The sequence below is a fragment of the Lissotriton helveticus genome, chromosome 5_1 (assembly GCF_964261635.1).
Source record: "Lissotriton helveticus chromosome 5_1, aLisHel1.1, whole genome shotgun sequence".
Taxonomy (NCBI): Eukaryota; Metazoa; Chordata; class Amphibia; order Caudata; family Salamandridae; genus Lissotriton; species Lissotriton helveticus.
Genome location: NC_136065.1, coordinates 1,517,325,785 through 1,517,397,873, shown reverse-complemented (window position 1 = coordinate 1,517,397,873; position 72,089 = coordinate 1,517,325,785). Strand labels below are relative to the sequence as shown.

Genomic DNA, 72,089 nt, shown 5'->3' with positions numbered 1-72,089 from the left:
TTTGTTTTTCACTACTCTCTCATAGGCCAGCATTTGGAAATCCTTAATATACTTTCAAGCTGTAATTCCTGATCAGAGCAGAGTAGAGTTCACATTTTTGATATCTTTGAAATGGTAATGATAAATCCTCCTGCTGTACAAATGCCACTTTTAGAAAGTGGACATGTCTCTGTACTTTCTGCTCTTTGTGCCTGACAGCCTGTCTTCAATACACGTTGGGGTAGGGTGACAGCTAAACTTTGTGCATTCCCTCTAGATAGCCACAAACACAGGAAGTTGAAACTCATCCATATTCTGAGTTTTCATCTGCATTCTGATGGTTCATCCTGCGCAGTAAGGTGGGTTACACCTACATCTGATTTACCCCAGGGTTAACCGGTCAGACAGGATGGGACTGAAAGGGATTCTTGTGCACTCCAGAGAATTCTTTTGAAATCACACCACACATCAAAGCACTGGGTCTCTTACCCCCACTTTTCAGACACTTCTGGATCTTGAACTGAACCTCTGTCAGAAGGAATGCTGAGCTGCTAAAATGGCTCAACTGGATTGTTTTTCTGGAAGGACTGTTTTTCTGCTTGTTCCCTGACTCTGCTGGAAGAAGGGCTGTACTCTGCCTTCCTTCAAAGTTAACTCCAAATCCTTGATGGCCTACCTCCTGTTCTTCTGAAGTTTCAAAAGACTTCCTACAATTCTGCTGGTGATGCTGAACTCTGCTTTCTGTGATTCCTACTCATAGCTGAGGTCCCCCCTCTGTGGTCTGGGCCTCAGAAGTGGTTTCTGCAGCTTGCATATAGTTTTTTCATAGGGAGCAATTTTCTGACGCTAATGAACAAATAGGTACCTATATTTGCATCAATTTCCAATTGAATTTGTTGAAGGCATACTGCCTCATCGGTAGAAATTACAGCATCACTACTGCAACAATACATTGTTTTCATTACGTTTTTCAGCACCATAGCAATTTTCATTGAAAAGAAACTTTTCAAATAACAAGTGAATTATTCCTGACCATAGAGTATTTTCAGCCAACACGTGTTTCATGGCTTTTCTTGCCACACCTTCATGGCTGAAATTGCAACAATAAAATAATAATCAGTCACTCTATTATTTTATTAGAACACACAGAGCCTTTAAAGACAGTTGAATTTATACCATATACCTCTAAAATGTATGCCCATAATTGGTCTGCTCTCGAGTTACAAAATCAGTTCTCCTGTATTTTGACAGCATATTCATTCATCATTGCCTCAAACCATAATTTACTTAAACATGGGCTCCAACCTTTACATATTCCATAAGTGGCTCTTCTCATAAGCAGCTCAAGGTTATACAACTCATAGAAACTTCTAGGGTAAAGAACAGTTTATGAATCCTATTTGATTTGCTGTAAAACAAGGCCCCCCTGATTCCGTATATAGTTCCTAGGACAGGGTAAATAACAAATATTCAAAATTTCCTAGGCAACATGGGACCTAACTCAGGTTAGGTAGAAAATATGGCTAAAGGATGATCTAGAGCCCCAATGTATCTACCAAGGACAAATATCTAGCTTCATTAAAAATTATTTTTATTCACAAAGTTATCTCTGTTACACATAAAAAATATATTTCACAATGAATAAAAACAGAAAAACATTAAATCTCAAAACACATGCAGGAGCATGCAGTCAATCTAATAAAAATACACAATTAAAATATAAACATCACAATGTCAATTGATTTACAAATGAGGGCACTTTTGCAGTTAGAAAGGCAAATGTTCATAACTATACAGTCCAAAGGGTTTCGTCGTCAGTAACTACGCGCGTTTCGGCGGAGGGCCGCCTTCTTCAGGAGATTAACTTGAAACTCTATAAAATAGAAAACAATGGATGTTGCATGTGTAATGTAACAGTGATACATTGAGGCTCTTAGAACTGATGCTGAACATATAAAGGTACTCTCAAAAGCTTTGCTCAGTTGAAATTGACCAAGCTACTCAATTATCAAAAGAAGAATTACGTGCTCCAAAAAGAAAAGGAAACAGAATGTATATAGTGTCACCCAGTAGTGTGCTCCTTATAACCAAACAGGAAAGATATAGTGCCGAAATGTCAGATATAGTGAAACAAGAAATGTGAATCCATATCCTAGTCAAAGAAAAATAAGACAACGGTCTAACCTGTTAATGAGTTTTATTTATACTTATTAATCATCTCAGCATTAGACCCAACTGGGTACAGGGTCCCAACTAGAAAGAATTTATGTAAGACACTCTTACCTATTGAGGATATATTCATATTTTTCAAATAGAGGGAGTAGTGTACGGCACCGAATGGAGTAACTACAGTTGATAAAAAAGAGTGAGAGAGCACACAGAGCCCATAAGATAATATGAAGGATATTTAATGTAAAGGCTCTATTTTGGCAAACTAAAAAGTGGTTACCTATAATTAAAAGATACACTGATATATAATATCCTTTTTTCGTCGAGCCTACATCAAGTCTTTAATGCTATGATGTTCGATAATGATTCTGTGGATTTCAATGTTTCTCCAAAATGCAGGAATCAAGTGTGTGACACTATCCCCAATCTATGTACAAAAAAGATAAGCCATATGAGGACTAATATAAAAATTCACACCTCTCTCTCATGGATAAAACCGTCAGAAAAAAGGTTACCTGCAATGTTAATATCTCTAGCCTAGTCATGCAGTCAGGCGTTCTGCAGCATGAGGTTTCTTTAATGTCGATAAGCTATAAAATAAACGCGTACAGGAGACAAACCAGAGATGGGTTTGTTACATACTATTCAATATATTGTGCATAACGTGCTTCAATCACAGTGGCCCGCTAAATAAGTACCTTTTCTGGCTATTGGAATTTGGTGAAAGTTGTATCCACATTCCTCACAGTGTCTGATAAGCAGTCGTGTCTGGTATCTACAGGGATAGAATGGGAACAACAGGAATACGGCTTTATATACAACTATGTATGACTCGCTCCAAGTGTTCTCATGCAACCCAGCGAAGTGTTACCTTTAATAGCGAGGTTAGACAACGATATATGCCGCCTCTATGATTACTGAATGACTCTCGCGGTATTTCCTGATAGACGCGACCGGATGGATAAACTGCAAACCAAACATAATATGCAGCCGTATATAAACACTGTTCCAATGCGTTGAATTTAAATTAATATATCCCAAGCCGCCCGGTTTCATGCATCTGAGGTCTGTTACATACTTACAGATAGACTGTATGTCGAACCGCGTTGTATTTTTGCTTCCGATGATAACCGCGGAACTGGTATTCGGGGCATTTAAATAGCCCTGCCTGAAGCGTCTCCTACCGTAATGACGTAGTTAGGTCATGTGATCGGCCCAACGATGCTTTCTGGTAGCTAGAACGTCGTTTAGGTTTAGTATGCTATCTGAAGTTAAAATAATGAATATAGAAAAAAGACTCTAGTGGCAAAACAAAATATCGTAGCCAATTCGGATTCTAAACTGATTGTCTGCCCATAGTATTCTAGATAACATCAATAATGTCTACATGCTATGTCATTAAAACATAACTAAGTGAAAGTATGAACTACTGTTATAGGAGGAATAGAGTTGATCATGTAATACCAAATGGGAATTGCTCAGGCCGACCCTATATTGAATGGAAGAGTGGGTTCGCTGGTTATTTGATGTTGTATTTAATCGCGTTTTCCCACGGTATCTCGCTGTTAAGTCCTTGGATATGGGTTGATAGAGTGAAAATCAGAAAGACTTCGCGTTTCTTTCTGTATTCATCTGTATTTGTGTACAATTGACTCTCTAAATTTTCTATAATGTACCATCTCAGATCATTTGGTTTATGTTTCTGTTCCATACAGTGTCTAACTACAGGTGCATTAATTTTAGACGTATGTATAGCTGACCGGTGTTCAGTGAACCGAGTGCAGAATGTTCTTGCAGTCTCACCCACATACCCAAGGTTGCAGGGACATACTAGCAGATAAATTACATTTTTTGATTTACAGTTAGAAAATTTGCGAGGGCAAATGTTAAATCCTTGGTACATGAAACTTTTTCCTGTGATAGCCATATCACAAGCTTTACAGGCATTACATTTGTATGTACCTGTAATGGGTCTGTTCCCATCAATTGTTTTTTGCACAGAAAGCGGACTGTATAGTTATGAACATTTGCATTTCTAACTGCAAAAGTGCCCTCATTTGTAAATCTATTGACATTGTGATGTTTATATTTTAATTGTGTATTTTTATTAGATTGACCGCATGCTCCTGCATGTGTTTTAAGATTTAATGTTTTTCTGTTTTTATTCATTGTGAAATATATTTTTTATGTGTAACACAGATAACTTTGTGAATAAAAATAACTTTTAATGAAGCTAGATATTTGTCCTTGGTAGATACATTGGGGCTCTAGATCATCCTTTAGCCATATTTTCTACCTAACCTGAGTTAGGTCCCATGTTGCCTAGGAAATTTTTAATATTTCCTATTTAGTTATGCCCACAGATAACGCTAAGTACCATATAACACTCACCTAATGATGTCAAACTGACACAGATCCTGTGAAAATCGTTCTCATAATTTCATGGCGTAGTCCCATCTCCTGTATTAGCTTAGTTTTTTTAGGTCCTACTGCAAACAAACAAACTGTTCCATCAAGTTTACAATTTTTCTGATAATAAATACTTTAGTACAATACTGTTCTTACCCATATTTAATCTTTTTTAGTGGCTTTATTCGTGAAAATATAATGTAGGTTTCATCTTTCTATTAGGCCTTGGCGGAGTTCCGCCACACGGAACTCCGTGAAGTGACAAAAAAACCTCCACCCAAGCTACGCGGAGTTCCGCCAGCGGCGGAGGGGATTACCTCGCGCCCTTCGCACTGATTTTTGGTGCAAAGTATTTGTCCTGCGCTGTATTTTATAGCACAAATGGCATCTTACATAATACAAGAGGGCGCTGCTTCTTTCTGTATCTTGAGTAGAAGTTCTTCTCGAATGGCCGTCTCCTCAAGGTGAATGGACGCTTTCTCAAAGCGAGAGGTAGCGACCATCCTCGGCCACCTGCATTGAGAAATATTGTTGGGAAGTGGTCTAGCGTTGGATTTTCCTTGCTTGCGCCCACCATCTTACCCTTGGTGAGCGTGAGCGAGGAAAAAACTCTACTACGCGAAGCAGAGTTTTTCGGAACTCTGCTGAGTGCAAAAACTCAGTACACACCCCAAATGGAGCAGAGTTCACCGCCCAGACTTACTTTCGATGAACAGAGGTAAGTAAGGTTCTACCTGAAGAGAGAAAGTAAAGAGAAATCAAAAAGGTAAAAGATAAGATTGCCAATCCAACTACCATCATAGTTTACACTGACACTCTCACACTCATTAACAGAGTCACTTGGTGTTTTCCAGCTCAGCGGCCTCACAACGCAAATAATGTTTATATTTAAGTATTTTGGCCTAACGGCTAGGGCGCTGGACCTCGGACCTGAGAAACTGGGTTCAAATCTCGGTAATGACGCTAAACATCCTGTGATTCTGGGCAAATCACTTAATCTCCCCGTACCTAACAAAAATTAATGTGTCCTCAAGTAACGTAACTGGTGCTATGTGTAGCTATCTGATACCCAATTTGGGTCAAGTTCGCGCTACATAAAACTCTGCCAAAAAAAAAAAACGTATCTCAGACCCCCAAGGATTTAAGCCACTAATGATGGACCTTAAATTAACACTTACATTCCCGTTATTGAGCCACGCCCTGTCTTTCTACATAGTACTGCACTTCTTTGTAACATATTATGGCAATGATCGAATTGACCCCAACTTACCCTCTGGTAAAACTCTCAATTATAATGGTGGACGGTAATTTCTTGCTTAAAAAGATACAGATTCCTCATTGTTAATGTTTACAATAAAATTCAAACTCTAAAAGAAAGAAAAGACTATTTTGAGAGGTTCCCTCTCTTGTATAAGTTCTCTTTCACATAGCGGTCATTGCCCGGCACTACTTTGTGCTAACATCCATTTCAAAGACTATGACTCATTTAGTCATTTGTTATTTAGAATTCACGGCCCCCTGTCATGAGGCTATATTTTGTCAGTCAAAATTAGACAGCAAAATCCCTCTGCACACATAGTCATCTTGCCATCCATAAATGTTTACCTGGCTCGCACTCAAAAGGCAACAACCAATATATCACTTAGTACAAAGTAGCCAAAGTGGCTTCAAATCTACACTTTCATCTGACATTAACAATCTCAAGAATTAATACGTCTAAATTTTAAGTTCCATTTTAAATCAATAACAGAATACAGCATTGTGTCACCTACCCCTTAGCGTTTCTGCTTTTCAATACCTTCAGTAGATTTATGACTATATTGCTAAAAATGAACACAACGCTATAACGGTTTGGTACAATGTAACTTTACAGCTATTGTCAAAGGCCTACCCTCTCGTTTATTACTAAAAACATACCTCCGCCGACGCCTTCCCGCTTCTCAGGTATCTCCTGCACACCACATAACCCCCTGTTTCGCCACAATTTAAATACTGCATATGGTAGGTCTTATCCACCAATCAGCTGCTAATTAGCAAAATTCTAAATAAAGATACAACAGCGAAGTTAAAAGTTCCAAAATGGATTTCAGAAAAAAGGGCCTTGATTAAACTAACATCCATCCAGCATGATTTCAATTGGATGTGTTGACTAAAAATACTCTATGCTCAGGAATAATTCTCTTGTTATTTTACAAATGTCCTTTGTATGAAAGTTCTCATGGTGTTGATAAACTTGATGAAAACAATGTATTGTTATGGTAGTGATGTAGAATTTTGTCTACAGATGAGGGAATATGCCTTCAATAAATTCAATGGGAAATTGATTCTAATATATGTGCATGTACTTATTTGTTGATTAGAGTCAGAAAATTGCTTCCCACAAAAAAAGTTATATATTTTGTATCAATTAGGTTGGGCACCAGTCCAGTAGGTGAGCCTGTGTAGGGCAAGTGGAATACTTGCCTAAAATGTGTTACATTGGGGTCTGCAGCTGCTTGCATCAAAAACCTAAGCATTGCATTGACTGCATGACAAAGTCCGCCTCATCGCTCTTCGACACCGATGCAGCGGCTGCCAGACAACAGAGGTTCCACAGACTGTGTGGCTCAATGATTACGCTCTTTGCTTCTTCATGACGACACATTGCCTTCACTTCAGCGAAGCTTGATGACGACGCAGTAACCCGACTGTGTGGAAAAGATCGACGCATTGAGCCTTCAGCGTCGACACTTTGCTCCATCCAAAGTACTTTCACTGCATGCCCTGTGTGTGTCCTGTAGCATGCCTCTCCTCCATTGTGGTTGGCCTGAATTTTTGATTTGCACCTGTCCCTCATGACCTCAAGTAACCTTTTGACCGCTAGTGACTTCTAAGCACTATATTTGGTTTATTCTTTAAAAATTAATCGCGACCTCTACTTATTGGATTTTCATCATTTTGGTCCTAATTTGCTCAGATAAATATTCTCTATGTTTCTAAACCTGTTTGGAGTATTTTTGTGGTGTATTCACCGTGTAACTTTGTGTGTGTGTGTGTGTGTGTATGTGTTGCACATATACTTTACACATTGCCTTGTAGATGAGCCTGACTGCTCTGCCCCAAGCTACCAGAGATGAGAACAGGTTATATTATTGTGTATATAGCTTACCCTGACTAGAGTGGTGGTTCCTGTCTTGCCTGGCTGGATACTACAGCATACCAGAAATCAAATTTCTAACATTGGTGATTAGCGGAGTGGATAGGGCTTGTGTTTGTGCAATACCATATAGCAGCTCATTGTTCCCTACACCTCTATAATGAGACCAATTTGAGCATTTTTCAATTCTCCTTGTTCTGACATCTTTTGATTTTTCGGAAGTCCTTTTTGCCCAAGTCTCATTTTTCTCTGCAACTTCTGTGGATCTTCCTGGAAAGTGAAATTTGAGCTGGAAGCCTACACAGTAGCTCAGCTCAAGGGGTTTCTGCCAAGAGAAAGGGGTGTTCCACAAGGGAAGTGCCAAAAAGGCAGAGCTTCAGAAACTCTTGAGAACAAGGCCAGCTGCCCGGGTGGATAGGAGGGAGGAGAGGAAGCTAAGGATAGTGCTTGGCCAAGATGGAGAAGGATAACGAGCAGACCCTTGCTAAGCTTAAGAAGGAGCAAGCTCTGGAGGAGAAGAGGCCAGCCATGGAGGAAAGGAAGATGGTCCATTAACTAAGCCTCAGAGAGCTAGTATCAGGCTCGGCTTCCAACTTCCTCGGGGCTGTGATGAGAGTCCAATTCCCTACCCTACCGAACTACCTCAGAGTTCATATACAACGAAGCGAACAACCAAGATAGTACAGCGGGGCGCGGGAAAGGAAGGGAACAGCGGGGAGGGAGATCTGTAAAGGAAAATACACAATGATCAAATCCAATGGAGACAGTGGTCTGAGGAGGTATGAAGAACTGTGCCCAACATGAGCAATGCATTCTGTATTATAAATGGGCGATTCACAGTTCCCTTTCTCCAATACCCCTCCTGTCTCCTGTAGCAATGAGATAAAGAAATAATAATGAACACTGAAATCCACGGAATCCACTCCGTGAGACACAGAGTGGGGGAGACTCCTCACGTTTTGAACACAGTGTTAATTCACACTCTGAAATGCTTTCTCCAATGTAAGCTTGTGCACTGGAAGGTTCTTTGAGCTTACCCTTCGTGTGTAACAAAATAGCGAGGCTCAATAATATACTCCAGGTGAGTCCTATCGCCACTGTGCAAGTTTATAGTTATATACAAATATGTACAATACTAGAATACCAATGTTATGGCTTTGTTTGGCAAAGAATAATTAAGTCATTTTCCCCCAAAACCAAACGTAAAGCCTCCCACGTCTTAGACTGAACGCGAAGGTAAGAACATCCGAGTAACACTCAGCCGAGTGAAACTCCCAAAGGAATACTAAGTTTCGGGTGTGTTGTTGGGATCGAAACTACCAACGCCTCACACCTCCACGCTCCCGAGATACTCACGATTCCGTAGGACTTGGAACCATAAGTCGCATCTTACCGCAACCAAACCAGGAATCCTGAAACGCCACCGCAGGACGGAATTATCGGCGTCTCACCGCCGTCTGCATCATTCCTTTATTTCCTGGCATGCGCGCGCAGCTCGCGTTGGTACGCGACGTAAGCACGGCATGCCGGGTAATGTAGTTTATGTTCCTGCTGGCGGCCCGTGATCGTCTGGCGCCGTGGAACCTGACAGTACACCCCCCTTCACAAAGGGGCCCACACCCACCCGCGGCTTCTCCGGAAACAAACGGTAAAACTTGGCCACCAACCGGGGAGCCCGAACGGCCCTCGCCGGTTCCCAGGAATCCTCCTCCGGACCGAACCCCTTCCAAGAGAATAGGTATTGCAAGCGGCCCTTGACCCATCTAGAGTCCATGACGCTCCTCACCTCATACTCCCTATCCTGCTGTACCCAGATAGGCAAAGGGGACCTACGCACAGGACATCTGGAGGGTTTCAAGAGAGAAACATGGAACACGGGATGTATGCGAAGCTGCGCAGGTAAACGCAGACGCTCAGCCACCGGATTCACATGTCCCACCACCCGGTACGGTCCTATGAACCGGGGGTTAAACACGCTGTGCTTTTTGAATTTGATGTTCTTGGTACATAACCATACTAGATCACCCTTCCGATACACCGGATTAGGTCTCCGGTGCTTGTCGGCCTGGTGCTTGTATCGAGCTTTGGCCTTCGCAAGGGTCTTGCGCGCGTCCAAAAGGATTTGTCGCACCCGCAACAACCGTTCCCTCACTACTGGCAGCTTCACATTATCGGAAGGCAATAGCATGGGGGTGAATCTGGGATGGTGCCCGTAGGAGCAAAAGAAAGGTGTGTGTTGAGTGGATGCATGTTGGGTGCTATTATAGGCTACTTCCGCCACCCACAACCAATCTACCCATGAATCGCTGCTTTCTTGCACATAGCATCGGAGATATTGTTTTAAGGATTGGTTCAGTCTCTCCGTTTGTCCATCCGTTTGCGGATGGAAACTGGTGGACACAGACGAAGTTATGTGCAATGCAGTACACCAAGTTTTCCAAAAGCGAGCCGTGAACTGTGCCTCCCGATCGGACACAATGTCACGGGGAAGGCCATGCAGTCTTACAATGTTCACCAGGAGTATGTGGGCCAATTGTCCCGCTGTGGGCACCCGGGCACAGGCGATGAAGTGGCCCATTTTCGTCAGAAAATCCACCACCACGATTATGGCTGTTTTGCCTTGGTCTTTCGGAAGCCCCACAATGAAGTCGACTGAGAACCTCTCCCACGGATTTTCCGGAGTGGGCAGAGGTTGTAACATTCCTTGAGGTTTTTGCCTGTCCGTTTTCATTTGATTACAAATGGCACACTCCGCCACCCATCTGCTCAAATGAGGTCTGATGGAAGGCCACCAGAATTGCCTCTGGGTTTTCTCCAACGTTTTGACGAAACCCATGTGACCGGCACACGGAACCTCATGGCACCAGGAGAACACTTTCTTGCGCAAAACGTTTGTGGGCACCAGGACCTGTTTTCCTCTCATTGGAACGCCATGTTTCGATTTCCATTCTGGATGATGTCTGAGCCATGTGCGCCACACACAGGTTTGTACTCCTCTCCTAATACGGGACAGAAAGTCATCGGTATGGGTTACTCCTATGACTTTTCCTGGCTCAATGATTGACCGAACGGGTTTCTCCGATGGAATCAAGAGATTCTCTCTCCTCGTTAGCGCATCCGCCTTCTTGTTGTTGGTACCAGGCCGGAATGTAACCACAAAACGGAACTCTTCGAAGAACATCATCCACCTTAGCTGCCTAGGAGACAAGTGTCTAGCGGCCCGTAGAAACTGCAGGTTTCGATGATCGGTATAAACCGTGATCAGGTGTCGAGCCCCCATTAGCCAGTGCCGCCATTCCATGAAAGCGTCTCGAATGGCTAGCAGCTCCTTCTCTGCGATGGTATAGTTGATTTCCGCAGTACTGAGCTTCCTAGACATGTAAGCTATCAGGTGAAGAATGCCTGTGGACTCATCCTTTTGAGACAACACGGCCCCCAGAGCTATTTCAGAGGCGTCCGCCTCGACTATGAACGGGATGTCCAGATTGGCATGTGTTAATACCGGCGCGGAGGAGAACGCTGTCTTTAAATCATCAAATGCGTGTTGTGCTTCCTCATCCCACACAAACGGGATATTCTTTTTTGTAAGCCGCGTGAGTGGTGACACCATCCCTGAAAAGCCAGATATGAATCGCCTGTAAAAGTTGGCAAACCCCAACAGGCTCTGGATGTCTTTGACGTTGTTAGGACGCGGCCAGTCCACAATAGCTTGTACTTTTCTCTCTGCCATCACCTGTCCTGACGGAGTAAGCATTACACCCAGGAACTCCACCGTTGTTACGTGAAATTCACATTTGGTGATTTTGCAGAAGAGGTGATGTTCCTGTAGCGCTCGCAAAACTGATTTCACGTGTGTTACATGTTCCTCAGTTGAGTTCGAATATATGAGAATATCGTCAATATAAACGTCCACATGATGATCCAGGTATTCGCGAAGCACTTCGTTTAAAAAAAATTGAAAAGCGGCCGGGGCATTACAGAGCCCAAAGGGCATCACCAAGTACTCATAGAGTCCGTACAGCGTCTTAAAGGCCGTTTTCCACTCGTCACCCCGTCTTATACGAACAAGGTGATATGCCCCACGCAAATCCCGTTTTGTATAGATGTGTGCCGCCCTGACCTGTTCCAGCAACACCGGGATCAACAGCAGCGGGTATTGATTCTTCACGGTGATGGCGTTTAATGATCTGTAGTCTATGCAGCACCTTTTCTCACCGTTTGCCTTTGGTATAAAAAACAAAGGAGAAGCTGCAGGGGATCTAGAAGGTCTAATATATCCTAAAGCCAGATATTTGTTTAGATAGTCTCTCAACGTATCCGTTTCAGGTAGTGTAAGAGCATAAATTCTCCCGTTAGGGATTTCAGAGCCTGGGATGAGATCGATGCGGCAGTCATATGTCCGGTGGGGTGGAAGCACCTCTGCCTCTTTATCACTGAAAACCATCCCAAACTCAGCGTAATACGAAGGCAGGGTCACGTCTTTTTCCGCAGCTGTGGTTATCGTATACATAGATGCCACTGTTGGTGCCGGATTCCTCTTCGTCGAGAAACAGTGTTCTAGGCAATACTGGGAAAGGAACTGGATTGTTTTGGTGGTCCACCGTATATCAGGATCGTGTTTTTGTAACCATGGGAGACCCAGGATGATCCCATATTGCGGGGCTTCGATAAGGTTGAAGACCAGATTTTCATGGTGGGAATTATCAAAAATGACTTCATACTCCTTCGTATGGTATTTTATTGGGCCTGCTTGTAATTCATTTCCATCGACAGCGTAAACTGTTTCGGGTCTTTCTTTGGGGACTAATCTCACTCCCAATCGGCGAGCCTCGGAAAAGTCCATAAAACAACCGGTAGCCCCAGAATCCACCATCACTTGCACTTCATGTATTGTGTTGTCGATTGTAATGGTCATGTTCACAAAGAGGTGATTCCGCTCGTCCACCAGATTCGGGGTGAGTGAAGGGATGATATGTATGCCTGAGGGTTTCCCTTCATCCACCATCAAGCCGTGGAGTTTTCCGACTCCTTTTCTGCTACTCCTGCGAGGCTCTGTCCTCCCCGAAACCGGTTGCTTTTTGGTTTAACCGGACAGTCACGCAGGAAATGGCCTTTCTTCCTGCAATAGAGACACAGTCCTTGTTTGCGTCTATGTTCTCTTTCGCTAGCAGTTAAAGAAGCTCGTACCGCTCCGATATCCATAGCTTCTGAAGAAGTTGCCGTTTTGTCACCGCTACTGGCTTGTTCATAAGGCATCACGGCTCGATCCTTCTTCTTATGCTCTCCTTTCCTTTCCTTCATGCGATGGTCTAAGCGTAAGGCGAGTTCTATTAAGGCAGAGCAAGTACGGGGCTGAGGGTCTATCTGGGCCAAAACGTCCTTCATGTCTTCACCAAGGCCTTGATAGAACAAGGCTGTTCTCTTTGCCTCAGGCCAATCTGTTTCTGCTACGAGTCTTCTGAAATTGTTGAGATAAGTAACAAGATAGGCCTCTCCCTGTTTCAGCTTCAACAACTCTCTGTCCGCTGTGAGGGTCTCTGCCCTCCTATCAAATGTTTTTTCGAATTCTTCCCTGAAATTGTCCCAGTGATATAGGAGGGGGTCATCCCTTCTAACTATTGGAACAGCCCACTGTGCCGCTTCTCCCCCTAAATATGAAATAAGGAAAGCTACCCTCGCTTGATGCGTGGAAAACATCTTGGGTTTGCACATAAAGTGCATCTGCACCTGTGTCATAAACACTTGAACCTTTTTAATGTCCCCGTAGTATCGTTCTGGTGGGGGTAGAGGGATTTGTGCTGGCATTTCCACCACCACGGAAGTGGTAGGGGAAGAGCCACTTGATGCACCTGTTGTTGCAGTAGTGGTGGGAAATCTATCCATCCTGGCTCGTAATTGTGCATTCTCAGCCCTTGAAGCAGCTACCTCCCTATTGGAAGCTGCCAGCTCCACCTGAACTAAGGCCAAAGCAGCCATGACGTCCTCTAAGGTGGTCATGGCGAATTCCCAACACAGCCAAGAGGAGGCAAAATTCTTGGGCCGATAATTCTATCAGGCTCGGCTTCCAACTTCCTCGGGGCTGTGATGAGAGTCCAATTCCCTACCCTACCGAACTACCTCAGAGTTCATATACAACGAAGCGAACAACCAAGATAGTACAGCGGGGCGCGAGAAAGGAAGGGAACAGCGGGGAGGGAGATCTGTAAAGGAAAATACACAATGATCAAATCCAATGGAGACAGTGGTCTGAGGAGGTATGAAGAACTGTGCCCAACATGAGCAATGCATTCTGTATTATAAATGGGCGATTCACAGTTCCCTTTCTCCAATACCCCTCCTGTCTCCTGTAGCAATGAGATAAAGAAATAATAATGAACACTGAAATCCACGGAATCCACTCCGTGAGACACAGAGTGGGGGAGACTCCTCACGTTTTGAACACAGTGTTAATTCACACTCTGAAATGCTTTCTCCAATGTAAGCTTGTGCACTGGAAGGTTCTTTGAGCTTACCCTTCGTGTGTAACAAAATAGCGAGGCTCAATAATATACTCCAGGTGAGTCCTATCACCACTGTGCAAGTTTATAGTTATATACAAATATGTACAATACTAGAATACCAATGTTATGGCTTTGTTTGGCAAAGAATAATTAAGTCATTTTCCCCCAAAACCAAACGTAAAGCCTCCCACGTCTTAGACTGAACGCGAAGGTAAGAACATCCGAGTAACACTCAGCCGAGTGAAACTCCCAAAGGAATACTAAGTTTCGGGTTTGTTGTTGGGATCGAAACTACCAACGCCTCACACCTCCACACTCCCGAGATACTCACGATTCCGTAGGACTTGGAACCATAAGTCGCATCTTACCGCAACCAAACCAGGAATCCTGAAACGCCACCGCAGGACGGAATTATCGGCGTCTCACCGCCGTCTGCATCATTCCTTTATTTCCTGGCATGCGCGCGCAGCTCGCGTTGGTACGCGACGTAAGCACGGCATGCCGGGTAATGTAGTTTATGTTCCTGCTGGCGGCCCGTGATCGTCTGGCGCCGTGGAACCTGACAGCTAGATATTAGAGCCCTCCAAGTGGGGTCCAGCAACAGCAATATTGGTGACAGCATATCTGCAGTATCTGCACATGAGTCAAGATTCCATATCCCAAAAGATATTGTACACAGTTACAATGTGTGAGATGACATAGATAAATGGTTGGCAGCCTATGAAGTGGCTTTGAAAGAGAACCTGACCAACTACATGAAGACCATTTTATTCAGCAACTTTAGGTTGACACCTCGGAGGTACTGACAATTTTATTTTATTTTATTTTATTATTTTATTTTAAGGTTTTATAGAGCGCGAACTTGACCCGTGAGGGTATCAGAGCGCTTTACATATTCAAAGGGTAGTATAGAGCACAGTAAAATCACAGGAACCTGTACATCATAGAGCTTACAGAATTGCGGGGTCATAGGGTGGGCAGGAGATTACAACAAATACTGCACATTTGGGGTAAGAGAAACTATACATCGGGGTATTTACAGGGACACTAGTCATACAATAGGCAGGAAATCATAAGAGTACTGTACAGGGTCACAGGATGAGGCAATAGTCTCTTAGGTAGCTGAGGAGCAGGTTTAGCCAAGGAATTTACCCATGAGGAAGGATTTAGCCTCTTTTTTGAAGCGTGCAAAGGGGGCGATTGTTCTGATGTCCGGAGGGAGGGAGTTCCAGATTCTTGGTGCATAACCGGCGAAGGCTCGAATGTAGGTTTTCGTTTTCCTAAAGCGTGCAGGCCGGAGGAGGAGGGTGTTAGCCGATCGTAAGTTTCTGCTTCCTCCAGATATCACAAGCTTCTGTGCAAGATACGCAGGGGAGTTAGAGTGTAAGGCCTTGCGCGTGATGCATGCCAGTTTGAGGTGGATCCTAGCCTCGACAGGAAGCCAGTTCAGGGCTTTCAAGTGAGGAGTGATGTGATCGAATTTTCTCGAGCCTGTAAGTAGTCTGGCGGCTGCATTGAGGCAGGCTTTTAAGGGAGCTAGCGAGATACTAGGTAAGCCAGAGAGGGTGGAGCAACCATATTCCAGTCGAGAAATTACTAATGATTGGACTGCAAGTTTTAGGTCAGGAGCGTCGAGAAAGGGTTTCAATTTCCATAAGTAGCTCAAGTGGAACCTGGCAGATTTTGCCATTGGGTTGACATGGTCTCGCATGTTCAAGTTGTGGTCTAAGGTAATTCCCAGAGATTTGGCCGAATCCACAATGGTTGGAGAACAGTTTAAGGCAGTGATGGCTTTAATCCATGTATGGATCTCAGGGTTGTTCTTGGGCGGGGAGATTAAAAGGAACTCGGTTTTCTTAGCATTGAGTTTAAGTTGGTTTGAGGATAGCCATCTGACGGTCAGCTTCAGGGCCTCGTTCTAGGTGAGGATCTCCGCAAGGGAAGAGTTCAGGGCTAGTCACAAACTCTCTACACAGATATGGTGGGTTTTCTGGGTTATGCTGGTAAAGCACTAAAGAGCTGGGTTAGGGGCAGCAAACTTAATGATTATGAATGTTTGCACAACTTGTTTTTGAAGGAGCACATTCTTGATACTTGTTTTTAAGAGTCCTTTTTGCCCAAGTTCCATTTTTCTCTGCAACTTCTGTGGTCCTTCCTGGAAGGTGAAATTTGAGCTGGAAGCCTACACAGTAGCTCAGCTCAAGGGGGTTTTGCCAGGAGAAAGGGGTGTTCCACAAGGGAAGTGCCAAGATGGCAGAGCTTCTTGAGACCAAGGGTGGCTGTCCTGGTGGATAGAAGGGAGGAGAGGAAGCTAAGGCTAGTGCTTGGCCAAGATGGAGAAGGATAAGGAGCAGACCCTTGGGGAGAGGATGTAGCCTTACGGCTAGAGCGGTCAACGTCAAAGCTGGGGAACCGGGTTCGAGTCTCTGCAACGACGCTCAACATTATGTGATTCTGGGCAAATCACTTAATATCCCCGTGCCTAACAAAAATGAATTTGTCCTCATGTAAAGAAACTGGTGCTATGTAAAGCGCTGTGATACCCGATATCTTTGGGTCTAGTTCGCGCTATATAAAACTCAAAAATAAAAAAGAGCTACACCAACACCTGGTTTATAGCAAGCTTACTGATGTCAGGAACCTTTTTTAGGAGGCGGACCTCTGGGTCAACACAAGAGTGTCCAAAAAGGTATCTGGGGGAACTCCCAAAACGGTGGTCAGGGTCCCAACCAGAAGAAGGAGGGGTAGATAAAAAAGACTCAGTTCTCTAAAGGCCTCCAAAACAACTCACAAGGAAAAGGGTATGGTTCACATTCCCAATCTGGCCCCCAGAAGAAAACTCACCATGACAATGGTCAGCAGCCCAAACCCATCAAGTGCTATGAGTGCTATAGATACTAGGAAGGGGATGCCAATTGTACAAAAAGAGCATCACCTCCCACTGGAGGAAAGGTTCCAGGGTTGGCAGCTGTAGTGCTTGGGGAGGAGTTTGTCCCAATTTATGGGGGGTTTACAGCGGTTACTCTAGTGTCCCTGGGTGACAGTGAGGAGGTTCCTAAGATACATGTGCCCTCTAATACTACAAAGTATAAGCAATGGGTCACCATCAATGGGAAAGGTGTGGAGGCTCTGGGGGATACAGGAGCCAGTATAACTATGGTAAGGAGTCTGTTGGTTTCTTCAGAGCAGGTAACTCCTAATGCATTCCACCAGGTTGGTGTGGCTGACAACAGAGAGGGTCACTATCCTGTGGCCCTGGTCCTATTTGAGTGGGGAATGGTGTCCGGTCTTCTGAAAGTTTTAGTGAACCCTGCCAATAATACAGGGCCTTCCTACTGGAGCTGGCTCATGAGATTCCCCTGGCAGGACACCTAGGCCAAGACAAGACCTTTGCAAGGCTTGTCCTCTACTTTTAGCGGCCTAGGATCAAGATATCCTCTGCTGCGCTCTGTAGGACTTTTGCAACCTGCCAGGCTAGTGGGAAGACAGGGCAGAGGCTGAACCCCCCCCTTAGCTCACTGCCTGTTGTTAGCTCACCCAATAAGAGGGTGGGTATTGACATTGTAGGGCCTAAAGATCCCCAAACTGCATCATGAAACAGGATCATCCTGGCTCTGGTTGGTCATGACACTAGGCACCCAGAGGCATTCCCTCAGAGCACTACTACTGCCCCTACAGTGGTAAAATGCCCTGATTGGGGTTATCACCCAAGTGGGTTTCCCCAAGGAAGTTGCGCCTGACAGGGGCACAAACTTCTTGTCTGCTTATATGCAGTCAACGTGGAAGGAGTGTGGTGTGACATACAGGTTCTCCACGCCTTACCATCAACAAATCAATAGGCTTATTGAGAAGTTCAACAGGACCCTGAAAGGCATGACCGGAGGCCTGCCTGAGGACCTGAGCAAAAAGTGTGTTATCCTCTTTGTTGTTTGCTTACTGTGAGGTGCCACAGAGAGGAGTGTGTTTCAGCCCATTTGAGATGTTGTATGGGCACCCATTAAGAGGACCTCTGAGTCTGGTGAAAGAAGGGTGGGAGCAAGCTCGCATGAAGGTACCCCAGGATGTAGTGAGCTACATTTTTGCCTTCAGAAGACAGATGGCTAAGTTATGGAAGCAAGCTTCCAGTAGCCTTGAAGCCAGCCAGGAAGTCATGAAGGAGTGGTATGACAAGCCTTCTACTATTGGGGAACTTTAACCTGGTCAGAAAGTGTGGGTGATAGAGGCTCTAGATCCCAGGGCCCTCCAGGATCAATAGAATGGGCCATAGGAGGTGATTGAAAGAAAGGGCGAAGCCACATACCTGGTGGTCTTCAAGACCCCTAGGCAACCCCAGAGAGTGCTGTATGTAAATTGCCTCAAACAACACTTTGAGAGGTCTGAGCGCACCATGTTGTTGGTGACTGATGGGGAAGAAGAAGAGGAAAGTGAACCTATCCCTGAACTCTTGGACTCCAAGGAGAAGGATGGGTCTGTGGAAGGAATAATCCTTCCCCCTACTCTAACACCTGAACAACTGAGAGCCTGCCACGAAGTGTTGGGGACAAAACTGTTCTCTGTTCTCCCTAATCTCTGGGACTACCCACCTGTGTGCCCATGATGTGGACACAGGGGACAACCTGCCTATTAATCTTGCAGGTTGTCAGATAAGGTGATGCCCCCCATTAAGGCTAAAGCATCCACTATTCTGCAATTGGGGGTGATAGAACTCTTCAGTATCCACTGGTAGAGTCCTGTGGTTCTAGTACCAAAAGCTGTCCCAGTGGGCAGAAAACCCAAACTGAGATTCTGTGTGGTTTACAGAGGGCTAAATTATGTAACCAAGACTGATGCTCATCCCATCCCCAGGGTGGATCGTAAATCCGTTTTATGTAAAGAGCAAACTTCTCACCCTTACGGGTCTCAAGGCACTGGGGGCCATCGTGGAAATTAAGTGAGATATTGCCCAGAGTACATGGTGCTGAGCTGATCTGCCAGCGGAGCCGGGGATCGAACCGTGAGCCCTGTGCTCCGAAGTCAGCTGCCCTGGCCGCTGCACCACACCTCTCCACCTCCATTTTTTAAAACAATTTCTTTATGATTTAGGGTGCTGCCCTTTGGATTAAAGAATGCCCCTGTCACCTTCTAAAGGCTGGTGAACCAGGTCCTTGCTGGTATGGAAGACTTCTCTGCTGCTTATCTGGATGACATAACTATCTTCAGTGGCAGCTGGAAGGACCACCTTTTTCACCAGGAAGTGCTTCAGGTTCTGCAACAGGCAGGCCAGACTATCAAGGCAAGAAATTTCCAGATAGGGCAGGGGACTGTGGTGTATGTGGGACACCTGGTGGGCAGGGGGAAGGTGCAACCCCTCCAGGCCAAAGACAGAACCCTTCATGGCCTGGCAGCCCCCCAAAATCCAGACTGAGGTCAGACCATTCTTGGGCTTCACTGAGTTCTGTAGGAGGTTTGTCAAGGGATATGGCAACATTGTTGCCTCCCTTGACTGACATGACTTTCAGAAAGCAGCCCAGAAATGTGATTTGGTCAGAGGCATGTCAAACTGCATTTGACTTCCTGAAGCAAGACATGTGCAAAAGCTCCGATGCTCAAGGCCCATGATTTCTCCCAGGTGTTTATCGTTCAGACTGATGCTGCAGAGCATAGCATAGGAGCAGCACTATCCATACTTAATGAGGAGGGCCTATACTAACCTGCAGCCTTCATACCGAGAAGGTTACTCCCCAGGGAAAAGAGGTGGAGTGCTATTGAAAGAGAAGCATTTGTTGTGGTCTGGACACTGAAGAAGTTGAGGCCATACCTCTTTGGCACTCACATCTTGATTCAGATTGACCACAGGACCCTCAGGTGGCTCATAAACATGAAGGGTGAAGGAGTTGGCCCAAATAGGGTCACTCGGGTCACTCACTGTTAGCCAGGCATCGGTCGATCAACGCTGCGCGGGAGAACTACAACTCCCAGCAGCCTCGGCAGACATCTGACGTCAGACACACCAACGTCCGTTACATCCAGGACTAGTGAAGAGTGACAAACCGGCAGGAGACACTGCCGATAATTCCTGGTGTCCGGTTCTTAGTGTTTGCGATCCGCAGCAGTCAGAGAGTTCCCTGGTTGGGTAAGGGTGCCGTTGGGCACTACTTATTTCTATTGCTACTTGGAGCCCAAGCAGGGCTTTATCTCGAACACACTTGGAGTGTGTGTTCGTGTTGGTGCTTATTAACATATGTTCCCTACATTGGAGAGTCCTATTTCTTTATTCTTTGGATTGTGTGGCTAATCCGAGGGAATAGCATTATAGTTTGGGTGCATTAACATTTGCTCATATTCTAATTTGCATACACCAGTTGAGGGGGCTATTGTCATTCCTTCCCTGTTGGCGAATCCGTGGCAGTGACTCATGCAGGGAAGGTGCTTGTAGCCTTAATTATGGATTGGGCTTTTACCAAGCAGAGAGTGATAACAAACTCTCAACACTGTTACTTTGTTATCTGTTGCAAAGTCATCCTGTGCCCAGGGCACCCTCAACTTTTTGCTGAGGGATACTGGTGGTAACTGACTCTGACTGATCCTGGGCTCTGCCTAACCAGGACCAGGGCCAGTGCTATGCTGAAAGAGACACATTAGAATACAGTTAAAACACCTACATACACTCGGGTACACAATGGTATGGCGGGGTACCCCTGTGATTGGCATGACCTCCCCTATAGGCCCCTAGTATATAATAGGGCATTGAAACTACCTAGAAGTCCCTAGTACCCTATGGCATGGCAGTTTAGAGGCCAGCAGATCTTTTGCACTTGCATGTGTGCACTGCTAAAGCCTGAGGTCAGTTTAAAAACAGCCCTCGTGCCAAGACTGCATTTAAAAAGTCAATTGTGCCCAAACCCGACTTTGGTGTTTGGGGCTCTTAAAAATTGATAACCTACAATGTTTTGGCATATTAGGGACACCAGGGTCTCCCCTAGGTATCCCAGAGGTGGGGGGTCAGACGTTTATAAGGTACACCCTTATAAAATGAGTTTGTAGATGCCTGGGTAAAGTGAAGGTTCGCATTTCACTCCCCATATTGTGGTAAAGTGCTGCTCAAATTTGACTTTGATGCTAGGAGCACTGTGGAGGCAGGATCTGCAATATTTCTACAGATTCAGAACCCCTAAAGTCTCCCCTAGTTGCACCTGGGGTAGATATAAGGCAGGTACTTACAAAATATGTTTTTGTAAGTCCTGGTGCTGGAAAACTGGCACAAGTCATTTTTCCCATTGCAAACTCCCTGTTACATAGGTTAACATGGTAGGAAGTTATTGATTAATAACACTTGATAGGAGAGGGCTAGAAATGCCATTCAAAGACTTCCCAGAATAGTATTAATAAAAATTTCTGTTAAAGTGTACATACAGGAAGTTATAAGACTTTCTTGTTTGTACGTCCAAATTCAGCCTTCCAGTGGTCTGCCCTGATTGGTCAGAGTTAAGTGGATTAGCCAGGCTGCCTTGTAGAGGTGATAACGAGCCCCTGGGGTTGACCAGCTCTGCTGGCAGGGCTGTGTACTGTTCCATAGGAATGCCAGGCCAGGGGGAGGAGTCGTAAACTATGTTCTTCAAAGAGGAGAGCAGAGAACAGTGTCATTTACAACTCTGAACTTCCCACCTTAGTCCGATGGTAGGATTAAGGAAGGCATGAGCAGATGCAGGGGGGAGGAGAGACTAAGTAAATTAGCCATTCTAGGGGTGTGTTTAGCCAGCTCTTACCTCCTTGCTGGAAAATCAGCCATAATGGATTTTGAACATTTGATGCACTCTGGGACAAAATAATGCCACACTCTACAGGACCTGGCCATATCTTGGGAGGAGTTACCCTGCTCCCATTGGTCAGAAGTGACCTTCCTGCTTGACCCAGAGAATATGGAATAAGTATCTGAGAGGGGCAGAACCCTCCAGATCTGCTGCTGGAAACTTACTGAAGTAGGACATTGCCAAGCTGAGAAGATTGTTGTGCGAATATTCCTAAGGCCTGACCTATGAAGACTGCACCATCTGAAACTACTGCCCTGTGGATTTTCTTGCTGAAAAAGAACTAAAGAGTGGACTCCCTAAAAGCTACAGGTTATAAGAAGCTTATCTGGAACATCACCAACTAAATCTGCACCTTGGAGTACCACCAGGACCCCTTACTCTGAGACTCCCCGCATGGTAATATACTCGCACGACCACCTGCTTGCCCTCCAATCGCAATCATCATGTGTGCTCTACAACTGGCAATGTGATCCCCTCACAAGCAATGCAGTGTCTGTGGTTCTGAAACAAAAACTAGCCCTAGTTCAATCTTTCTGGCCTCTGGTTTATCCTATATTAATATCTATAGTTTGAACTGCAGGTTACTGGTAAAGCATTGTGCTGAAATGTTTGACCTTCTCCAGGATGCCTCACCAGATATACTCTTTCTGACGGAAACCTGGCTAACCAGTGATTCTACGGTCATTCATGGGTTGGCCCTCCTGGCAGTGTATGTAATGCATACACACAATAGGGTGTCAGAGAGGGGGTAGGCCTAGCGATTATACTTCGATATCTTGTACTCTCTCCCCTCAATTCATCCCCGATTGTGAAAGTGCTCTGTTCAAAATCGCGCTGTCACATAACTTTACTCTAACGGGGCTTCTTATTTACCATCAACCGGATCCAGCCAAAGCCTTTCGAGAAGACTTGACTCAAATAGCATCCACCCTTGTCCTTGAAACACCTAACTTGAACATCATAGGGGACCTTGACCTTCACTTGGAGCGCCTTAACTCTCAGGAGATTTCCAAATTCTTGGGAGATATGGATGCATGCCAATTACCTCAGCTAGTGGAGGGTTCATCACATGTTGCAGGTCACTTACTTGAACCGATATTTTTGAACCTCCAGTCTCTGGAAGTAAATGCACCTCTTCCCCTGACTTGGAAGGACCATTCTCTTATCTCTATGCATCTGGGTATTGCTGCTTTCCCCTCACAGCCTCCTAGCCAGCCCTCCTTGAAACACCCATGGCATAAATTGGATGCATCCACCTTTGTATCTACTCTAATAGATCACGCCCTGCCTGGCCTACAAGTTTGGAGGCAGCTGATAAAGCTTTTATGGATTGGGTTAATATCACACTCTACCATTGTATTCCAAAGAAACTGATGGGTGCTAAATGCAAACAATCTTATGCTTGGTACAATGAGACCTTGATCCTGGAAATGAAAAAATGTAAAATTTAGAAATGAGCCTGGAGGTGTACATATGATGCCCAGGCAAAAATCACTTACAGGAAAGCCACTAAATGTTAATATAAACTAGTACAAAAGACCAAGGCAATGTACTATGCAACTTTGATCTCGTTGAGTCCCAATCCCTCTAAAACTATTTCTTCCCTGTTAAAAGAGATGACAAAACTCCAGACGGGTACTAACAATATGATTGGCACTAATTCACAATGTGAATCATTGGCAAAATACTTCATTAGCAAGGTTGACAGCATTTATACTGCTCTTGACAGGGGACAGGATGTCCCTGAACTTTTAGTGACCTCCATGACAACAAGTCTCCCCCATGTTTATATGACCTGCCACCCATGTTGCTTAAAGACATAGAAGTCTTGGCATCCAAGGTCAAATCAGGATCCCCTGACGTACCTGTAAAACCTGATATTTTCAGGAAATTCCATGAATGTCTTATGACAGCGAGCAGGGAACTGATCAACAGATCACTGCTGACGGCAGAGATCCCTAATTCATGGCAGCACGCCAAGGTCGTTCCAGTGTTAAAAAAGCCCACATTAGATGCATCTCTACCAGAGAATTTCTGGCCTATTTCTCTCCTCCCCTATTTGGCCAAGATTATGGAGTCCCACGTCAACGCCACCCTGACCGACTATCTGCAAGTAAATGAGATTTTGGATAGTTCCCAAAATGGCTTCCGGTAGAGACATAGTACCGAATTGGCCCTACTGGCGGTCACAGAGCAGCTGTGGGCCATGCTGGACGAGTGCTGGATGAGTGCAATACATAAGCGCAGATTTAACTTGACCTCAGTGTGGCCTTTGACACGGTCTCCCATAGGATCTTGCTCCAGCGGCTAAAAGAGATTGGGGTCGGAGGCAAGGCCTTGGCCTGGTTTACGTCGTTTCTATCTAATCGCTCCTTTCAGGTCTATGCCCCCCCCCTATGAGTCTAGCACATACCCTCTATGCTATGGGGTTCCCCAAGGGTCAGCTCTGAGCCCCACGTTATTTAACGTGTATATTTGCCCACTGGCCCTTTTAGCAAAAGCTCGCAACATCGGTATTATTTCCTATGCTGATGATACTCAGTTGTTATTCACCTTTTCCAACAACCCAGATCAGGATCAACTGATATTCCGTGACTACTTAATTCTTCTTAGACCGAGCTGGTGCTGGTGGGCCGTGACACCCACAAGTGGGACTACCACTGGTGGCCCGGGGCTCTCGGATCCCCCAACCAAAAGATGCAGTTAAGAACTTAGGGGTCCTTATGGACAATACCCTCTCCTTTGAGTCTCATGCAAAAAAGTAGCAGGGTCCTGTTTTGGCCTTCTTCTCGGCTTAAAACCCATTTTGGGGTTCTTTGATCCATCGACGTGCTAATTAATTGTGCAATCAGTGGTGTATTCCCGCCTAGACAATTGCAATAGACTTTTTCTGGGCGTAAATAAAACTGTTACTGAAAGACTCCAACGGGCACAGAATGCGGCGGCACGACTTCTCTTTGTCCTGCCAAAACACTGCCACACTTCCAATCTTCTTCATTGTCTCCATTGGCTGCCTATTGAACAGAGAGTCCAGTTTAAGACCCTCTGCACCACCCATAATATCCTATACGGGCAGGGCCCTCAAATCCTGTAGGGGCTCTGCACACCATATGTTCCATCCCACGCCTTGCACTCTGCCGACCAGCATTTGGTCTGCATTCCTGCTACGTGTAAACTTAGAGCAGGGGGGGTGCTCTTTCAATTCAAGGGCTGCTGCGCTTTGGAACTCCATTCCACTTATGGCCCGGAGCACACTGGATCATTGGGCCTTCAGGAAACTGATCAAAACCAGGCTCTTTTCTACCACCTAGCTTCCTTTATCTGGTCACGTGGTCTGCTAGCGCTGGGACAACCCGCTGCAGGGGTAGCCATGCGCTATATAAATGTGTCTAACAAAACATAACATAACCAGTGGATTTGTAAGGGTTTTGTATCAGTGGATTGTGGGAACTGAAGTCCTCAACTTTCAAGGACCATCTTGGAGCTTCCAGACCCTAGGAGTGACTTTGAGACATTTTGGGACCCCTTGAGGAACTTCAGGAAGAAATCTGAAGCCGGTGAACCCTCACCGGATCCAGCTACATTAGGAGAAGTTTCTAAGTAAGCTAGTTGAAAAGGTGACTGGGAGCAACCCCCGAAAGCCAAGCCGCCTGCCTTTCATCGCGTTTCGGCCTCGATTCCTGGATTGCCCTGCTGAAGCGCTAGAGAGAAATTTTCTAAGTCCGCTCCAGGGAAGTTGACCGGGAGCTCGTCGAAAGGCGAGCCGGCGAACCATCACTGAATCCGGACTGGCTTGGTGCGTCGAGGTGCCCCACGAAGAAAAGGTCCAGAAAAGTTTCTAAGTGTGAAGGTAGAAATTGAGACCGGGACCTGCCGCGAACTGTAGCTGCTCAGGGCTCCATCGTGTCAGGCCTGAAACTTTGACTTTGTCCTGGCCCATCGCGAGAAGGTATCACAATATGGTGCTATAATCTTCTAAGTGCTTCATTTTATTAAATCTTTGTAAATTCATATCTCCCGTTACCTACATTGGATTTTTGTTGTATTGGTGTCATTTAATAGATACAAATATTTCCTATTTTATAAATTTGTGTTGGATTTTTATTATGTGTTGTGTCTTAATTATTTACTGAAATTGTGTTTTTAAATGCTTTACATACATGTCTTTGAAGTTAAGCCTTTCTGTTTGCAGCCACGTTACCAAGGGTTGCGCATAGGAATCATTTTCTAAGACCTATGCTGATTCCTACCATGTGTTAGTGGCCTTATTGCCAGTGGCATACCTATTTTTGCCCCTACCAATAACCCACTTTCCAACATTATCTCGTTCAAGATTACAGCATAACCATTACTTGGAATATATGCTATTGCATGTTTAAGACTTCCTTGCTTGCCTATGAATTTTACTGCACATTTTGTTCATAACAGCATTTGTTCTAAGTTTTACACGTATTTTGTTTACATATCCACAGGGGTGTTCAGAAGCAGGTGATCAATGTTGCTTGTGTTTCCAGCTTCTTACACTGATATCAAGGGTATGAGTTTAGACCCAGGAATTAGTTTCCTCACATACTTCAGGGATCTTTAGATGAGATAGTTTTTCAAAAGTTTCATCCGTATTGTTTATTGCAGTATACGGTGTAAGGAAGTGAGATTACCTGCTCACCACTCATTTCTGCACAACAACATTTTCCTTCTTTACGGGTTAGTGGAAGGTTGGGTCCATCTAGATATAGAGGGGGAGGTGACAGTCATTTTATCTGAATGATCGAAACTGATGGTATTTCCTCTTGTGTTCACAGATCTCCGAACCCGCTGTTTCCATCCTACCCTTCTCCCGCTTGGCCATCCTAAAGTCTGCATGTAATTATATCCAGACATGGGGCTGTCGAGAGGTGGATCCCTAAGAGCATTGGTTCGATTCTGAGAATACGTTCAGGCCTGGGACACTCACAACCACCACTCAGCCTTCCATACCAAATGAAGTGTCGGTAAGACAGTAGAGAATACAAACCAATGTCTATTTATTCAGGTACACTCAGAGTCGAGCCCAGTCTGCCCAGTCGCTTAGGAGTGCTGCAGAGGGACTGACTTCAGTAAGCATAATGATACATTATGTACATTTTGAAACCAATAAAAGCACACCCACCATTGAATTTTCCAAGCAGATGCAGCTGGGCTGTAAATTACAAATGAGTAAGTTTTGATACTGAGGGCGGGCACACATTATCTACTATTCAAGGTCACTCTGCCTGTGCCCACCACTAGACAAGTGGGAGAAGGCCTATATCTAAAATCTATGCGCTAATAAGAAAAGTGTATTCATTAGCAAAGCACAACTTAGCCCTGAAGAAACAAATCCTAATAGAGGCCTTTTCTTGGAATGAGCAAAGAATTAGTTTTGATTATGATTTAAAACGGCACCCATATGCAAAATGGAGCCGTGAATGCTAACTTACATAAAACAATATGAAAGCATATTTTTCTATTCCAACAGACCCTCCTTTTAGCATGAGCTAACCATTCTGTATTGAAAAGAAAGAACAAATATATACAATCATATTTTATACACATTCCTTATTCTCGTCATCAGGAAGGGAGGCTGAAAGAAGGGCAGAATTCACAAAGATACCCTCATCTATTTGCATCAGATCGTCTAGTTCCTTCTGCAACATAATCACAGCATTTGTGTCATGAATCAATATACTTTTCTTAGGAGTAAGAAAGGTGGGTCAATAGGAGCAACAGAAGGGGAGACACTGGACTATGACACAGCAAGAGATCAAACTCACAATGAAATAAATCACCTTTTCAAGGATCCAACCCCCAACTACCAAAAAGTGGCCAACTTCAGTTCCCACTTTCCATTTCTTTAACATTTTCTAGAATATGTTGGGTAATGTTCTTTTCCATATTGGTGATCCTGACTACACACTGGTCTCCTATAACCATGCACACACCACCGCCCTTAGCCAAGATGAAATCAACTGCATATCTAGTCTGCTCAGAATATATTTGCATACTTTCCAGGTGGGTGGTGATATCACGCAAAGCCACTACCGTAGAGTTAGATAGTATCTGCCGTTTACATCCAAAATATTCTCTAGCTCTTTCACCCCTGGCCATAGCAGTACCACCAAAGGTAATAATGGAGGAGTGAATATACCCAAAAGTGATACCATTACTATAATTATTGACTTTGAGGTCTGTCACTTCTTCACAGAATTCCTTTGTCAACATCCTTTTAACCCATCTTACCTCAGGCTTCACGTGTTTACAAAGCACACCTAAAGGCAACACCATCCCAAGGGCCACATAATTTGTACCATTATGCATATTAGAATAAGTCCCATTGGATAAAAAGAAAAAACCTGGGTCTGCATAAATAGGCCTATCATAGTCTACAGCAGAAAACCTGTAATTACACCCAAAGGTACTGGGATCCTTTGGATCTACCATAGAGTACGTGCCCTTATGCAGAACTATCCCTGAGGAGTTGACATCCAAAATGAGGTCAGTAAAATTGACAATTGGACAACATGCCGGGTAATAACCAGCTTCTCGGGGAACTGTCAACTCTTTGTAATGCCAACCCACCAATGTTAAATTCTGTTTTTCCAAATAGAAATTGTCACAATATGTGTTGTTGTTGCACCCTGGATAACCTATGCCTCGTGGCTTTCTGTGATATGACACGGGCCTGGATAACCAAACCCAAATACTGCTTGCACTTCTACGAAACCAGAGGGTTGAGTATAAGTGTAATTGACAATTGACAATGGATATGCTGTCCATAAACTGGTAACAGACTCAGTAGGGTTACAAGCAGTACCTTCTCCAAAAAACCTTTTATGTGTGTCTAGAAATACATTACTCGGGCTGTCCTTTTTGTGCGGACTTGAGAAGCAATCTTATTCTTAGTACATGAAGGTGCATCCTGATCACGTTCCAAAACTCAGGACACCCCACCCAGAAACAATAGCAGCAATATCACAATAATAGCACATAATATCTTTTTCTTTGTAGACCAGAATATATGTGTTTAAACAGGGGAAATCACTGGCTGCTTTTCGTCGGCAACCATTCTGCCAAAGGGATGCATAGCAAAGGGAGCAAAATGCCAGCAAGAAGAATATACAAGTTCCCAGTGTCCATCAGAGCCTATCTGGTACAGGATCCTATTGTCCATCAAAAACATTGGCGCTCTTGAGTACCAGCAGTGGAGCTTGCTCTGTCCTAAGTTTGTGTTCCCACGTCAACCATGATAATATAGCCCAAGGGAATACTTGGATCTATCCTGTCCAATGTTCAAACAGTGCACAAATCTCACATCACCCTAAACTAACTCCATTGGTACTATAGCAAAGTACACCCTGACTTACACAGTCCATCCCTAACTAATCTTTCTTCTCCTTGAGTGCACCGTCCCTCAGCCGAGGGTGCAGATTGTACCTAGTGACTCCAGGCACAGAAGGAGCCACGAAAAGGGGTTCTTGGATAGCTCGTATTTCCGGAGAAACTGAGGCACCGTCTCACACTCTGAGTCCCCTAATCCATCCTTCACCCACTGATCATAGGGCAAAGGTAGAGATATCCTGTGACAATGAGTCGCATGTACCCAGTTCTTAAGGCCAGTGACCTTGACTGCTGTGCGTGTAGATAGGAGGACCTGCTCTGATCCCTTCCACCGCGGCTCCAAACTCTTCTTCCCCTGAAGATTTCTTACGAGAACATAATCCCCAGGCTGGATATCGGGTCTGGGCCCCTCTGGTGTAGCTCGCAGGGCTTCCCGGACCTGTTGGTGAATAGAATGCAAACTTTCAGTTAATTTAACAAGATAGCCAATCAAAAACGGGTACTCAATATCAGAAAACCACTGAGGGTGCAGGATGCCCCAGGCATTTGCCGAGCGCCCAAACATGACCTCGTACGGTGACAATCCTGTCCTAGAATGTGCTGTTGTTCTTGTCGACAAAAGAGCTAAAGGTAAAGCATCTGGCCATTTTAACCCTGTGGTCTCCTGGATTTTTGCCAATTTAAGTTCGAGAGTACCATTGTACTTCTCAATCAAACCTTCTGACTGTGGAGGATTGGCAGCATGGAACTTCTGCTTGATACTCAATCCATCACAAAACAATTGAATCACTTTGGCATTAAAATGACTTCCGTTATCACTCCAGATCAAACAGGGCAAGCCAAAACAAGGAAAGAACTCCTTCAAGAGTACCTTTGCAGTCGTAATAGCTGTATTGTCTTTGGTAGGATAATCCTTAACCTATTTACTGAATGCACAAACAACCACCAAGACACACTTTGAATTATTGCATCTGGCTAATTCTATATAATTCATTTGAAGGACTTCAAAAGGAAAAGTGGGTGGTGCAAAATTACTGGGTGGTGTAGGATTGTGCATCATGCACACCATGAAGTACTTCACTAAATGAACAGCTGCCTTAGAAATGTTGTCACTCTGCTATACAGGGTCTAACAACTTGCAAAAACTCTTAGCACTAATATGCGCTGGGCCATGGGCCATCATGACTACAGGAAGAACATATGCATTGGGCAACATCCATCTCTGCTTCTCTGACTTATCAATCCAACATCCCTCATCATTAAATTGTGCTGTACTTTCTTGCCATACCGCTAACTCCTCTATTGTGGCCTCACTTTGTATCTCTTTTGCATTCTCAAGTGTATCCTCAAACATGGTAACTTCAGACAGCCACCTAGCAGGACCTTCTACAAACATTCTTTTCATTTTAGTCCGGGACGTTTTCCTAGCTGTCCGATCTGCAAACGTATTACCCCTACCCACATCATCAGTAACTTTCCGGTGGGCACTACACTTTACTATGGCCAATTTCTTAGGGAGGGTCAAAGCAGGCAAAAGCCTCAATATAAGGTAACCATGCTGAATTTTAGTGCCATGTGAATTAAGAAAACCTCCCTCAGCCCAGAGTTGCCCAAAATTGTGAGCAACCCGAAGGCATACTGGCTGTCAGTGTAAATATTGACAACCAGCCCCTCACTCAATTCGCAAGCTCGTATTAAGGCAACAAGCTCAGCAGCTTGGGCCGACTGATAAGGGACTTGTGATGTCTCAACTACGGTATGCAGCATGGGAATAGCATATGCAGCAGTTGGGGTGCCATCTGGTAATTTAAAACAAGAGCCATCGACATATAGTTCCCCTTGTGGGTCAGATAAGGGAACATCAGTCAAGTCTACCCATCCTTTTGTCTCTTCTTCCATCCGGAAGATACAGTCATGTTTATTGATCTGATCACTCTCAGATGGGAGGGGCAGTAACGTGGCTGGATTCAGAGTGGCACATATGTTGATCATGATGTGTTTAGCAAACAGTGTTAATTCATAGCCAGTCAGACGTGCACTGGTGAGGTGCTGTGGCTTTGTCTTATTCAGAAGTGTATCAACAGCATGGGGTACTATGACTGTGAGATCAGTATCAAGTAAGAGACCAGGCAATTGTCTTATCGAGGCGTCCACCGCCGCCACCACCCTCAGACATCTTGGGAGGACTCTTGCGACAGGGTCAAGAACAGCAGAGAAATAAGCAGATGGCGGTTGCCTGTCTCCAAATTTTTGTGTTAGAATAGAAAGCGCACAACCAGCCATCTCATGAAGAAAAACGCAAACAGATTATTATAGTCAGGGGTGTCGAATACTGGAGCTGAACAAAGTGCAGTTTTTAATTGCTCAAAAGACTGCTGACATTCAGGCGCCCAAGGCAGGGGCTCATGTACTTCTTTAGTGGTAAGTGCAAGCAAAGGTTTGATTAGTAGGGAATAATTAAGTATCTACTGCTGACAGTAGGAAGTGATACCTATAAAAGCAGGCACATCCTTTTGAGTTTGTGGAATAGGCATTATAACAATGGCACTGGTGCGCTCGGCGGTCAACCTCCTACCCTCCTTCGACAGTAGGTGACCTAAATAGGTGACCTCCTGTCGACAATACTGGAATTTAGGAAGAGAAATGTAATGGCCATGTTGGGCCAAATGTGACAACAATTTATTGTTGCTATCTCTACAACCCTGCTCAGTATCAGAAGCGATAAGGAGATCGTCAACATACTCTACCAATACATTACCTGTAGGAAGTGAAAGGGAATCCAATTGAGACTTAAAAGCCTGACTATAAATACTTGGACTCGCAGTAAAGCGCTGAGGAGCGTCACAGAACCTAAAGCTTCTGGCAGCAAGCATAAGATCAAAAAAAGTACCTGCTATCTGGATGAATAGGAATAATGAAGAATGCATTTTTCAAGTCGATGACAGAGAAGAATTCACCAGTGGAAGGAATCTTTGTTAAAAGAGTAGTAATGTCAGGCACCACTAGAAACTGGGTAACCACTATTTTATTAACTTTGCGCAAATCAATCGCAAAACAATAAACATCGCCATGATCAACAAAGGAAACTTAGGGTGTCCGTTTAAGAATGGGAAGAATAGGGCTATTACAAATATTGCCGGAGAACAATAAATTGTAGCATGCAATTTCTTCAACAAATCCAAACCCATCAAATTCTCACCAAAATTAAATGTCAGCAAAAATGGCGAATCCACAGTGAAAGGACCAATAGTCAATGCAAGGGGTCTTGAAATGGGGCTTACAACCGGTACACCAGAAAAACATACCAAAACATTACTATGGATAGACAGAACCGCCCCAGGGACCAGATTTCGAGAAACAGAACTTTTGGTCGCACCTGTATCCACTAAAAATTCCTTAGTCGAACCTTGCAGTTTTAGCTGTTACATAAGGACCACACTGGTCTACAGGTTTCATAACTGGTCCCCCACTCTGTCCCTGGCTGTCCTAGCTGTAAGACATTCCTGTCACCTCCATATCATAATCATCATGGTAGTACTGTCCATCCCGAGGGTCATCAAAGTAGTTATTATCAGAACGACCCTGTAAGGCTGCAGCATTCTGAGTCGTATCAGCCCCACCAGCTCCACGACCTCATCCACAACAACCACATCCTCTAGGGACTTCTACCTTCTGCAAGAGCACAGGACACTCCCTACACCAGTGTCCCTCCTCCTTACAATACGCACACTTATTCTGCCCCAAGGGCGTAGTATTCGGCTGCATACTAGTGCATGAAGCTGTCGGGCAGGACCACCATGTCCTCTGCCATTCCCTCTAAAAGCCTGCTGCAACAACACCTTTGTCTTTAAATCCTTATGCTTTTTCTCTGTCCTCTCCTTTTCCTCATTATACCTTTGCTCATAATACTGTGCCATATTCAAAATAACAGAAGGGGAAGAGGTGGACCAAGTACTTTTAGAAGCCTGCAATCGAGTCGCAATTTCAGGATGAAAATTGAAAACAGATCTATTAACAAGCAACCGAACACATCCCTCAATAGACACGTCCTGCTCACTGTAATCCAAAAGCGTGTCTTCAAACCGGGTGAAAAAATAAAACACACTCTCATCTTTCGTTTGCCGACAAACAAACAATTTATCCCAATCTACTTTTCTCGGTGGAATAAGAGAATGCATATATGTAATAATGCGACCAGGCAAAGCAAGTATCTCAGCTTGGGGTTTATCAGCTGGCTTCGTTTCCTGATCCCATCCTTTAATCACATCCCATGTACCTCCCAACTCCGCAACATGATGTTGTGTGTGCACCTGCCTCCAAATATCAACCAGAACCAGCAGACCAAAAAACATTTTAATATCAGCAAGAGTCATTACAGTGGAAGAGACAGCTTCAGTCAATTCTATATAATATGCAGTAGTATTTTTCCTAATGTCAGGCAAATGAGTCTTAAGAGATAAAACTTCACTTCTTTTCCACGGAGTATAAACCCATTGTTCCTGAAAACAGGCCCTATAAGATAATATTGTCGTGACATTAGCAAGAACTTGTTTTGGCCCCAATTCACTAATATACACCCGATCTCTAATATCATATCAAATATGAGGCACTTCCGCTTCAAAGTACTGTTGCCAAAGACCAATCAAAGTAGCGGACATGTGTTTAATGGCATTCTACTGTATAAAGGGCTCAAAATCTCACATAGTCGCCCAGTCATCATCATCATCATCATATATCTTTATTCAGTCATTTGTAAAAACCATCAAATTGTACAAAATATAAAACATAAATATATCTACAATTAAAATAGTATTAAACCATTGCAATCGCAAATACAAATGACATATCAAATCAATTTAAGAACATAAATGCATGTACCATCAGTCTAATCATGCTTATGGAGAGGAGCAATGCAACCAACAGACATAAGAAAAATAAACCATATGAACGGCTAGGGGAAAAAAAGTACATGTATCTCATGAAAACATAAAACAAGTAAGATTAAGACGGTGTCATTACTACACAGGAGAATTTTAGAATAATATCATAGCTAACAAAGGAATTTTTTACGTGTGAACTAAAAGGATAACAGAAAACGACTAAGGGAAAAAACAATTGGTCCAAAAGTGTCTGCTTTAAAAATTCTAAACGCGATCTAGTACTTCCAGACACCCATATTAAGGCAAATATGTCTAATCCATCTCCTGCATAGCTGCCTGTTCTTGGGGCAGACAAACACTATATGTTCTTCGGTTTCGTCAGCTTCGCAGCATGCAGGGCAGGTGTCTATTACTAAACCCCTCTCCCCTTTCCCCGGAAATTTCAGTAACAGGTTGCCATACCTAAACCTGACATAGAGGCTTTTAGCAAGTGAAGGTGAGATCAAGTCAAGGAATGATTCAAATGAGGAGCAGGATTTTATAATTAAACAATTTGCTGTTAGCTGTCCACTAGCTGAATTATTAGCGTAGTGCTCCCCCACCACCTTCCAATAAGTAGCTTTAAGGGACAAAATGTCACATCCAGTAGACCGTTCTGGGTTCTCCAATAGACCCATTAGGTTCAGTGACTTGCACCATTTAGTGATATGCTTGAACCAGGGAAGTTGTTTTGCCTCGTTAAGTACCAGGACCTCCCGTAAAGCGTTGCGATACTCGGTTAATTGGGGAGTAGTCCATTGGCGCAGCCAATAAATTAGGGGTCTCAGGGCAGCCAAATCACCGATTCTATTTAGCCCAAGGTCACAGAAAAGTGGGGTAAATGGTGTTGTGACTGGTAGTGCAATCAGAGCCCTTGCAAAGTTGTTCTCGTAAGTTGTTAGCTGGGTTTCAGGAGTAAATCCCCAGATCTCCGCTCCATACAGAGCTCCATTCTGGGCTTTTGCACAATATATTTCAAGGGTCAGGGAGAGGGGTTGGGTGTAAGATTGTTTAAAAAATCCTGATTTACTGATTTAGATCTTTGGCATAAGGTCAAGTAGCTCTTCCTCAACTGATATTCCCAGTTAAGAGGCTCACTTAAGCCTATGCCCAAGTAATCAAAATCTTTTACATGTTCCAGAGGTTAATGTATGATCTTAACCACTCAAATACCACCCCTTGTTTTACCAAACACCATAAATTTAGTTTTCGTCGTGTTCAGTTCCAGTTTCCTATCCTTACAAAAACACAGGAATTTCTTCAATAAGACTTGCAAGCCCATGGGGGTAGTGGATATTAAAAGCGAATCATCCTCGAAGAGTAAGATAGGTACTTTTGTGCTGTTTAGCGAGGGGGCATAATTTTTGCAATTCATTAAGCAGCTCACCGCATCATTAATGTACAGAGAAAACAATGTGGGCATGAGGATTCACCCTTGGCGCACCCCGCGTTCTATCGGAATCCTCTCAGTCAGTTCCCCATTTACCCCCCACCTAACCTGAGCTTAAGTATCCTTATGCAACCTGGCAATCATAGTCACCAAATCAGCCGGGGCACCTTGTTCAAGCATAGTCTTCCACAGCAGGTTGCATGACACCAAGTCGAACGCAGCTCGCAGGTCCACAAAGGCCACATGAAGCCGTTGTTTCCTAAGTGGTACAAAAGGGGGTGGTGATGGACGGAGCATCTGAATCAATCAAACACTCACACCCAGTCAAAAGATCTGGGTTTAATCCATCACCGTTCTTTAGCCCACTCTGCCACCCCAGTTCAGACATGGCTATATGCAAATCAGTCTGACCCTGTGCCTCATGGGAACTGTCCAGCCCGAACTGCCAAGCCATGTCTTCCCTGGACCGGAAACAAGCTTCCGAGGACCTGTTTTTGGCACTCCAGCCGTCTTCAGCCCGGCTTGCTTGAATCCAGTGGCAAAGTAAGCAAGGGACTCACGTCTGAGCATACCCTGCCACACTTATGGCGGCCAAAAGCGGTACAAAAGGGGGTGGCGCTGAGCACACAAAGGACAACCCCACAAACCGCACCCAGACCTAGCTGAGCCGTCTCCACCGGGGCCAGGGCCTGGGCAATGCTCCACCGAGGATACTCAACCTCCTCCCTCAGACTATCAGAGTGGTTAAGTGACACAATGTTTCTCTCTAATTAGAGCTCTTCAGAGAGGTATAGCTAGTCGCCCAATCATCCTCTACATTATAAATAGGATTAGAGCATACTGTGCAGCCTGATTAGCTATTACCTGTTTCTCATGATCTCCCACATCAGATCACACTAACTGTACCATGCGGTCCCTAAATTTCACGAGTCCCTATCCTTAAATCTGCATTCTGGTGTCCCACTATTTACTAATGTCGGAGGATGAAAAACCATGGTGGGAGAAGCAACAGAAGTAACAGGCCCTATAGTCGCTGATGGTTGTGTCACAGGAGAAAGAGCTGGCGAGAGGGATGCTCAGACAATAGATGTGACAGGGGTACTAACAGTCACAGTTGCCACAGACGGTAAAGACACAGAAGGAGGAGAAGGAGCCGAAGCCACAGCTGTTGAAACGCCAGCAGTAGATACAGGTACAGAGACAGTGGAAGCAACGGTAACGGGCGGCTGCGAGGACACTGGGACAGTAGGATATATAATTTGCGGGGCATATGGAGGAGGGGGTTGGGTGTCAAAAAATTCTTCCACAAAGGTTTAATTTTGTTCCTGGACCAAGTACGATTTATCAATGTGTAAATTAACACCTTTCTTCACATTCAACTCCCATCTCCTGTTTTTCCCGGTCATATGCTATAGCTTTCTGAGTCAATGTCTGCATTTTCCCTTTCCGTGTCTCTTTCTCTGCCTTCAGTCGCTTCTGTCTAGCTGCTTTCTGCCATGTTCTGAGGGAATCAAACATAGACTGTCTAGTTCATCTTTTAAATAACTGTTCCTGTAAATATCTAATCTTTTGTTCATAGAAAGTGCCCGTTAGCGGCCACTACAACTCGGCATTGTCCCTCGTATATTTGTGCCATAATGTACTCAACATAATAGGGCCAAGAACATGCTTCACATACATATCAAAATTCGGAGTGCCTTCTGGAGGCGCCGGCTGAGCTTTTTCCAATCAAGGATCTGCAGAACAACAGCAACAGCATAAAGAAAACAATTTACTGACACCAGGCATTCTCAAAAGAAATCAAATTCACTATTTTATGCCTGGCAAAAGATGGTCCTTAGACCCTACCAAATAAAAATCAAAATGGTACCATATCCACAAAGAACCAAAACAAACTCACCTGATATATGCAAGTCAGATGAATTAATTGTCCACTGCCGATTCATCAGGCCAAACAGTCAGATCCAAGGATTTCGCCGTTCAGGACTCCAGTCGGGATGACCACTGGGCGACACACCGTCCAGCAGGACAGAAGGGGCAGCTGCGAGTACCAGGACCTCTTCATGCAGGGATCTCTGATCTGTGCATCCGATCAGATGATGGCCTCGACCTCACCCCTGTCCGAGAAAGGGGATGGGTCACTCACCCGAAGGAGTTCCTGTTCGGGCGCCAACTGAAGAAAATGGTCCAAATAGGGTCACTCAGGTCACTCACAACCACCTCTCAGCCTTCCATTCCAAATGAAGAGTCAGTCAGACAGTAGAGAATACAAACCAATGTCTATTTATTCAGGTACACTCAGAGTGGAGCCCAGTCTGCCCAGTCTCTTAGGAGTGCTTCAGAGGGGCTGACTTCAGCAAGCATAACAATACATAATGTACACTTTGAAACCAATAAAACCACTCCCATCATGGAATTTTCAAAGCAGATGCAGCTGGGCAGTAAATCACAAAGCAGTAAGTTTTGATTCGGAGGCCTGGCACACATTATCTAGTATTCAAGGTCACTCTGCCTGTGCCCACCACTAGACAAGTGGGTGAAGGCCTATATCTAAAAGGAAAGGTATGCGCTAATAGGACCAGTGTATTCATTAGCGAAGCAGAACTTAGCCCTGAAGAAACAAAACCTAAGAGAGGCCTTTTCTTGGAAATAGCAAAGGATTAGTTTCGATTATTATTATATTTTTCTATTCTAACAAGGGTAAGAATTCAAGATTGCTGATGTGATCCATTTCCCTGCAGTGTGTGGACTTCAGGGTGGAACTAAGACCAGGAGTAGACCACGCCAATGCTAATTTCTGTCCAGACTTTTTTGCCTTAGTGATGAGAACTCCTTAGAGGCTGGGTAGATCTCTCCAATTTCAACTGGTGAGACAAGCGTTATACCTGTCATCTTTAGGGTGGTCTTTCCCCGAACTTTTTGCCTTTTGTCTCTCATTTTGATGATTCTTTTTGTTGACCTTAGGAGTCTGATCACTGTACCATTACTGACCAGTGCTAAAGTGCATATGCTTCTCCCCTAAACATGGTGATTGGTGTATACCTGATAGTCATATTTGCTGTGCTGGTAAGTCCCTTGTAAAGTGGTCTACCATATACTCAGGGCCTGTACTTGAAATGCCCCAAGTGGGGTGCAGCGCTGACTGTGCCACCCACAGAAGTAACCTTTCAAACCTGTCTCAGGCCTGCCACTGCAGTGCCTGTGTGTGCAGTTCACTGCCACTTTGATGTGTCATTCAAAATAACTTGCCAAGCCTTGAACTCCTATTTTATTACATATAAGTCACCCCTACAGTAGGCCCTAATTACACTAAGGGCAGGGTGCCATGTAAGTAAGATAAGACATGTATCTTATTGTTTTACATGTCCTGGAAGTGACAAACAGCCAGTTTTGTTTTACACTACTATGAGGCCTACCCCTCTCATAGGCCAACTTTGGGAATTCCTTAATATACTTTTAAACTGTAATTCCTGATCAGAGAGGAGCAGCTTTTACATGTTTGATTTGTTTGGAATGGTAATGATAAATTCTCCTTACCGGTGAAGTTGGATTTAACAAATACTGTTTTAGAAATACCACTTTTAGAAAGTGGACATTTCTCTGTACTTACTGCCCTTAGTGCCTCACAGCCTGTCTCCATACACGTCTCGGTTGGGTGATAGCTACACTTTGTGCATTCACTCTAGACAGACATAAACACAGGCAGGTTAGGCTCATCTGGATTCTGAGCGCTCTGCATTCTGATGGGTCTTCCTGGGCAGTAATAAGGAGAGGTGTCCCATACTTACATCTTAATAGACTTAAAGCACTGATTTAATCCCCCGCCAGGGTTAGCCTGGCAGACAGGAATAGGATGCAAGGGATCCTTGTGCACTTCAGAGAGTTCTTTTGAAGTCATACCCTACATCAAAGGCATGTTTCAATATGAGAACGGGGTCTCTTCCCACCACAAATCAGACACGTCTGGATCTTGAACTGAACCTCTGTCAGAAGGACTGCTGAGCTGCTTCAAGGGCTCACCTGGATTGTTTTTCTGGAAGGACTGCTTTTCTGCTTGTTGCCCTGCTGCCTGTTGCTCCCTGACTTTGCTGGAAGGAAAGCTGGACACTTTCTTCCCTCCAAGTGATCTCCAAGGCCTTGCTGACTTGCCTCTGCTTCTTCTAAAGTCTGAAAGATACAAAAGACTTTCTTCAATTCTGCTGGTGCTTCTGGAATCTGCCTTCTATGAGTCCTACCCTTACATGAGGTGTCCCCCACAAAGTTCTGGGCCACAGAAGTGTGCTCTACAGCTGCTTTAATCAACAACCAACACATTACATTGGCTGCTTGAGAAATTCCACTGCATTGTCCTTCAAAGCCAACGCAGCGGCTGCCCAACCACAGTGGTTCCACAGCCTGCATGACTCTACGATGGTGCTCTGAACGACTCGATGCCGACGCATTGCCTTCACTTCAACGAAGCTCGAGAATGACGAAGTGACCCCACTGCGTGAAAAAGATTGAGGCACCGAGCCCTCAGCATCAACGCTTAGCTCCATCCAGGGTACTTTCTCAGTGGCCCTGCATTGGTCCTGTAACCAACCTGTCCTCTATCGTGGCAAGCCTGATCTTTGGATTTGAATCGGTCCCTTTTGACCTAAAATAACCTTTTGACCGCTAGTGACTTCTAAGCATAATTTTTGGTTTATTCTCTAAAAATTCATATCTCAACTTCTACTTATCTTTGTCATTTTTTCTCAACTAAATATTTTCTTCTATTTTACTAAATCTGTGTGGAGTCTTCCTGTGGTGTATTCACTGTGTCACTATGTGTGTGTGTTGCACAAATACTTTACCCATTGCCTTTGTAGATAAGCCTGACTGCTCTCTGCCAAGCGACCAGAGGGTGAGCACATGTTATCTTATTGTGTATCTTGTAGAGTGGGGGTTCCTGCCTGGCTGCATACCTCAGCCAACCAGGAATCCCATTTCTAACACGTGGTATATCTATATATATGAAACTTAGCAGCAATGTAGATTATGGTGTGCAGAGTAACACAAATCAGCTTATTGCGCTGCCTTGCCTTTCTCCAGATGTATCAATCAACGCAGGGCCACGCATGTCCTTGCATTCCTTTGTAAATCTGACTTTTTTTTTTTTAAATGAAGTTTTGTATAGCGCTGGCTGGACCCGAGGGTATCCGAGCACTTCACAGCATGTACTGTTATGAGCAAAACATTTTTGGGCAAAGAAAAGAAAAAGAAAACAAATAATCTGCAATTTACCAACTCCAGGGCCATATGGACAAAGTTACAGTACAAATGTTCAGTCTGAGGGGGTGTATGACATTACAACGCATGCTTTTACATCGCATGCTTTTACAACGCAGTTTTTACAGGGCATACCATTACAACGCATAGTGCTTTTAGGCGCTGGATAGTGAATTGTTTAATTTACTATTCCAACTCCAGTCCCCGTGGATAGTAGGGAAGGTTTTGGATAGTACATTAAACATATTCCCTATCCTAGAGCGCCCCCCAGCGCAATGTGTTGTAATGGTTTGCGTTGTAAAAGTTGCGTTGTAAAGGCACTGCGTGGTAAAAGTTGCATTGCAAAGGTTGTTTACCGTCTGAGGGGTTTCAAGAAGAGGAGTTAGTTGTCCTTCCCAAAGTTATTTTTTTGTGGGTTTCTCGTTACAGTCTAGTGCGCTCTAGGAAGAGGGCTTTGAGTAATATCTTGAATTTCGGGAAGGAAGAGGTCATTCTGATGTGGGGGGGATGGAGTTCCAAATCATAGGTGGATTTCCCGCAAAGGATTTGATTGCGGTTTTGTGTTTCCGTGATTTCATTGGGATGAGTAAGTATTGAGATGACTTAAGTATTTCATTGCCCATGCAACACCATGAGTGAAGCAAGGGCACCACAATTCAATAATACAGCTAGGCCTTAGTTTTTTTTGGGCAATGGTATATGTACTGTGATAACTTTGCAGTATACCATGGTACACGATGATGGCAAGCCAGTATATAATTGAGTAAAGACTGTTTTTATCGAATAAAAAGGCAGCCATATTGTTTTTACTGTACTCTGGCTGTGTTTAGTGTTAGGGCTTTAGATTTAGGTAAGTAGAATGCCATTACCCATTACCACTTCTTTAAGTGGTAATAGGTAGGGAACTTTATTTAAATATTTTTTAACATCTTTTAATAAGCTTACATCCAGTTTTTTATGGTTTTCCAAAAGTTTGTGAAATTCTGCAAAAGTACTGGGGTGACACGTATCACTATGTTTAAGTGCCATATATCTTTAAGACTACTTACCCTATTTGACTGGGGTACTCAAAAAATATCAATGCTGCACCATAATCTATAATCCTGCCAAATAGAAAATGCTATAGGTCTGGAACGTTTTGAGACGATTCATCAAATGTGTGGAAAGTTATTAGGAAGGTAATATCCGATAAATTTCTATATTTAGAAATACTAACTACAGAGTGGCAGTCAGATATAATGTGATTTTTTTTATCTATTGTATCTGCTATGTATTTATTTATTGGTTTACATAATCATGTAACTATAAATGTGTTTTTAGTTGTTCATGTACTAATTTTGAAACTTTACATATGCATTCTAGTTTATTTGTTGGTCCTCCTTGCTACTTTTAGTAGGATTGTGCTACATATGAAGCCCAAAGTGAATGAAAGCCAATCATTGCTATTATAAAAAGTACATTTTTTTTCCTAATGGTCAAATATCATGGCCTCCATATGGCAGTTTGTGTAGCTCAAAGCTAGGTCACTTTTCTGTTTTGTTGCACCAGAGTACCTAAGGAAAATGTTTTTTATTGACTTGTTGGGCACAGTTTTTTTGGGAGCCAGAGAGCATGCAAAGAATACTTCTGTAGAGTGAGATGTATTCTATTTGTTATGTATTTGTTTAAAGGATTGTACTACATATGAAGGACAAAGTCAATGAAATGCAATCATTATTATTGTTATAAAAATTGAGATTATTATATTTTTCCTAGAGCCCAATTATCATTCCCTGCAAACAGTAGTTAGTGTGGCACACTGCAAGGTTAGTTTTTGATTTTCTTGCACAGGGGTGTGTAAGAAAAATGTTTTTTGTTTGGATTGTTGGGCTAATTTTATTTTGTGACCTAGAAAGCATACAAAGAAAACGTATGTAGATGAAGATGTATGCCATTCATTATGGATATGTTTATAGGTTTCTATCAGAATGTGTCCACAAATGGGTCTTTCAGACATTCATGTAGTAAATCTGAAACTTTTCACATGCAGTCTAGTTTATTTTTTGAGCTTCTTTGCTGATTTTAGTTAAGCCTGGAGCTGAGTTTGCAGAGTTTTACTACGCGGAACTCCGCAAAGTTACAAAAAACTCAGCGAAGTTCCGTAAGTGGTGGAGTGTAGTGCGAACTGCTGTTCGCGCTGGTCTTCCTGCCGCTCGGGTAGAAATTCTACCCGAGTGGCAGCTCGCGTTCACGAACTTACCATTTGCGAATGCGAGCAGGGAGAAAACCCCGCTGCACTACGTGAAGGAGAGTTTTCTGCAATCCGCAAGCTCCGCGGAGCGCAGAGGGCAGAAAACTCCGCGAACGGAGCGGAGTTCACCACCCAGGCCTAATTTTAGTAGTATTATGCTACAAGATATCACTTAAAAAAATTATAACTTAACATTTACTAAATTTACTTACCTGCAGTACCCTACAGAATCATCTGTGCCCTCAATATGTAATCTTGTCAAATTTAATAAAAATCCAAATTACGATTTTTGCAAAATATAAAAGTTAGGGAAAATGCATTGGATTTAAAGCCTGTTTTATGACTCTCCTTTAGCAAACACCGCAAAACCTACAGTCCTGCCAAACTGAAATGAGGGCAGGAGATCTACAAAGTTTCACGCACATTCGTCAAACGGGTACAAAGCTATAAATGGACAAAAAAAAACTATCTCTGGTCATCTCTGGTCATCCTCACTATAACTACTGAGCGACTACTGCTACTCTTTAATATACTTTACTTACTTATAGCTTTCAACCAAACCTCTCGACCTTGTAGAGGAAATGGCGTGAGGCTGAGCATGGTGCGAGGTGGGAGTGGGGGACTGGAGGCAAGGGAGAAAAAAAGCAGGAGTTGGCTCTCTGGAGCTCAAAAGCATTCTGGACGATTCTGGGAGACGAACACTGGTAACCAAATGGGGCCGTAGCCCCATGATTATCTATCATCAGAAGAGGCAACCAACAACAGGAACACCAGGCATAATTCTCATACAGAGTAACGTCTGTGTGATCATACCAGCGCACATGTTCCTATTCACTGTTCACATTCATAGCTGCCTTGCCACTAACTGTAAAGACAATGGATTCCCTTTCACGGTCTCCTAGTACTGGCATGAGCCCTGTTGGAGATGGCCCTTTTTGCAGGGTTATCCCCAAACTTTTTACTTCTGCATCCTATTTTTTCCTGACCTGTTTGTGTTGGTTTTAAGACGCTGGGCACGTTACCACTGCTGATCAGTGCTAAAGTGCCTATGTTCTCTCTGTAAATTGTGTTATGGATTGGGGTTTCCATGATTGGATACTTCATTACTTGTTAGTCCCTAGTAAAGTGCACTGAGTGTGCCACGGCCTGTAAATCAAATGCTTCTAGTGGGCCTGCAGCACTGGTTTATTTTATTTTTTTTATTTTAAAGGGTTTTATATAGCGCTGGCTGGACCCAAGAGTATCAGAGCGCTTTACAGTGCAGGTTCAACAAAAGACAGGTCAAAACTAAGTACACTTGTTAAAATAAGGGAAGGCAGTTGAACATTAGGAGCGAATAACAGATGGGAAGTTCAAAAGCAAGTAGTCACTAGAGGATGTGAGATCAGAGGGGAGAGAAGAGTTGTATAGTAGGTCAATAGTTGGAGAAGGGCAAGAGATTAAGGTACAAAGTAGTCGAAGGGAGGGAAGAGGTGGGTTATATGTAAGGGGGAGCCTGTAGAAGTAATGAATTGCTTGGGAATTCAAGGCCAGAGACAGGGAGTATAATTAAGGACCCCAGTATTTGTTGAGAAGGAGCAGCTTGAGGTTTTTTTTGAAGCAAGGGTAGGAAGGGTTACAGCTTAATTATTTGGGGAGAGTATTCCAGATGGACGGGGCGTTACCGGAGAATGAGCGAGTTTGCGTTGCTTTCTTTTTTTGCTGAGGCGGGATTAGAATAAGGGCGTTAGTGCTCCTCAAAGTTCTGGCACAAGCAGCTTTTTGGAGTTTGTCTGATAGGTAAGAGGGGGTATTTTGGTGTAGGGCTTTGTGAGTGACGCAGGCAATCTTGTAGGTGAATCTGCCTTCGATTGGAAGCCATTTGAGGTTTTTGAGAACAGGGGAGATGTGATCGTATCGCTTACAGTCAGAGATGAGCCTGGCAGCAAGGTTGAGAACGGATTTGATAGGGGCTAGGTGGACTTTTGGGGTGCCAGCGAGCGTGGCATTGCCATAGTCTATTCGAGATAGGACCAAAGATTGTACAACTGATTTGAAGTCCTCAGCTGGGATGAACGGTTTAATTTTTTTAAGGTGACGAAATGTGAAGAGAGCACCTTTTGCCGAGTTTTTTATGTGGGAAGTCAAATTAAGTTTCTGATCAACGCTAATGCCAAGCGATTTAGCCAATTTGGAAATTGTGAGAGAGCAGTTTAAAGCTTTAATGTCCGTGATCCAGTGTTGAATAGGGAGTGAATTGTTCTTGGGAGAGAATAGGATGATTTCTGTTTTTTTGGGGTTAAATTTGAGGTGGTTATGGTGGAACCATAATTGAATCTTGGTCAAGGCATCATTAAGGTGTAAGATGTCATCGTGGGATTTGATCTTGTAGTATAGTTGGGTGTCATCAGCGTAGAGGTGATAGCTTATTATGCTTGTTTAAGAATAAGGGTGAGGGGTTCCATGAAGAGGTTGAAAAGAGTTGGACAAAGGATAGAGCCCTGTGGAACGCCCAGGGAGACAAGTTGAGGTTTGGAAAGGCAGCCACTGACTTTAATTTGTTGGGTTCTATTTTGGAAATAGGAGGTGAACCACTTAAGAACATTACCGAAGCCGTCTTTGAGAATGTTAAGTAAGGTGGCATGGTTAACAGTATCAAAGGCAGCTGAGAGGTCAAGAAGAATGAGGAGGGAGGATTCGCCTTTGTCCAGGGACCGATGTAAGTCATCAATAATGTTGAGCATAGCTGTTTCCGTACTGCATCCTTTTCTAAAACCAGATTGGAAAGCGTCTAAGAAGTTGAATGTGTCGATGTGTTTGCCCAACTGTTTCAAGATGCATTTTTCAAGGGCTTTGGATAGGAAAGGAAGGTTGGAGATAGGGCGCAGATTATTTAAGTCGTTGGGATCGACCGTTGTGTTTTTGATGATGGGGGTAATTTGGCCTAGTTGGAGGGAGGCTGGAACAATACCAGTGGTAAAGGAAGAGTTGATAATATTGGTCCATAGTAGGGCGATGATGTGTTTAAGTGATTGTACCAAATGTGCAGGAAGAGGATCTCTGGTGTGCTAGGATGGTTTAAGCTTGGTGATGATGTTGAGAACATCCTTTTCTGAAACTGGACAAAAATCAGTCCAAGATGCATTGTTTTTTTGCTGGGAGACAGTAGGGTAAAATTCTTGGTGGGTGGTGGGGACGGTGGGTTGATAGGGATTCGGAGGGGGGAGGGAGGTGGAGGGAGGTGCAGGGGGACTGTTAATGAGGGGGTGTTGGCTAAAAGGTGGTGGGGTTAGTGCGAAGGATTGATCAATCTAAATGACTTTATCAGAGAAGAAGCTAGCAATTTCTTCGCATCTCTCAACTGTAGCTATTAACTTTGGGGGGGCTGCGGTAGTTTGGTTTTTGACAATGTTAAAAAGTTCTCTAGAACGGTTACTAGACTGATCAAGTTGGGAGCGGAGGATGGACGATTTTTTGTTAAAGATGTGTTTTTTGTAGTTAGCCCTAGCAGTTCTGAGGAGGACAAGATTAGAGATGGAAGGTTGATTTCTCCAAATGCGTTCAGTCTGCCTGAGAGCTCGTCTCTCTTTGTTTAGGTCAGAACTGAACCAGGTCTTAGATGGAATCGTTTTTTGGAGTTTTAATTTGGCTGGGGCAATTTGGTCAAGGACTTCAAGGACAGAGTTATTATAATGCTCAGTAAGACCAGTGGTACTTTGGGAGAGAGGGGAGAGCTGTAGTCGAGCTTTTAATGTAGATTCCGGCTCGCCTGGGGGAATCAGGTGAAAAATTTGGGTTAATTTCTATTGATTGTTGGAGCGAGAGGGAGGGAGTGGAATGGAGTTGTTAATGGTGAAGAGGATGAGGCGGTGATCTGACCAGTCAATAGGGATGATGTAGGAGAGAGAAGCCAGTTCCCTACTCGTGATTATAGCATCTAGGGTGGCCCCTTTGGAGTGAGTTGGAGAATTGCAGAGTTGTGTCAAGTCACTGATCTCAAGAAATTCATTGATGAGGTTAACTGCGGGTTCGTCATTCTTGTTCCAGTGGATATTAAATCCCCTAGGAAGAGGTTTCTGGATTTGGAGAGCGATGTCTGAGTAAGGAGATCAGAAAACTCCTCAGCAAAGGAAAGAGGGTTTCCAGGGGGATGGTAAATAATATGCAGGCAGATAGGGGGGACACCCTGAGTTGTAAGTTCAGCACCAAGGTATTCAAAAGTGGATGGATCCTGGAGATGGATAGGAGAAAGTTTGAGTTCGTCTTTGTAGATTACAGCGATGCCCCCTCCAATTTGATCAATTCTGTCTTTTCTAAGGAAGGAGTACCCTGGCGGCTAAAGCATGTCAAGGATTGATGAGGAGTGGGAGTTGAGCCAGGTTTCAGTCAAAAAGGCAATGTCAATGCTTTCGCTGAGGATGGTTTCAGCTATTTACGTAGTATGCACAGAGGCAGACTGGCAGTTAAGCAGCATGCAGCTAAGGGGTTTAGAGTCATTGGATTTTGAGGATGAGCAGGTGGGGATAGAAGTGAGTTGTTGAGGGAGTCTGGGTGATGCTGGGGAGGAAGGGTTCCTATTAAGTCCCACAATCACTGGGATAGCTGAGTGAGGAAGTGGGGAGATCACAGGAGAGGTGTAGAGAGGGTGCATGTAGTCTAGGGGTTTAGGGTCATTGGAATTTGGGGAGTAGCTGGTGTGGAGGAAAGTGAGTTGTTGAGGGAGGCTGGGTGAGGCTGGGGAAGAAGGCTTCCTGCTAATTCCCACGATCACTTGGATAGCTGAGTGAGGTAATGGGGAGATCACAGTGGGGGTGGGGAGTGGGGAGATTTGGTTAAGGTCGTTGAGGTCGTGGGTGGGAAGGTGACTGGTGATGGAGGAGGGCTGTGTGAGTTAATACTAATGACCGTCAGTGAGGAAGGAGAGGCAGGAGAGGACTTTGAAGTTAAGGTGGGGAGGGGGAGAGCTTTAATATGTTAAATGAGGTCAAAGTTGGGAAGATCTCTCAGGCGGAGAGGTGTGCTGAGTGAGCTATGACAGTCAGTATTGCTAGACGGAGAGGGGGAAAGGGATGCTTTGACATAAGGAGCATGGTATTTTTGTGAGGGGACTGAGGGGTAGGTGTGATTGGGGGGTTATTGGTAGTGAAGAAGGAGACATCATTTCGGAGGTAAGAAAGTTCCATTATGAGGGTCGAGAGGTGCAATTCAATATTGAGGAGTGTTTGGGTAAGAAGTGCGAAAGGGAGGTGTGCTAGGGGATCTGGAGGTAGATGTGGAGAGTCCATGTTGGTCGGGGCAGGAGGTCTAGAATGTGGGTGAGGAGGGAAGCCAGGAGGGGGAGGCGAGGAGAGTCAGCGTGATGAGGTAGAGTCGGAGTAGAGGGGTGGGGGTTGGGTTTACAGTGTACAAGTTGGGGGTCGGGGAAGAATGGATGGTCTGGGAGTTGGATTTGGGAGAATTGGTTAGATACTGGGGGTTGCATTTAGGTGAATTGGTTAGATACTGGGGAGGGGGGATTGTAGGAGAGGGAGTGGGGGAGATTGGAGGAGCCATATGGGGAGACCGTGGAGGTGTTAACTGAGGAGGGTGTAGGTTTTGTGTGGATGGGAGCATTTTAGTAAGGTTACAGGGGAGAGGGGGGAGGGTAGATCACAGATCCAAGGGAGGAGTAGGTGGAGGTGGGTGGTTTTGGGAGGTTGAGGGAGCTGTGGGAAAATCTATAGAGGTGGGGGAAGTTGGCAAGGAAGTCAGGGGGTGGGATTGGGGAGTGAGGCATTCATTAATGACTATAGAATTAAGATCAAGTGAGATCTGGTGAGAGAGTGTAAGGGAGTCAGGACTATCAGTTAAGGTAAATGAGTCAGGGAATGAATGCGGGGGGTCGAGGATTGTTGGGATGTGAAGGTATCTTGCAGTTGGGAGGCAGGGGGTTAGAGATCAGTGGAGGTATAAGGTTTTGGGAAAGAGATCTGAAGTGGTGTTCAAAAGTGTTGAGGTGTTTTTCAGGCGCTTGAATAAGTATATTTCCTGATTTGAATATGGATATGTCCATTTCACCAGGAAAGGAAGATAAGGGAGTGGTGGAGAGTTTCATACCATAAGGAAGTTTGCGGGAATTTGTGATTGGGAGGTTTCGTAGAAAGATGCTTTTCCATTTAGAAGGGCGTTTGGTGAAGAAGATGTAGTTGGTTTTTATGGTGGTGGTTAGGCTACTGTAGTTGTCTACAAATAGTGTTTCTTGGTGGAGTATAAGAAGTTTGTGTTAAAAAAAATTCTTACCATTTTTGGAAAGGTGGGAGGGGTAAATGATAGACCACGAGTTAGGGCCATGTCTAGAGATGGGTGATTCTAGCCTCAAGGGAGAATGAATGAGGGGAGGCATGATGAGTCAGCTGCGTTAGAAAAGAGGGGGTGAGGGAAAGGTGTGTGGAAGATTGGGGTGGTGCGAAGTAGGGAAGAGAAGTAGGAGTACGTGAATGGAACAAGGAGGAAGTCAGATAGAGGTAGAATTTTCAATAAGGCATAAGAATCGCGCAGGATGGAGGATTGGAGTGGAGGGTGGTGAGGTGGTGAAGTGGGAGAAGGGGGAGACTCCAGGGGAAGAAGTGGTAGGCAAAGACACAGTTAGGAGAGAGAGGTGGGAGAGGAGCAGAGAACAACAAGGAGAGAAACTAGTCAGGAGGAGTGGCGAAAGAACAGATAGAGAGAGAGATCAGTGAGGGAGTAGAAGCGGGAATAAACCAAAAGGATAAGCAAAAGTTACATTACAATAAACAAAATTTACATTATAAATAAATCAGGACAAATAAAGATATATTTCAACCAAAAGGATAAAGTGATTAATATGAATTACTAGTGTAGATTTGAAAATTACACAGATCAATGAAGTAATAGGAGTCGAGAATAAATCAGAAAATAAAAAATAAAAATAAAATACAAGTATCACAATATAAACAAAGAGATATAGTGAGGAATTAAGTAGATCATTATGCAGGCCTGATTAGCAATAGATAGTATTTAGCACTTTTCACAGAAAGGCACAAGCATCAGAGTTAATTTGGAAGAGGGGGTGGAATAGTGGTCAGGCAAGAGATTCTACTCCAGGGGTTCCATTTGTCCAATTCCCTTTTTTATTTTTGCACTTATTCTTCTAAGGAGCCCCTAGGGTATTCTCATTGCTTCATCAGGTGTCTCCAGGTTTGCTTTGGTGTTGAGGGGGGGTCCTACCCTAGTGGTGCTGCATTGATTCGTTGCATAGGAGGCCAGATTGGTGATCTAGGCTTATTCACGAATGTGCTGCGGAACAATTGTATAAGGGCAAGGACCTGGGGGTGCATTTGATGATGGAATGCACTAATTTAATTGATCCACAATGTAGTATTAGATGCAGATTAGCTTCCTCTTAAAGTGCCGCCATCCTGGAGGTTTAGTTGAGAGAGAGTGTATGAAATAAATTCGCATAAATCAAAGTTGAAAAATTTGAACAAAGAGGTTTACCTGGTTTCAGTCAGCAGTTAAACTGAAATGACTGCTCCTAAAGTGCCCATTCTAAGATGGCCACTGCTAAGGCTCAACTGGTCCTCTTTCTATTTCACTGAGAAAAGACTGGTGAGGACTTCTTCTGTCTCTGGCACCGGGCAGCAGAAGCTCCAAAATGGCCGCTCACATTCAGGGAAAGACAAAATAAAAGAAAATGGCACTCATCTTGATGGTCCAATGTCGAACCACCACAAAAAAAAAAAAACACACCAACCCGTACTAGCTGCCAAAGTGCACCAGGCAACTCCATCCACTTCTTGACTACGGGGGTTGGCTCTCTGGGGAGCGCCCAATACCGGCAGCCCTAAAAAGGTAACTCAGATCTGCCATTGCAGAATCTGCACACAGTTTGTAACCCACCATGTCGACTTGGCCATTGCACACAATTGCCAGTCCATAACCTTCCCATTTCATATATGTCTGGCACCCCTAAGGAAGGCCCAAGGTACCCCTGTGCGCAGGGTGCAGTATATGTGAAAGGTAGGACATTCCTTGGTGTGTGTGGCATGTCCTGATAGTGATTTACAGCCCATTTTGTTTTTCGCTATTGCAAGGCTACCTGTTCCCCGTAGGACATAATGGGAAGTTTGTTTATAACATTTTATAAACGTAACAGGCCCTGGGAACTAGGTAGGAAAATACATTTTAGTATGCCTGAAATCAGAATCTAAAGATGCATCTTTTAGTGAAGGTGAATTTTACATTCTTAATTTGAAAATACCACTTTTAGAAAGTAGGTATTTTCTTGCTCTCTCATCCTGTGTGCCTCTTTGGAAAGTGGATTACCTGTCTGGGTTTTGGATTACAGAAGGCTGGGGAGCTGGAGTGGCTCCAAATAGTCTAGGTAGGGTTAGGAAAGGGCTGAATAGACCTGGGCTGCAATGGGTGAAGGGGGAGGAGATTTCCTTGCACCTCAAAGGGCCTGGTCTGCCTCTGACAATGCTGTCTCCACCTCCTGCCAGGAATTCACAGCAGGGAAGGCAGAACTGGTTCTGGCTGGGCACAGAAACTCTCTGTCTAGGAGACCAAAGGATTTTGGGATATAAATATTGGGGCCCAGAACCCTGTACTTTAGAACTCTTGTGGATCAAGAAGAGCTGGAGAAACTGTGAGGAGGAATTACCACTTTGCTGTGGGCTTTGCTGTGTTGGCCTGCAGTGGCTGCTTCTGTCTTGGGCAGTGAAAGGACAGGACTGAACTTTCTGCAATCTGCTTCTTGAGTTTCTCCTAGGGCTTGAGGTAGAGCTTGCCCCCTGTTCACAAAGTCTCAGGAACAACAAAGACTTAAGGCACTTCTGCCCGCAGCACTGGGGACTGTGTGTTTTGTGCTGCAAAAGAGGAAAAGCAGCTCGACGACGTCTACGATGCTGCTGCCAACTCCGTGTCCTGATGAAACCACAGAGGGCACCACCACCACACCGCACCGTGACCTTGATCTCACCAACTACACCTGCTGATGCTGCCACTGAGTTGCTGCTCGCACCATGACCTGTGGGCACTGCACTCCGCATCGCCTCGCTTCACGACGACGCCTTGACACTGCAGAGGGCACCGTCACAACGCTGCACCTCGACCCTGGTCTCACCGACAATGCCATCTAATGCCGCCACCAAGCCGTTGCTCACACCATGACCTGTGGGCACCGCACTCCGTACCACCTTGCTTCACAACGACGCCTGGGTATCCCCGACGATGCTGCTCCATGTCGAAATCAAAGCAGCTGCTTGCACCGTGGTTCGAGGGCACCACTCGTAAAGTCACACGACGCACCGCCCACATCCTGCACCGCAGTCTTGGGCAACCGGCGCCTGTGGCGTGACTCCAGTTCATCAGCTGACGACAGCGCTTCAGAAACGACTATCCCACTGCTTGCACCGTGACTTGCAAGCACTGTGACGAGCCCTTCCTTCATCTCGCACCACGACCCTGGTCTCACCGACGACGCCATCTGATGCTACCACCGAGTCACTACTCGCACCGCGACCTGAGGGCACCGCAAGTCGCACCGCTGCACTTTGCACCGCAGCATACTATGCCTGCTGACGCCAGCGCTCCTGACTCCAACAGGGAGATCACCTGCAGCGTGTGCCTTCTTGGGCCCGACGACTCCTGCACCGACCACCAGAACCAACGCCTGCGGACGCCGTGTTTTTGGAAGCCCAATGAGAGGTCGCCGATGCCCTGCATTTCTAAAAGGTACTGTTTGCGGGTCTTCCCAAACACCGTAGCAGGCCTGCGATGCCGCAGTCTGCCAGAACTGTCTTGATTTGTTTGCTCACAACACCGTGATAACCCCAGGCTGAGCTATCGACATTAAGAAACTGTTTTTAAAGCGTATTTTGATAACTGTGGATTTTTAAGTACTGTATTGTGGATTTTTATCGTTTTTGGTCTTGTCTTAAATATAAAAATATTGGATATTTTTCTAAACTGGTGTGGTGTCCTTTTGTAGTGCTTAGACTGTATTACTGTTGGTTATGTGCAAATGCTTTACACACTGCCTGTAAGATAAGCCTGACTGCTCGTGCCAAGCTACTAAGGCGGTGAGCATGGGTTATTTTAGGAGTGTAACTCCCTTATCCTGACTAGAGTGGTGGATTCTGCCTGGCTTTGGCACATGCCCTAGCCTGCCAAAAATCCAATTTCTAACAAGCCCTGACATGGAGGCCAATGGAAGAACATTGGCACTTGCACCAGCGTAATGGCATCAGCCTCTGCATAAACGGCAGGGTAAATACATCAGCCCTCAGGCAGCAGGGTCTCGTCATCAGCTTTTACATAGACTGCAGTGTGAGGTTATCAACCCCACACATGCACTATTGTGTAGACCCCAAAAATCCAGGCACTACAACAGACACATCTGCCAGTGCTTAATTTTGTAAAAGAATGAGTGCTGGTGCCCAAAGCTCTGCTCAGAAGCCCGCAGTTGGTGCTATTAAATGCCTGCGCACTGAATGTATAGTCTTGATCCAACTCATGCCTCTTTAATCCACTGCCAGGAACACCCTACACCTTTAATCACTCTTGCAGGTTCCTTCTTTCTGCCTTGGTGATGGTTTTTCCATCTTTCTCTTCCTCCTTCTTTCCCCCTATGTGTTGTTCCCTCTCTTGCTCTTGGTCAATGTCTGACGAAGAAAAATAAGTGGCGGTTGCCAAAAATGAGGGTTAGTGAGCCCAACTGGCAACCACCAGCTCAAACTATGCATTGTCTGTTACCCACACCAAAATCCATAGGCATCTGTCCCTTCAGAAAATAATGCCCATACAAACACTGTATAGATTATTGGTGCTTGACCATCAACTTTGTGAATACAACAGCTCTTCACAACAGCCCTGTTATCGTGTCATACAACCAAACCACAAGCCCTGCAAGCACCTACGATATTCAGTTCTCCTCCATCTATCACTATTGACATTTGCTATCCATTTCTCTAGACACCCCCTACGACTTCCCACTTTATTTGAAGCATCAGTAGGATGTGAACCAAGGGCCAGATGTAGGTGGCCAAATACCGAGGGGTAACGCAGAAATTCACAGATTTTCTGCGTTACCGACCGGAATTTGGCTGAGTGCAATGTAGTTGAGTTTAAACCTACTTGAAAAATAAGGAATCGCAAAATTGTAATTCCTTATTTTTCTCTTGCATTTAAGGAATCAGAAATTGCGATTCCTTAAATGCAATGTAAGTAGCACTAAAAAAAGTGAACTTCAGCCTTAAGGAATCGCTAATTACCACCGACTTCAAGTTGGTGGTAATTAGCGATTTCCTTTAAAAAAGGCACTTTTTTCCTTTTTTTAAAGTGCCATGTCCCACACATCCATGCCCTTAGGGCATGTATGTGCGCCACATGTCAACACATGCACATTTCAGGGGTGCAACAGGGTGTCCTATGACACCCAGGCACCCTTGAAATAGCTCCCACTATTTGCGATTCTTTAATACTGAATCGCAAATAGTGAATATCTTCCCATTCATTCCTATGGGCCTCCTAGCCCGTTGGAATGAATGGGTAGGTATTCCTTATTAACGGATCTCAATTAGCGATTCGTTATTAAGGAATGTTAAGGAATCACTAATATTTTAGCGATTCCTACCTACATTCAATTTTGCGAGTCCTTAATAGCGAATCGGTAAAATTCACTATTAAGGACTCGCAAATTTGAATTTACCTACATCTGGCCCCTGGTGCCTTGGGATCAGGAAGGCAAGTCAGAGACATTCTGACAAGCCTCAAAGTTGTAAAGGGTACTTTGATTTTTCCTGGCAGGGCTCTCCGTACACTGTGCATCTCACTGCCCTTATGGCAAGGCTGGTGCCGTGTAGCTGCCTATATGTGTACAGTGTTAGTCCTTATTACAACTATAATTTGGGCATCTTTCTCTCACATACCTTCATCCATCTCACTGACCATCTCAATGACCTGCAAACCCTATAACACAATAACCGCACCTCGGCTGCCATCACACACAACATATCCCACATAGGCCCAAATTACAAGCACCCTTCTAGCCACTGTATAAAACAGTCTGGGTCGCATTGTTTATTTGCATTTCTTAGCAAAAGACAATGAGCCTGTGTTGGTGTTTCTTAAAGTTTTAACACAACGTTGACTTTTACATGCTGTGAAAACCAGGATTGTGTTAAAACTCTAAAAACCGCCAACTCGAACGTATTGCCTTTTGGCACATCTTAAACAATGTGTCTTTCTTGGAGTTTTTACACAATGTTGGTTTTTACAGGCTGTGAAAACCAGAATTCTGTGAAAGCTCTAAAAACAATAACACGGAGGGTGAGGCAATGTGGCGTTAGGTCCAGAAGACCTTAGTTCATGTTTCGACATTTACTGAGCATTTCGTTATTCTGGGCTATCACACTTATGCTTCATATATGTGACCTTGTGTAAACTGGTGCTCATGTACGGGCCTTATTTATGAAGGACTTGCGCCGCCGGTGCGTCACTTTTAACATGGGAAAAAGTGACGCACCGGTGGCGCAAGTCCTTCATAAATAAGGCCCTACGTAGGGCGCTACAATGCATTCGGGACGAGTTTGCGTTATAAGCACACATAAAAAAGAGTGCGCACAAGGGAATGAACGGAGCAGCACGTTTTAAATTAAAAACATTAGAAGATAGCACTTTCAAATGAGATTTAGAACTGCCATAATGATCTATCACTAATAAATAATGAAAACAAACGCTGAAAGATCACGTTACAAATGCATACAGACTCTATATGAAGTTATCTTGACTATAATGCCATTGCAGACTTCAAACATGGATAATGCTGGCTTTGCACTGGCTCAGCATATAATTAATTTAAAGAGGGGGATAACATATCGGCGCCTCCTGTGACCCCCCCCCCCACTCCCCTCCCCAGCACAATCACGTGTATTTGTCAACCCTCCCAATGGCACACCTGGAATAATGGGAGGAAGGAGATGGAGGTTGAAGGGCAAGGACTGCGCTCCCAACTTCGTCTTAGTTGCTCTCCAGTATATGTCATGTGTTGGCTGTGGGGGGACCCAGGGAGAGCCAGGCGCGAGCCGGTCTCTCCCTGGGTAGGTTCGCGCGAGAATCAGGAAATCAGGTGTGGACTGATTAGTGAACAGATATAAGGGAGTCAGGCTGGGCAGTGGGGAACTGCGTAGCGGGAGGCTAGTAGGGAGGTTTGTTTTGCGGCGCTCGTGGTTTACCTTGTGTCCTGGGTCATGGAGGAAGCGGCGGAGGTCCGGAGGGCTGTGAGGATCCTTTGTGAGGCGGGGCGTGAAGACCTGCTACGGCCGGGTGTTCCGGCGGAGGCGTGGGTCGGGTTGTCCCGCCCCCCTCGCAGGGCGTCTGAGGGCGTCTCCAGGGCGGTTGAGGCCTGTTTATCGCAGGGCCTGGAGGAGGAGGAAGACGGAGAAGCGGCTATGCCGGCAGACGGGCCTGGGCTGGTTTCGCCCGCCGTCGATGTGGAGCCCCCACTGGATGCCCCGGGTGCCCCTCAGCAGGTATGTGCTTTGCCATTTTTTATTGCTGGCACGCGTGGGGCGCCCGGGGGGAGGAGGGGTCGCTCGGTGGGCCGGCAGGTCCCGAGCCCCAGCGGGCTGGTGCGGGGGAAGTCGGGGAAGCCTCCGGCGGGCCCAAAACCCAAGCGTGGGCGGAGCCTGGATGTGCCTGGGCGTGTGCAACTCCCCCCCCCCTGCAGCGGTGCCCCCTGCCCCCTCCTCCGCGGTTCCTCAATTGCCGGACGGGGCCTCGCCTTACCTGTGGTTGAACGGGCAATGTTTCCTGCTCTCCCCCGCTGTGCCGGGGCCTGGTACGGCTCCTCACCTCTCTTTTGGTCCCCCACCCCAGGGTGGGGCTGATGTACGGCCCTTGCCGGACGCGTTGCCGGTCTGCCCCCTCCCTGAAGCCCCGCCCCCTGCTGCTGTTATTCCTCCTGCGGGTGCTGCACCCAGTGGGCTGCCACCCCCGCCTGCACAGTCTACGGACGCTGGTGTGCCTGGCCTGGGAACTGCCACCTCCCCTCCTTTGGCTCCGGGTGGGAGGGGTTTGTTGCATAGGGGGGCGCCCGCAGGCCCTGGTCCTTCCCTGTTCCCGGTCCCCAGGGGTCGGCCGGGTGGCCGTTTTGGGGGCCCTGAGCCTGGGGCGGTGGGTGGCCATGGTTTGGCGTCGGCGACTAGTTCCTCGGGGGGTGATGGCGTTTTCGTTTTCAGGGAGCCTGTTCTGGGGTCCTCTTCCTTGTCTGGCTCGAGCGGCCGCAGTTTTCGTCCGGCACCTTCGGCTGGGCGGCTGTCGGCTGTTTCTACGGGCCCGGGAACTGTCCACACGGCTGTTTCCAGTGGTGGGCTTAACGGGGGGCTATCTGGAGCGGATAGCTCTTCTACAGCTTTCAATGTACACAGTTTTCAGCCTATTGATTGGCAGTTTTATGATGGGGGTATAGGTGATGGGGCTATGCCCAGTGGCAGTGACCAAGTTTTCTTTTCTGATGAAGCTTTCTGTGGTAATTTTCGTGAGGAGGATTTGGAGGAAGGGGAATTGAGAGACACCAATGTTGGGCTTTTGGCAGCACGGGCCCAGGGGGGTGGGTTGGGGCAACCCCCTGTCTCTCGTGTTTCGCAGGAGTCTCGAGCGGACCATGCAGGTGTACGAGGGGCAGTGAGATCTGGACCTTCGCAGAAGGAGCGTGGGGCTGTCACACTGCAGTCGGAGCAGTTGCCCAGAGGTAAGGATGGGTGGTGGTCTGTGTGGCAACCTAGGGAGAGTCTCCCTGTGAAGAGTACAAGGTCTATTGGTACGGGAGATGGGGTTGTGGTTGAGCGAGTCGCTCTGGCACCAAGGCTTGAGCGGCCTGCACTTTCGAATGTTTCTACGGGGGATGGGGTTGTGGTTGAGCGAGTCGCTCTGGCACCGAGGCTTGAGCGGCCGGTATTTTCGAATGTTTCTACGGGGCATGTTGCCAAAGAGGTTTCTACTGCTGGGAATGGTGGAATGGTTGCCCCACAGGTGGCGGAGGATAGTATCCTACCGAAAAAGTTGCCTTATTCTGGGGTGGGGATGCCTTTGGGGTCTCATTTGTCCGAAAAAACGAAGAATCTGATATGGTCTGGGGCATTTGTGGATGTTTTTCGACTTCTCCATAGAGATGTTCAGGCAAAAGAGGGGTCGAAGGAGGAGGAACTAGAACTGGCTCGGAGGCCTCGTGTTCCGAAGTCTATAGAGAATTGGACTTCGGCCTTTCTGATTTATGCCAGTGTTTATTGTCAACGTCATCCTGAGAAGGCAATTGCTATGTTTAAATATGCAGATATCGTCCGCAAGGCTCACAGTTATTTTGGTGGCTTTGCATGGTTGTCCTATGATGACGAATTTAGGGCCCGCATGAGCGCTTTCCCCGAGCGTTCGTGGGGTGAGGTTGATTCCGAATTATGGTTACAGTGGATGGCATCGGCAAATCCGCCTGCTACGACCCACACGGCTAGCGGTCAGCCGGTGCATTATCGGCCCTTTTCAGCTCGCCCCGCTCAGTCTGGGGCGGGGGTTTGGGGCAGAGGTCAAGCAGCCGCCACTGGCACTTGCTGGCACTTTAACCGGGGTTCCTGTAACAGGCCAGCTTGTAGGTACAAGCATGAGTGTTCACAGTGTGGTGGAAAGCACCCCCTCACCCACTGTTTTCCTGGACAACGATTGGGCGATCAGGGACGAGGTTCCGGGGGTAGGGGACAGCAACAACAGTCTGTTTACAAGGGCTCCTACTCCTATTAGGCAGACGGTTCTCGATCTCTGGCTGGTTGATTATCCAGATTTTGAAGCCGCTAAGATTTTGTCTTGGGGTTTCAAACTTGGTTTTCGGATTGGGTATCAGGGACCCAGGGTGGGCAGGTGGTCGGACAATTTGAAGTCTGCGAGGGAGAGTCCCCATGTTGTGCGGAAAAAACTGGATGCCGAGCTGGCGGCTGGTAGGATTGCTGGTCCTTTTGTATCTTGTCCTCTGCCTGACTTGATTGTTTCACCCCTGGGCGTGGTGCCCAAGAAGGCGGCAGGGGAGTTTCGTCTTATACATCACCTGTCCTGGCCCGAGGGTGCATCCATTAATGACTTCATCGATCCGGCCGACTCGAGTGTTACTTATGCCTCGGTGGACGATGCCTTACGGCTCGTGCGCATGGCAGGTGTGGGGGCATTGCTGGCGAAGAGCGACATTCAGTCGGCTTTCCGGCTTTTGCCCATCCATCCTTGGGATTTCAGTCTGTTGGGAATGCAGTTTGATGGTTGTTTCTATGTGGATCGTGTGTTGCCCATGGGCTGTTCAGTGTCCTGCTCCCTTTTTGAAACTTTCAGTACCTTCCTGCAGTGGAGATTCACTTTTGTTACTGGCCACGTCCTGGTCTGTCATTACCTTGATGATTTTCTTTTCATTGGGGAAGGTCGCTCCGGGCAGTGTCAGTCGGCTTTGAACAGCTTTCAGGCCCTGGCGGAGGAATTGGGTGTTCCTTTAGCGCCGGACAAGACCGAGGGCCCATGTACGTCCCTGACTTTCTTGGGGATTGAAATTGACACGCTGTCTATGATGGCGAGATTGCCTGCAGCTAAGGTGACGGAAATGTCTGACTTCATACAACTGGTTTTGAGGGAGCGGAAAGTCGTTTTGAAAACTGTCCAGAAGCTGTTGGGGTACCTCAATTTTGCTTGTCGGGTTGTTCGGGCGGGCAGGACGTTCTGCAGACGTCTGGGTCTGTCCATGTCCGGTGCGAGCCTCCCCCATCATCGGGTACGCATTACCACTGCTGTCCGGGCTGACCTGACAGTCTGGCTTAGTTTTCTGCAGGATTTCAATGGCGTGTCCTTGTTTTTTGCGGATGAGGACATGGTGTGGCAAGTACAGTTGTTCACTGATGCTGCAGGGGCTCATGGCTTCGGAATTTTTTGGGACGGTCGGTGGTGTGCGGCCGGCTGGCCGGCGCTCTGGCAGGACCAAGGTCGTAGCATAGCATTTATGGAGCTCTTCCCACTGCTGGTTGCTTTGTATCTGTGGGGGGATGAGTTTCGGAATCGGTCAGTTTTGTTTCATGTGGACAATTTGGCAGTTGTACATCTTGTCAATCACCAGAAGGCTCGTGATTTGCGGGTGTTGCGGCTCTTGCGCGCATTCATGCTGCGGTGTCTGCAATTAAATATTGTCTTTAAAGCACGGCATGTTCCTGGTACTTCTAACTGCATCGCTGACTCTTTGTCTCGATTTCAGTGGGCCGAGTTCCGCAAGTTAGCTCCTGGGGCGGACCTGGAACCAACAGCGATCCCACAGTACGTATGGGACCTGGGGGATTGAGGGTTCACCAATTAGTCGAACATTCGGTGGCTGCCTCCACGAGGCGGGGGTATGTGAAGGCTTGGAGTGAGTTTCTGCAGTTCGGTAAGGATTTGGTGGGACCGGCTGGGGCTGGTTGGTCTGATGAACGTGGCATCTTACAGTTTGTGTTGCATTTGGCTGACAAAGGTCTATCGCCCACTACCATTTCGGGCAAGTTGGCTGGGATTTCTTTTTATGGGCTACTTTGGTGGGGGAGGGATCCGGTTGGGGGGGTGTTGGTTCGTAAAATGTTGAAAGGTTTGGCTAGGCTTCGGGCTGGTGGTCCGCAGCTCCGGCAGCCGGTGACTTTTGAGTTGCTTCAGTTGTTGTTACCAGAGTTGGAGTTGTGTTGTCATGATGCTTTTGAGTGTGCCAAATTTCGTTTGTGTTTCATTTGGTTGTTCTTTGGGGCATTTCGGGCATCGGAATTGTTGGGGTTACGGGGTAGGGTAGGCATGACTAGCAGTGAGGTAGTGTTGGAGAGTGACAGGGTGCGGCTGTGGCTGCGGGCATCCAAAACCGACCAGTTGGGGAGGGGTAAGTGGGTGTTCCTTGGCAGGAGTGGTGTTTCTGCATGTTGCCCGGTTGGGGAATGGGAAGTGTTTGTATCATCTCCACATTTTCTCCAGGGGTCTATATTTTGTCATGTGGATGGTAGTCCCATAGTGGCTTCCCAATTGTTGGCTGTCTTGCGCAAAGTTTTGTTGCGCTTGGGGAAGGATCCGGTTCAGTTTGGTACCCATTCCTTCAGAATTGGTGCGGCGACGGAGGCCGCTCGTTTGGGGTGGGACTGGTCCCAGATCCGACGCATTGGTCGTTGGCGTTCCAAGTGCTGTGAGAAATATGTGAGGAAATAGTGCATTTTTGGATTGTCTAACATTTCTTTCTCTTCTAGGTCCTTGGCCGTCGGCCCCCGGAGGCAAACGGAGGGTGTGGATACTGGGGCACTCTTTTATTAAACGTGCAGCGTTAGCCGCTGCCACTCAGCTCTGTGGGAGATCGCTTGGTCTCAACAGCACGGCACACGAAGTCTCCTGGCATGGAACAGGGGGCATGCGCTGGGGTGGGCTTTTTCCCGCCTTAGCTGCTTTGGTTTCCCAGTGTTTGGGGGGCCCTCCGGATCTCCTGGTGCTCCATCTGGGCGAGAATGACTTGGTTTCTCTCTCTGGGTTAACTTTGTTGAAACTCATGAAGCAAGATCTGGAAATTATAAAAACCACATGGGTGAGCACCATGCTGATATGGACTGAGTTTGTGCCTCGTCTGCAATGGCGTGGAGCAAGGAACCATTCCGCCCTTGAAAAGGCCAGGAGAAAAGTGAACAGGACAATGCGACCTTTTTGTCATAATTTGGGTATCTACTGTTTGAATCATTATCATTTACAGGTCTCTGAACATCATTTATTTTGTGAGGACGGTGTGCATCTCTCGGCTTTGGGTATTTCTTTTTACCTTTTAGAACTCAGGGATTTGATTAGTAAGGTTCTTCAGGTACAGTTATGGTGTGCTCCTTCCTGTCATTTTGGTGGGGCAGGAAAACACTAAAGGTTTTCCTGGGTGGCGGGTTTTTTGGTAGTGGGGGTGGGCAGCCTGGAGCGGGTTGGCCATCCTGAAGGGTAGCGTGGGTAGGTTAGGGGTAGTAGGTAGGAGTTTCGTTCTGGGTTTTGGGATTCAGGTTTTGTAAGATCATTGTAGAGTTGGATTTTGTAAATAAATAAATAATGAAATGTGTTTCGTGAAAAATTATGATGCACCTGTCCTAAAAATAAAGTGGCCTTTTTTGCTCCTAAAAGAGAGATGTGGACAATGATTTCTTGCGCGAGGGGGGACCCAGGGAGAGCCAGGCGCGAGCCGGTCTCTCCCTGGGTAGGTTCGCGCGAGAATCAGGAAATCAGGTGTGGACTGATTAGTGAACAGATATAAGGGAGTCAGGCTGGGCAGTGGGGAACTGCGTAGCGGGAGGCTAGTAGGGAGGTTTGTTTTGCCCCACCCACCCTCCCTCTTTTTCTTTTCCATTTGGGTGGGGGGTGTTTTTTCTTCTGTGGTACCCTAGGTGCTGCTCTTTTTCTTAGCCTGCCACGGTTAGGATGGGTGCCTTTGTTCTACTTATAGGCGGGTTTTTTGGTAGTGGGGGTGGGCAGCCTGGAGCGGGTTGGCCATCCTGAAGGGTAGCGTGGGTAGGTTAGGGGTAGTAGGTAGGAGTTTCGTTCTGGGTTTTGGGATTCAGGTTTTGTAAGATCATTGTAGAGTTGGATTTTGTAAATAAATAAATAATGAAATGTGTTTCGTGAAAAATTATGATGCACCTGTCCTAAAAATAAAGTGGCCTTTTTTGCTCCTAAAAGAGAGATGTGGACAATGATTTCTTGCGCGATGCTGATGAAGATTTTTTGTGCGTGCTCGGCTCGTACTTTGCTCTTAGAGTCAAGTAGGATCCATAGGACGGCTAGGCTCCGCACGACTTTTCCCGTGAATTGTCTGGCTCACTCACCTCTAAAAAGGCGGTACAAACATTTGAAACTCATCACGATAGATAGGTTAGTTGCACCATTTACTGGCCTTCGGAAACTAACATGTCACTGTTTCTAGTTTCAGATATTCGACATAGAAACCCAAGGTTCAAGCAGCAGAAGGGGCCATGTCGCCATGTTAATGTACTCCGTGTCACAGGAATTTCTCTGAGGCGAGGTTCTGATGTTGATATAAACTTGGATTGAAAGGGGAAGTAGTACTAAACGGCACTCTGCCAGGTTGGTTTTCCTATCAGGCGCCCTTTGGTCGAAGATTAGCCACTACGACCTGTGCTCCCCTCTCAGCCGCGCCAGGGAGAACTCTGATGTACTATTCAAATGTCCTCATCCAATTAATCATCCATTTACGTTGTGGGCCATAAAGGTTGTGGTGTAAGGGCGAGAGTTGCCGACTTTGGAGCTGCGGAACCGATTCCAGTGTCGGCGTCGCCTCATAATCCTGCGATTCTGGGTAAATCACTTGACCCCTAAACTGCGGAGGCTTATCATTATTGGCTCCCTCCACCCACCCACCAGTCAGGGTAAAAGTCATAAAAAAAGAAGTGGGGGGACTAACCTAGATAGGCAGTGTGCAAGTGACATCGCGGTGCGCAACAGAACATCACGACATCAGGGCGCATTACATCACACATGGCATCACAGGAATTGACATCATAGAAAGTGGTATCACAAGCCATGATTTTACAGGAAGTGGTATCGCACGCAAGAAGTGACATCAGATCTGAAGCCCTCACATATATGCTTAGAAGGTCTATCACGTGTATGTTTGAGCACTTTGAGAGACTAATAGCACAGTGAGCTATGGGAGATGGTATGTGACTTCTACACCTTGCAATCCCCCAGTTTTATGTAACACATCCTGTACATTCATTTACAAACGTATATAATTTATAGTACATGTGATATGCACGTGTTGATGTAAAGCGCTCTGACACCCTGCATTGGAATGAGTAGGGATATACAAGAAAAAATAGTGGTACTTAAACTATTTCAACGTCTCCTCAGGTGAAGTAAGCTCTATATAAATAAAATTTGCTTTGTGTAAATACTGGGAAAGACCAACACATCTGATATTCTTACAGGGCATGCATATCTCCTAAACAGGAACTGAACAAAGTGAAAAGCTGCCTCTCTTTTAGTATGTGTAAAGTGCTAACAAGGTGTGTGCCTTTGTTTCCCAAGCCCTTCATTTGCATCAGGTGTGAGGCTCCTGACTGCTCCCAGCCAAGAGACTTGAACTAAAGCAGGAGGCTAAAATAAGAAACCCCTTCCAAGTCTGCACGTTATTGCTTGTTGCAGATGGAAAGCATACAACTTGCAGGCACTGTTGAAAGTGTTCAGGTGTTTGGAAATTAAACCGGGATGATTTCAGCACAATATTCAGTGGGTTCCAAATTCTTGGTAGGGTGTACGGCGTTCACCCTGTGAAAAAAGTGGGTGGACGACGTCGATCCAGCTTGTTCCCCCATCTCCCTCACCCCCCATCCCTCCCTGCCCTGCCCCTGGGCTCTCCCCAAGCCTAACAATGATTGTGTTCTGGTGTGAAGTAACTGGTACTCAATATAAAGTGTAATACCTTCGGGTCGATTTCGCGCTGTATTTCACAGTAAAAAAAAAATGTCGGTGAGTTGCATACCAGTCACACGCACTCACCAACTTTTGAGGCTCCACCATTGGCGAGTTGAAGCTACTAATAGTGTAAAATTACAACGCTTTCAGAACTGCTGGAGGTCAGGCTGACACTTTTGTCAGCAAGGAGGCTGCTTACAGGGAGTATCTAAAAAAAGCCGTATCTGGATCACAACATACGCTAAATGAGTGAACAACCAAATTATTTCAGTTAAGGCAAAAGCAGAGGAACTCCGACTGGTGATAGATTTTTTTTGTCTGTAGTTCTTGCCTAATGTTGATGCAACAAAAACATAACGCTGGTATGCATGCTGACATTAAACTTAAACTCAGTTAGAACAGTGGACAGGTGCCACTCAAGAAGTTAGATTATATTAAAGCGCCCTCCAGTGTACAAAGTGTAAATTGCAGTTCGTTTTTAATGCCCAATATTAGTATGTTTCGGGGCATTGCTTCTCGAGCTTAGTAGAGGGGAGATTTACTATGTAGATCTGGCCGGAGAGACAGCTTTATTTTTTTTGCAGAAACAATTTTTTATTTTTTTTTACCCTTTTTAGGGCGTCGTTTCTGGTTTCGATACATCAATCGTCACCTTCCACAACACCCTATTTATTCGTACGTTGTTGGTAACAAACTTGGCAACAAGTGCGCAAGCTATCCCATTGACCTTTTACCTGTGAAGGGAAAAGTTCACGTTAATAAAATACATACAGTAAGTTATTATATTTTCTCCACCTGTCTTCATCCGCTCTCTCCTCTCTCCTATCGCCAAATTGGTTCCTGGATTGAAGGGGTGAATAGGCAAAAAACAGGTTAGTGGTCCCTCCATGGCCCCTTGCGTTACAAGAGGACCCCCTTTGCGGTTGCTTTCATTGCCTGGGCCTTCCTGGGCCCCCTGCGTGACAGGGGGCCCCTTTGGGTCCTCAGGTTTCGTCCTCGATATCTCCATCTGATCCGTCCAGTGCTGGGTAGTCGCGCAGGAGGCTGTGGATCATCTTACAGCACACCAGGGTTGATGTCTCCTTTTTCCCTATAACCAGGTGGTTTCTGGAAAACAAAAGAACATCTTAACAGCACAGGAGCCTCCAGCAGCCCTAGAGGTCACCCTGCGCATGTGTCCCTGGGAACAGTCCATACATCACAGAGTCAGCGGTGATGCAGGTCGTAGGTACCCAGGCCCTGAGCTCTGTACCAATGGCCCTCAGCAAAACCTGTGAATACGTGCACTCCCAGAAGAGATGGTATGTTGTCTCGTCCACGGTGCACCCTCCTGGGCAGGACTTGTATCGGTTGAGTCCTCTTGTGTGCATGAAGGCTCTCACAGGGATTCCTCCTTGGATGGCCATCTAGGCGATGTCTTTGTGCTGGGTCGTCAGGCGTTTGGATGCAATGTTTCCCAACACGTGGTCCGCTGTGGCTGAGGGGAGGGCGCCGATCGGTTCGCTGGTGTCCCTGGCACGTATCTGTCGTTGGACAAGTCTGGGGGTCCACGTGGCGGGGCGACTTGCTTCCAGCCCGAACTCCTTTACAAACTTCGATTTTGAAACTGGAGTAAGTGGGGAGGGTAAGCCAGGCCTCCTCGACTTGCAGTGCCGCGAGGGAGTCTTTCAGAACACTGAACGTTGAATTACTTAGCCTGGATTGGGTTTCAATTTCCTTCCAGCAGTTGTGTGCTAAGGTGTTATCCTCTGTGTCCCTCATTCTCCAGTAGTATTTCGCTAATGCCCCTTGTCTGTCGGGGGTCTGGTTTCTCAGGCCGTACTCAAGACGAATTTGGGATGGTGAAATGTGTCGGGGGATTGAGAACAGGGCCTTAAAGAGAGTTGATTGTGCTGAGTTTAAGGTGATGACGTCTTTCATGTTTAAAATTTCTGAGCCGTATGAAATTGAGGGTAAAAATGTCGCTGAAATGGCTTTAAGCAAATGGCCTGTAGAGCACCCCATGAGTTTTTTCTTTAAGACACTGAAGGCGAACTGCAGTTGTTTAGCTCTGGTACGGCCTTGCCCCAGTTGTAAATTGAAGTTGAGGTTATGGTCTATAGTGAAACCTAGATATTTGTAGGAGTCTACTGGGGACAGGGGTTGCCCATCCAAGTGCCAGGTAAATTTGCGATGAGCCTTGGATTTAACTCTTCTGGCAAAACACATCACTTTTGTTTTTTGATGGTTGATGGTTAATTGGGCATTGGTGGTATAAGCTCCTAGTTTGGTGATGAGACGCTGCAGGCCTACTGGTGTTAGAGCGAGGAGCACAATGTCGTCTGCGTATTGAGACTGGGTGTAGGGACGTTACCCAGTTTTGGGGGATCTGACTGAATTGACCGTAGTTGGTTATCTAGGTCGGCAATATAGATGTTGAAGAGGCAGGGTGCCAGCACACACCCTTGTTTTAGCCCGTTAAGGGTTTAAATCTTTTTGGTTATGCTGTGCCCGTCGCCTTTCCTGACCTGAACCCACGTCTGGGAATACAAGTTGATTATGGCGTCCAGGAGTTTGGTTGGAACACCCCAGTTGTGCATTTTTACCCATAGCTTGGCTCTTGGGACTTTGTAGAAGGCTGCTTTCAGGTCTATGAAGCAAGCATACAGAGGCCTGGACTTTGCGAGAGCTTGGTTGGCTAGCAGGGTAACCGCAGAGATGTTCGTGAGTGTGTCCATCCCTGCCCTGAATCCTGTTTGGGTATAGGGGATGAGGTTACTGCTTCCGACCCAGTCCTCCAGGTCAGCCAGCAAGTTTGATCCATACATTTTGGCCTCCACATCAATTAAGGCTATCAAACGGTAGTTGGAGGGGTCAGAGCGGGGTCCCGACTTGTATATTGGATTTAAAATACTGCCCCTCCAAGAGTCTGGGATGGTGGAAGAAGCTAAAATTGAAGAAAAAAGTGGCATGAGGAGATCAGACCAGAATGGAGGGTTGTACAGAAACAAGGCATTTGGCAACCCGTTGGGTCCTGGGGCTCCCTCAGGTCTTAGTCTTTTAATGATTTTTAATACTTGCTCCTTCCGGATTTGTAAATGTAAATGTAAATGTAAATGTGTTGGATTTGTAAAGCGCACAGCTGCCCGTGAGCATCCCGGCGCTTGCTTAGGGAACCCGTCCTGGTATTCCCCTGTGAGAAACCCCGGCAGGGTGTCCACAAGGTGAAAGCCAGGCATCCCGCCGCGAGGGGCCGTAGTGGAGATTAAGCAAGCTATTGCCCAGAGTCGCAGAGTGTGACCCCGTGAGTTGAGTAGGCACCAGAGCGAGAAATGTCGAGTCCGTGGAATTTTTTTGAGCCCGAGACCCGCCGAGGCGGGGAATCGAACCCTGGTCCACAGTCGATCTCAGCCTCTGGGTCTGCCACCTCTAACCACTGAGCCACGCTTCTCCACACATTTGCAGAGAGTATTCGAATGCTTCGGGTTTGGGGATGGTTCTGCTATGATCTACAACAGTTAGCTTCTCGCCTGATTCCAGGCCGTGAGTTACGGGACAAACCATTGACATGTCGTTGTATAGATAATCAATGTGGGTACTCCAGGAGTCCTCCGTGATGTCAGAATTGTGGTGCCGGTTCCTGCCATTTTCTAACTGGTTAATTATTGACCAGAACTGCCTTGAGTCCCTTTGTTTGGTAGAATGGTGGAGTTTGGCCCGTAGTTGTTCTTGGAATGCTTTTTTAGCTGCCTTGATGTCTTTTTTTAGGTCTTTTCTGGCTTTGGCGATGCGTTGCAGGAGGTCCTGGGAGGGGGCAAAGCACTGAGTGTGTAATCTCCTGAGGAGTTTGTTCAATTGTTGTTTTTGCTTCCTGAGGTGTTTTGTGAACCATTCAGCCCCTTGATGACTTTTGGCTTTTTTCCCTATGGCCTACTTGATTTAATTCTAGGATAAAGCACTCCCATGCCTGAGTGTTAATGGGTACTGTTTGAAGTCTTTCTAAGAGGTTGGTACATGTCCCCATGATGTCGTTGATCGAATCTGGTTTCCAGACCAGACGTTCTAAGTTAAAGCATTGTGTTTGGTGTGATAATACTCTGGATGGCTCTGCGTAGCCTGTATTAATTAGTAACGTGAATGTTTGCGGTTGGTGTTCGCTTTCAGTCCTATCCAATATTTGGAAATTCGTGATAAAGGGGGAAAGCTCTTGATCCGTGAAAGTGTAGTCTATTGGTGAGGCAGATTTGTGAGTAATCCTGGTGTGTGCAGCTGGACAGTCTGTCGGGCTGCTTCCGTTTAGCATTTGCATTGAAAGGTCCGACATACTGGCCGCACATCTCTTGCCGAGCGACTCTCGTAGTTTCGGTGCGTGTGTGCGCTCGTCGATGGCTTTAAGTAAGTTCATATTAAAGTCCCCAGACAGGATGATATTTGCTTCCCGATAGGCAAGTTTTAAGGTTGTCATTGTTGCTAATAGATGGTCTACGCATATCTTTTTCCGACTGAACGATGGATGAATATAGATATTGAGTATCAGCAAACAAGTTAGAGGCGGGGTTTCAAGTTTGACACATTGCAGCCAAGAAAACTCGAGTTCTATTGTTGATACTGGCCATGGAATATCGGTTGAGACAAACGTTGAAAGCCCTCCTTTGGCTCTCCCTAGTTTTCCTGCCTTTTCGACGGGGCACTGAAATTCCTTGTATCCAGTTATGGGAGTAGGATTAATCATCCAAGTTTCCTGGAAAAGAAGAATTTTATACTTCAAAATGAATTCCATGAAGCCTGGATCTTCAAGTTTTGTGTTAAGCCCGAACACATTCCAGGAGCAGATGTTGCAGCCTTGGAACGATTGGAAGCTGCATGAGTATTGATTCATGCCATATCTTGAGATGGTCCAGCTGTGGTTCAGTCCAGAGGCATAATGGATTCTGGGATAGCAAAGGTGATGGTAATGTTCTTGGACATGCACTCGTTTCTTTTTTGGAAAGTTTGATGGTCCGAGCCTTTTGCCCCTTTTAGCAGGCCCACTGATGGGTAGAGTGGTTGGAGCAGGTTTGGGTAGCAGGGGGGGGTCGATCTTTTTTAACTCGATACCCCATGTTGCAAATTGATCCCTCTGCTGCCACATTTGTTCACTAAAGGAGGTGGCTGAGAACGAGGCTGTGGTGATTTCCTGTCCCTTGAAAAACGTATTCTGTTTAAATGCAATACTAACAATGTCATTGGTATTTATGTGACTCAGGGAGGGCAGTGATTTAAAGAGTTTAAGTAGAATGCTTCTATTTAAAATGTCATGATTTCCCCTTGATACGTAGTGGGGGATGAAGTCTAATTTGTTGGAATTTGAGGAGAAATCCTGGTGCGATGCTGGGTGTACTGCCCTTCCCAAGACATTATCGGGCAGTGATGGCGCTGTTGTTCTCAGAGAAGTGGTCAAGGTTACCTCAGCATTGTTTTCGGTTGGAGTTTTATGGACAATTGTCCGGGTTGCTTGATTGCTTCCCGCATTAGAATTATTGGCTGTGTCGGTTTGACAGATATTGTCCCCTAGATTTTCGGTAACTAAAAGTGCATTGCGTGGACTTGGTGTGGTTGTATCTATCATAGGTTTCTTTGGTTTAATTGGTGAGTTCACTGAGTAGGTTTCCTTGGTAGATTGTAGGTGTTTTACTTTCGTTGGTGGCTTAAAAATACTATATACTTTCTCAGACTGCGGTAATTCCCTTTTGATGTTAGTTGGACGGTTTGCGTGGGTAAATTGCCTGGGTGGGTGATTCAATTGATTATTGTATGGAGTTGTGTCAGGGGGAGTGGGGGCTTCTTCATTATCGCTCTGGTTCGGTTCCTGGTTGGTTTGCACAGGAAGTGAATTGATTGCCTGTCTAGGTTGCCTTTTATTTCTTGTTTTTCTTAGGCGTTTTCTCTCATGCTTGGTTAGTAACTTGATTGATGCGAGTGGCTCGGATAGTGGTTGCTCCACATTTTCAGCTAGTTGTAAGACTGAGATATTTGGGTTAGTGACAGTAGTTGCTGGACTAGGTGCTGAAAGGTCTGACTGTAATTGATTTGAAAAGGGAAGTGCACTGCTTTGTATCTGTTCGCCCACATGGTTGGGTGATTCGGGGTCAGTCTCCCTTAGTGTTTTGTTATCTTTCACTGTTTGCGGGCGTCCTTATCTATGACTTCCCTACTTGGGACAAGTAGATCTAAGAGGATAGTGGGGACCTCCTCTAGTTTGTCTATTATTTGGGTGCAATGGCAGTTACACGTTTGGTATGTAGTTTCCTGGTCTCGCTGCACCCTCGAGACCATCTCGTTGAAGCTTTGCAGTTTCTGTTCTACCCCCTGAACGTGAATTGCTAGGATGTTTAGAAGATCCACTTGGGTATCCAGCTTGTCGGCATGGTAAGACATTGCTTTGGCGACTGTGTCCATTGTTTGTAACAAGAGCTGCCAGGCTGATGGAGTTGAATCACTGCCTGGTTCGATTGGGGAAGCCTGGGCGCCATTTGTCCTTTGTATTGAGCAAGCTGACCGAGGAGGGTGTGGGAAAGACGGGGTCCTGCTAGGTGATTCCCTAGTTGGGGATAATGGCTGAAGAGGGTCTAAGTCCTGCATTGCTGGGAGGGGGGATTGCACCTCCTGGGGGGTTGCCTGACGAGGGGACTGGGAGTGGTTCCGTACTGCATGTGCTTCAAACCAAAGTGGAGAAAAACGAGACTTATTAATGGGGGTGGGGTTGGCGAGTCCCTGGGCCGCAGGGTTCTTGACGCCCTGGGGGTTGGTATGGATCCCCATTAGGTTCCCGGTTGGGTGCGGGATGTTTGTGGTCGTCTCCTCGGTGGGGGCCCCATCGTTGTGACCTTGGGGTCCATCTATACGTGGGAAAAATGAGAATGAAATTGGTGTCCGATATTTGGGAAAATCAACTGGAGTGGGGGAGTTGTGTATTTGTGCCTCGAAGACTTGGTTGGGCTGCTTGTATCTAAGTTCAGAAGGGATAAGAGCATTAGACGATAGGAACTGGAGGCTTGGGATGCCTGTGGGTGCTCCTTGGGGGGCTTCCAAACGTTGTGGTGACTGGAAACCTTTCCTGCCGCACTCCAGGTTCGGAGTTTTCCCGCTAGGGGTGCATGTTGTGACCTCACTTGCTGGGGTAATACTAGTTTTACCTCTTGTGTTGAGGGCGCCGGAGGTGCTACGCAGTCGGTTGGATGAGATGGGTTCTGTTAAAACTTTTAAAAAGTCCGTAATAAGTGCCCGTTTACTATTGTTTGGTACTGAGTGATGCCTTGGTGGGGCTACCGGGATGGTCTTGATGCTGCTGCCCCATCTCGCTGCAGGAGTTGCCACAATGGTTTTTTTATGTGCGGAAGTTAACCAGTTGCTTGTAGTTGCTGCAGTAGTTGCTTTTATAAGCAGTGGTTGTTTATCTATTGAGACTCCGGGATCTGGCCCCTGGTGTGTGTCATTATTGGCAGGAGGACGGGGGCCGAGGGAGGTCAAACTTTGGAGTTCTTCGG

At 45.7% G+C, this 72,089-nt stretch overlaps 1 long non-coding RNA gene across 1 annotated transcript; it reads right to left on the bottom strand.

Moving 5' to 3' along the window:
* Positions 1-26,985: 26,985 nt before the first annotated feature.
* On the bottom strand, positions 26,986-56,163 carry LOC144753680 (uncharacterized). Its single transcript, XR_013594476.1, has 3 exons — positions 56,066-56,163; positions 37,549-37,821; positions 26,986-29,778 (listed from the first exon to the last, which is right to left on the bottom strand). It is a non-coding gene; the product is annotated as an uncharacterized LOC144753680 (long non-coding RNA).
* Positions 56,164-72,089: the final 15,926 nt, after the last annotated feature.